The sequence below is a fragment of the Triticum urartu genome, chromosome 4 (assembly GCF_003073215.2).
Source record: "Triticum urartu cultivar G1812 chromosome 4, Tu2.1, whole genome shotgun sequence".
In the NCBI taxonomy this organism is placed as follows: Eukaryota; Viridiplantae; Streptophyta; class Magnoliopsida; order Poales; family Poaceae; genus Triticum; species Triticum urartu.
Window position 1 is genome coordinate 289,007,987 of NC_053025.1, and position 72,089 is coordinate 289,080,075.

The window sequence follows — 72,089 nt, forward strand, 5'->3', positions numbered from 1 at the left end:
GGTGGGAGTTTTCGCGCGCTTTGTAATTTCGGAATAGAAAGGCGCGGGTTGAGATGGAGGGAGTTGTCGGAGCACAACGAGAAAAAGATATATCTTAATATTTCGGGCTAACAAGGCGTGGGTTGAAATTTCCGGACAAGCCTAACGTGTACTGTCCCGAATCAATGCGACCTACAAATGTCATTCAAAACTTTGAATTCATGTTATGTTCAATTAAAATATTTCACTACGTGTATAATGCATGCAACCTACTACTCAAATGAACGTTTTATGCATTCCAAACGTATATACTACCGCTTCAATATGAACTAAATTTGAATTCGTTTCCCTATTTGAATAAGATCTACAGTAATGATTGTTGTGAAGTCAAAGCATTTGAATTCGTTTCTCTGTTTTAGTAAGATCTACAATCATCATTATTGTCAAGTTAAACCATTGTTTGTGTATTATCTTCACAGCACACCACATGATTAGTCTCGAGTTACATAAGAACTATGTGTACTCCTATATGAACTCCAACTAGATTTTTTGAATCCACTTTATTTTGATTTCAAATCACATTACATTTCTAGCTCTAGCTAGATCTTCATAATCTAAACCATGTCTCATATGTATAATGTGTTTATCACATTATGTATGGTGCCCCGCCCCCTACGCCTACAAGTATTTAGATGTGAGTTGCAAACACCACACATTACCACAAATTCAAATAAAATGTGAGAATGTTCGATATATAGTATTGTTTAGATTGTTTGATATTTAGTTGTAAGCTGCGAACGCCACACATTATCACAAATTCAAATAAAATGTGAGATTGTTTGATGTATAGTATGGTTTAGATTGTTCGGCATTTAGCTGTGAGTTGCAAACGCCATGCATTATCACATTATGGTATAACATGTGCACAGCACGTGTATCACCGCTATATTCATGCATGCAATGTTTAAAACACTATGATCTCCTATTCAAATATATGAATCCGCTTTCATATCAAATTATGATCTTTGTTAGTCTCTTGCACCCACACAATCCTCTAACCTTTGTAGCTACCACTAACTTTCTCTCGTGCATGCACATGCCCTCCTCGCCCTCCCCTCCCTCGGCATTCTATCCACCTAGCACATTCGTTTTTTTCTTTAGGTCGTTCCCCCAGAGTCTCCACAACTCCTTTCCGACACACACCGATTGATAAACCTCTCCAGCGGTGCCTGCCTACAACATACAAACACACCTTCAATCTCCTCCTTTATGTGCCCTTGCCTCGTGTCTCTCATACGGTCAGACACACGTGTAAACTCTCGCCCCTCTTTTCATCGCTCTCACAACCGCACAGTCCTCCCCCTATCTAGCTAGTAGTTGGGCCTCTCGCACCACCTCCTAGCTCCATTCTCTCTGTCTATCTGTCTCGCTAGGCCTTATTTGCCTCTAACAAATGGACGTACACCGACTGATCTCTCGCTATACATATAGCTAGCTAGGTCCTTATAACTCGTTTTTACCCACACGTCAATCGATCTACCTCATTAGTTGTGTCTCTCCCTTCCTCCGACAAACACATGGTTCCCCTTCATCATCCATGGATGCGTCCCGACAGATCTATCATGCACAGGCACACACAGAAACACATCCCCACTCTTATTGATAACATTGCAGTTCCACCCTCAATTTGTCTAGTAGGCCTCTCCCACCATCTTCGAGAAGCAACTCCATCACCCATCCAGCACTCTACCCCTCTCCATCCCTCTCCCTCCCTCTCTCCCTCCTCTCTCTCTCTCTATCCCATCATATTTCCCGTCCTTCAGTTATGTATGGATGTCGACCTATCTCCCTCAAGACATAGCTGGGTCTCTCCTTCTCAAGACATATACGAGTCGTTCTACCTCTATAGTTAGGCCTCTTCCTACCCCTCCCCCCCCCCCCCCCCCCCCCCACACACCGATACATTGAGCGCTCTAGTCCTGTCTCCCTGCCACACACAAACTTGACGTGTGCCCTCTAACGTTCCGGTAGGCTAGTCGCCCTATATCTTTAACTTGTACACACAAACAATTTCGATGGCTCTCTTCATCGATCTTGCACCCACCCACTTGATCCTCTCTTTGACTCTATCGATAGCTATGACCCCTCCCTCTCTTCTCATGGATTGCCCGACCCTCTATGTATGATATGGATAGGCCTCCATTTCACACACATTGCATGCAAAATTTTGTTTGAGATGTCATCGACACATATTCCCACAAATAATTTATGAAATCAATGCCCCACCCCACCCCACACCCCAAAACAAAACGCACTCACGAACGTGGTTTGTATCTCTCAGACACACCCCACGTAGGTGGGGGACATGCACGAAGAGAAGAGGTGCATGCACGACGCACGTACTCCCGTCTCTTTCCCATCCACACCCGTGCGGGCACATGGTGGAGCTCATTTCTGTACGAAAAAGGCAGCCCACGTGGTAATTAGGCACGTGTACTGGTTGTCCACTTGGTGGAGGGAGGATTGTCTACCACGGGTGAACAAACAAATTGCGACTTGACGTGTTATGTTAAAAAAAGAGGCAAACCATGTGGGGCCTACCTTAGAGGCAAGGCTCTATACACTGGAGTACTTTTGATGTGTCCCGTCAACTCGCAGAACGAGGAGAAGCTTGCTTAGTACACCGTCTCCCCCGCCCACGGGCGCGGTGGCTCGCAGGATGAGGTGAAGCTTGCTTACCACGCCTTACGCCCGCTCCCTCGCCCATGCGCGCGGTGGCTCGCAGCCCGAGGAGAAAATTTTACTACTCCCTCCGTTTACTCCTCGTCCCTACTACCTTGGTTATAGAGATTATACTATCATATTGTTTGGAATATATATGTCCTTTAGTAGATTTCAATATGAACTACTAGTACATACTCCAAACACTAATGTATATAGACGTATTTTAGAGTGTAGATTCACTCATTTTGCTCCGTATGTAGCACTCTCCCTCGCCACTCGACCCTCGCCCACGTGGTGGACGTGCAGCAATTCATTCGGTCTCATATAGCCAGAACGATATATACTGCACTACCATTATTGCTCGACTTCCCAAAGAGGCGAAGAGCCAATCGCAAGGTTAATATCTTGGAGATGCCAAGCGCAAGGTTATAGGAGAACGAGTAGTAGGTGCCATGTCATTTATAAATAAAGTTTTTTTTTCTTAAGTGGCACCTACGCAATATGATAGGTCCATATGGAGAGAAAAGGAAACCGCTCCACTATATACATAGTTAGGATGAGCCAGCCTACACGGTTGTTTGCTTGGGTTGCTCTCTTCACACTCTCTCACACAAAATGACTGTGGCCACATCTCTAACATCCCGGCGGATCACGTCCGCTTGGGGAAGGGGTGGATACTTAGTGTAGATGCGGTGGCCGTCGCCGACGGCGAAAAACCACTGTCGGCACATCCCGATCAGGGGTCCCCGCCATTCTCTCTCACAAAGCCGGTGAGGTTGCCTTCGTCCCTTGCTCACTTCTGTGATGTGGGCAGTTGCCGCCTCCCGCCGCCCTCCTCAAGGGTGAGCTATGTCCCTCAGGTACAACTCCCTTTACAGCCGGCTTGCACCACTACTCTAGCTGCCCACATCACTCCCTGTGGATATTTCTCTACTTCTTTTCCCCGCACATACCTCTACTGGCTTCTACTTACTATATTTGTGATGAGTTTATGTCTCATCAACTAGTCTCAGTAATCTTATTCTAATCACGCTTGTTCAATTCCTTTGCCACAGTGATGCTCATCTTGATTTTGGTGAAACTGCACAAAATGATCCGATGGTCAAAAGGTTGCAAACTTCATTTATTAGGAAGCTCGAACGTTGCCAGCAAATTGAAGCCTGGTTAGGGTTCACGGTTCAAGGGCTAGGGACTGCATGGATCGTTTTTTTTCTTTAGCTGCCTCTGTTCCAAAATAAGTGTCAACTTTAGTAGTAGTACAACTTTGTACCAAAGTTTGCACAAAGTTGAGAAACTTATTTTGGAACGGAGGGAGTACATATTTGCTATGATCTGTCAATCATTGAGATGCAATAGCATGCATGTTAGTCTCCTTTGTATTTGATGAAATGTTGCAACGGGCAACCTTGGAGGCAAGATACATGTAACAGAAGCTGGAAGCTTCATAGCATTATACAAATTTATCTCGCTGATAAATTACAGTACGTACTATACTAGTACTTCCCCCGTTTCTAAATATAAGTCTTTGTAGAGATTTCACCATGAACCACATGCGGATCACTGAGCCTGTGTGTTTTCACTGCTCTTGCACGCCTCCGCTGTAAGAATGGAGAAAATTGTAATTTAGTAGGTATACCTCCTTTCGCCGAAAGCGTGGGACATCCAGCAATCCTACGACCTTAGTAATAAAGACTAATGAGCCGTCAAATCACATAGACCCAGCAATAAGTTGGACGGACGAAGCAACCATCACTCTTGCGCCAGTGAGAGGTCGCGTCCGCTCTGCCCGGGCATGAATGCGGCACCGATTCTTTGGAGCGGCGCTGACCGTTTCGGGCGGGAAGCGCGCGCGGGCGATGGAGGGGCTTTGGGTGGGCCAGGCTGGTCAGGAGCGGCCGTGGCAGCTGTCCGCATGTCCCTACCGGACACGCCCGGAAACGAGAGGATGCACCCACTCTCGCGGCTAAAATCATACACTACACAACATCTCTCTGTAGGAGTAGGTCGATCTGTCGCTCTCTCTGACACATACGTGGTGTTAAACACACACACGCACACACACACACACACACGCACGCACACACGCACACACCTTGGTCCTGTTGCACCTTCTAACATGACTTATTACACCTAGACGGAGGGAGTAGTAAGTATACGAGATACGGTGGTACACTGACTTAAATCGAATACAAGTGTCCAAAATTTGTGTGCATGTTATAATAAGGATTCAGGAATGTATAAAAGGTTATTTCCCTCTCGTTGAACATAACGGGATGGTTGTGTAGCTGGTTAGCCTGTTCGCTCATCAAACTTGAGGTCTCGGGTTTGATAACTACACTTGAGCATAATTTGTGCCAGGAGGATTATTTGACTGTCAAAATGTTTTCTAGGGTTTGCATGCTTCACACTCTCTATCCAGTATATATATACACGCTGGAGCCTCAACGCTTGTAGTTGCTCTCTTCACACTCTCTCGCCCTCTCCCACTGGAGCCTCAGCGCTTGTAGTTTCTCTCTTCACACTCTCTCGCCCTCTCCAGATCTAAACAAGACTTCGTTGGCCTCTCTCTCCCCTCACTGCTGCTCAAAGAGCCAGCAGGATCCGTCCGTCAGGAAGGGAAAGGAGGCTTAACGCTGTCGCCGTCGGCGATGGACTACCGGCGCAGCTGTTCACTTTCCACCCAGCGGCGGCGCTGGAGGGCTTCCGACCCCTTCTTCTTCGCCGCCGTCCCGTCGCCCGCCAAACCACGCCCCAAGAACCTTAAGGTATAATTTACTTAACCCACATGCATTGCTCTAGCTGCATGTATACCATGAATCTAGGACGTGGTTCAAAGAGGAAAGGAGTGGGAAAAGTTGTATATAGCATGAATCTCGGACGTGGTTCAAAGAGGAAATGAAGGGGGAAAGTTGTATATAATTAATCTAGGACGTGGTTCAAAGAGGAAAGGAATGGGGAAAGTAGTGGGAAAGTTGTATCGCATAAATCTAGGACGTGGTTCAAAAAGGCAAGGAAGGGGCGAAATTACTAGTTCAAAAAGGAAAGGAAGGGAAAAGGCTGTAGAGTTTGAGCAGGACTAGATTTGCTGCGCTCACATAGGGAAAGGCCTCTGATAACAAAACTGGGACCAACACGGACTAACACGGAGTTTTTTTAGTACCTACACCAAAATGTCCCTGTAAACAAACACCCTCTAATAATGCCGCTGCAAAATTGATGCAATGCCATAGTTAAAAGCAAATTACATGTTTAACGAATTTTATTGTTAATATAATCTCTATGTTAATATTAATCAATGCCACCGTTTGAGAAATGCTACTGTCTTGCTTTCATTCCCATTTAGATAAGGTAGATGCTTCTTTTTGTTGGCTTCTGTGTCATCCACCGTTATTGACCACCAATTGTTTCCGTTGCACCTCTGTGTAAACAGGGTTATCTGCTTCACCTCGTTGCCATTGTGACCTTTTGTTGCATTGCACAAAACAATTTTGTTTTAAGAGTGTTTTGTGCAGTTCAACCAAAATGTCACACCGACAATGTTGCTTGATTGCTTGATCTTAGTGGAACTGCACAAGAGGAGATCTTACTTCCTATTCGTTAAGGCGAATTTGGTTCAGATCTTCTTCTTGTGAATTGTTTGAATTCCGCATCATGAGAGATCAGTACTAGCCTTCTTTCAAATGATTCTGCAGTGTGCATTCGTATGTTGTGCTCCTTGTACGATAGTGTTGCTTGATTTTAGTGAACTGCACAAATGGAGACAAGACTTCCAATCTGTATGTGCACCGTAATATCCCATTGAGGTAAGATAAGGATATTTCAGAACTGCTGTCTTGTATTTTGCCACTTTCATCAGAAAATTAAGTTTAGTACTATACTTGTGCTCCCTAATTGACATGCCAAATCTTACATTGAAGGCGAAGCTTGTTTGTTATTGAACCAAGTGATGAAGGGGAAGAACAAGGAGAAGAAAAACAAAAATCAACTCCCGGTGCTCTAATGAAGCACTAGAACTGTGATGGCACAAGTAATGATATAGTTTTGCATCTTAATTTATTGCTATGGCTGGAACGAGCAATTGTTTTGCCACTGATTTGATGCCACTCTTAATGTAATATGTAATTATCTCTACTTGTGCAAACAGGGATCTTCTTTGAAGATACCATATATTTTAGTGGAACTGCACAAGAAGATGTTGGGAACATTAAACTAATCGAGGAGTATATAGTAAGCTTGGCCACCACCGTAGATGCTTCATCTGTATGCTCTACATAATACGCCTCCTGACAAAGGTTGGTACTCGCCCACTGATTTCATCCATATGATTGAGCTTTGTCATCTCTATTGGTGTTGTGCAACTGTTTAGATACTGTCATGAAAAAGTGGTATTGTCCTTGAGAAGTGCTTCATCTGTGTTGTTTTAAATATTTCCTTTCCTTTTTTTCGAGCAAACAGTGATGCTAGCATTCAGTAGTCCTCTTGTCGTTGCACAACAGGATCATCTTCCTCTGAAGAAGAATATGGAGTACGTGAAGAGACTAGTTCCGATTATGCCAGGATGAAGAAGCCCTGTCTATCTTATCATTAGAAGGAGCAGTTGAAGGATGGTTACATTACTCCCCACAAGATCAAACTAACTTCAGCTCAGAAGGACTGACAAAATCTCAATTTTTTGCTATTGTTCTAGGATTCTTTCTGGTGAGTTCCATTTTTCTGAAAGTGTGCTCTACATGGACCATGTATGTGCCTGTTGAAACTTTCAATTCATAGTACAGTTTGCTCTATACTAATCACGTTTTTGTATTTGTGCAAATAGGGGTGCTCAGCTTGATTTCAATGGGAACTGCACAAAATGTTCATGAATACATCGAATCATTCATTTCCACCACAAGAAAGGAGGTGCCGATAAGTTCAAGGCATTGCAACATATAATGGTGAAATCATACAAGCTACGCGCGAATTTGGTTGATTTTGGTGGAACTGCACAAAAAGAACAGCTGGTTTATTTAGCACGAGGTGCCATGTCAATGTACGAACTGATGGCAAACCCTGTCCATTCCACAATGGCAGGCATTTGATATTTTGGAATGGGACAACCTTGTCAAATTTTGCTCATTGATTTTAGCAAGACATGCGTTTGATATTTTCGGATGGGACGCCCTTTGCTGTCAGCAGCGTCGATCAATTTTTTCTTTATTCTTTAGTTGTGAAGTAAATATTGCCTCTGACATGTGAGTTGCTGAGATTCATAATAATCGATTGTTTTGAATGTTCTCTATGGATTGCTAGGCCTGTGTGTTTGATTGCAATGTATAGAAACGCTAAAAAGCTGCTCAAACTCTTTGTGTAAGTGCATACTTTTTTGTATAAGATTGGTCAAAGTAGAGATACTTTGACTGCAGGCAAAACCTGTATGCAGACTAGAAAGGACCGGAGGGAGTACATGTGAAACTGCTGCAAACGAGGTGATCACCCTGGGAATAATGCTAGTACATATTGTTTTGCATATTCATCCAATGCCAGTGATACAGGAATTCGAACTAATCGAAATAAATTCATTCATACACGGTCGGATTTCATATAAACATGCCAGATTTCATTACATTTCAACTATAAAGGGGTGTGCTGGATGTATAATTAATTAACCGGCCTAGCTTGTCATAGCGATTAGGGCAACTAGGGGCCCAATGATCAGGATCACCACATGACAAACACCTTTCTTCTTGTCATTCTTCTTCTTGAAGTTCGTGTGTTGCACATCCTTGTTCTTCCCATCAAACTTTGCTTTACCATCAAACTTTCCCTTATTCTTGAACTTGTGGGGCTGGAAGTTCTTCTGTACCATATTGGCACTATATCCTCCCTCAATTCCTCAAGCATGTGTGTCCTTTGCTCTCGCCTTTTCTTCCACATCAAGAGTGCCAATGAGATCCACGAAGGAGGAAGCTTGGTGACGAAGGAGGTATAATTAATTAACCGAAGCTACCCACCTGTGTCCCGCTGAGCCGAACAGAAGCTTCAGTGACTTAACTACAGGTGCAGTTGCGTAACTGACATGTGGCCTGTTGGGCTCACGTGTCAGTCACCCAACTACACCAGCAGTTAAGTAGAAGCAGTGTTATTCTCCAGCAGAACTCACCGACTCCACGTCACCGCCAAGAAGCTAACCGGCCGTCAATGGTCAACCCGCCTAGCTTGGCTTCAACAGGAGGGTAGCAGCGGTGGCCTTACTTGGACCCGAGCGGCGGTGACCTACCGTGTTCTACTCTTCCTCGTTTTCTGTGTGGCGCCGCCTCGTTGGCAGTGGGGCAGGGCCTCGGCGGAGCCGGCGATGTCCTCTATCTCGTTGCCGGCGGGCGGCGCCTCAGCGGAGCGGTGGAAATCCTCCCCCGCGTTGCTCGCAGGGTGGGGCCTCGGCTGAGCCGGCGATGTCCTCTGCCTCGTTGTTGGCGGGGCGGGGCCTCGACGGAGCCGGCGATGTCCTCTGCCTCGTTGTTGGCACCGCGGGGCCTCGGCGGAGCAGGGCCTCATCGACGCCAGCGGAGCGGGGACTCGTCGGAGCCGGCATTGTCCTCTGCCTCGTCCTCGGTCTCACCAAACAGCGCCTCGCCCGCTTCATCGCCCTCTTTTCTAGCCTATTTGTAGGCGGCCGCAGCCTCCGCCACCCGCATCCTGTCCCGCCAGCGCTCGAGGCGGCCCTTGCGAGCGGAGCGGTATGAGTCGAGCAGCGCCTCCTACTCCGCCCGCTCCGCGGTGATCTGCTCCTCCGCCTGCAGGTGCTCCTGGAGGAGATGGTGGTTGTAGGCGGCGTCGGCCTGCGCCTCCCGGAATTGCTCCTGATGCATATGCCTCACACTGTCCATATATTGGGCACGGGCCTCGCCGATGGTCATGGTGCAATGCACCGCGAGGATGGCGCGGAGGACGGGGTTGGCGCCAGATCATCGACTACCATGTTCTCCATTGGGACGTCGTCATCCTCTGGCTGCCTGCCGGCCAGCCAGTTGGCAGCAATGGCTGCCATCTCCTTGTGGTCCGTCGTCCGCCTGTCCCGAAAAGCGCTGGAGCGCGAGGAAGCCATGGTGGGCAGTAGTGGTGATAGGAGAAAGGGAACGGATGCGGATGACTGCGGCTATGGCCTGCGCAACAGTTTATATAGCAATGGTGGCCGGGCGGAGAGACGGACGTGTGGCGCCGGAGTAGCCGCCTCAGCAACCGCGTATCATTAATGTGGGCGGCAAATGGACGGACGGACGGCACTTGTGTCGTTTGAAGGCGGAGCAATCGCTTGCACCGGGAAGCGGGGCGGGCGGCCCTGACTGTTTCGGGCGAAAAGCGCGCGCGGGCGAGGAGATGACTTTACTTGTAGAGGATGACAATGGGGACCCACCAGGTCCAAAGCCTCATGTACACAAGTGCCTCTTATTATATATATATATATATATGTGTGTATAAAACTATACTCCCTCCGTCTAGGTGAATAAGTCATATTAGAAGGTGCATCACGACCTAGGTGCAAGCAGATTGGTGGAAAAGAAGAATATTTCTCTCTTCTAAACACAACATTTAATCACGGCAGTTAAGAGGATGCCTTATTAGCTACACATGCAGGCCATCGTAATTCATAGCATGCAAAGCGCTTTTATTTCTTGCCTAATAACCGCATGGACGTGCTGCATGCATTGGTCCTTGCCCGAGCAAAAAAAGGGAGGAAAGGGGTTTCCACGGGAGACAACGAGGCAGAGGTGGAAGCACTCGCTAGAGTAATTTATTTTGCTTCCACCTGGTTTCCTGACATCACGGTCCCACACCATTGTTAACCTATGTAGTAGTCAATAAACGAGAGAATTGCACAAGAAGTGGCCGACAGCTGGGACCAAGCAGCTCGACACCATCGTCATTGAACCCTGGTTCAGGGGCTACCGAGGGAGTCCTGGATTAGGGGGTCTCCGGACAGCCGGACTATATCCTTTGGCCGGATTGTTAGACTATGAAGATACAAGTTTGAAGACTTCGTCTCGTGTCCGGATGGGACTCTACTTGGCATGGAAGGCAAGCTAGGCAATACGGATATGTATATCTCCTCCTTTGTAACCGACCTTGTGTAACCCTAGCCCTCTCCGGTGTCTATATAAACCAGAGAGTTTTAGTCCGTAGGACACGGCAACATACAATCATACCATAGTCTAGCTTCTAGGGTTTAGCCTCTCTGATCTCGTGGTACATAAACTCTTGTACTACCCATATCATCAATATTAATCAAGCAGGACGTAGGGTTTTACCTCCATCAAGAGGGCCCGAACCTGGGTAAAACATCGTGTCCCCTGCCTCCTGTTACCATCTGCCTTGGACACACAGTTCGGGACCCCCTACCCGAGATCCGCCAGTTTTGACACTGACAGTCTCCAGCAACATTGCGGAGTACGAAGGCCTGATCGCCAGTCTCAAGACTGCGACATCCTTGGGAGTAAAGCGCCTTACCATCAAGGGAGATTCCCAACTCTTCGTCAACTTCTCCAACAATGTATACGAGCTGAAGGACGAACACATGGAGGCATACCTAGCGGAGGTATGCAAAATTGAGAGGCAATTCTTAGGCATGGAGCTGCAGCACGTGCCTCACAGCACGAACAATGAAGCTGACGATATCTCCAAGATAGCATCCAAGCGCTAGCCTCAGGAGCCCGGTGTCTTCAAAGAGCGGTTCTTGAAGCCTTCGGCAGCCCCTCCGGCGGCGGAGCCAACACTGCCTCAGTAGGAGCTCCCCCCAGCACCAACCTCGGGAGCCCCCGCCTGTGGCCCGACCTCAGGAGCACGCCCGGCCGCTCCTCGTGCTCGAGCCTCAGGAGGGGTGCTGCCAAAGAGTTCAAGGCGTACCTGCTTCAGGGAGCCCTACCAGAGAAGGAGGAAGACGCGGAGCGCGTGGCTCACTAGGCCACAACCTACTGCATTCAGGACGGTGAGATCTACCGAGAACCACCAAATGATGTTTCCTTGCGATGCATCTCCAGGGAACAGGGGTGCGAGCTGCTAGCCAACATACACGGCGGGGACTATGGGCATCACTGATCATCACACACCCTCGTGGGCAAGGCATTTCGCAGCGGGTTCTACTGGCCCACGGCACTCAATGACGCCACCGAACTGGTGAAATCCTGCGAAGCATGCTAGTTTCACGCCAAGCAAATCCACCAGCCTGCTCAAGGCCTCCGGACCATTCTGCTCTCATGGCCATTTGCGGTCTGGGGGGTGGACATCTTGGTCCGTTCCCACGAGTGCCCGGGGGCTACTGCTACCTCTAAGTCGCTATCGACAAGTTCACCAAGTGGGCGGAGGTGGAAGCCGTTCGCACCATCCCGGCCGGTTCGGTAGTCAAGTTCATCAAGGGGCTCGTGATCTGCTTCAGGGTCCCTAATCGTATCATCACTGACAATGGCTCGCAGTTCACTAGCGATCTCTTCAAAACATATTGTGCTAACCTTGGAACACAGATATGCTACGGCTCAGTGGCACACCCCAGGAGAAATGGCCAAGCCGAGAACGCAAACGCAGAGGTCCTGAGGGGCCTCAAGAAAAGAACCTTCAAGAAGAAGCTCGAGGCCTGTGGTAGGGGCTGGCTCGACGAGCTCCAGTCCGTGATGTCCTCCATCCGCACCACCGCCACCAAGCCGACGGGTGAGACTCCATTCTTCCTCGTCTATGGAGCCAAAGCGATTCTCCCTCATGAGGTCAAGCATCGCTCCACGCGGGTCTTGGTGTTTATCGAGGCATGCCAGGATGCCATGTGGGGGATGGACCTCATGCTAGGGGAGGAACGTCGCCGTTATGCCTCGCTCTGGGCAGCAAGGTACCAGTAGGCGTTGTGGCGGTACCACTGCCGCAGCGTCCGCTCCAGGACGCTCGAGGTGGGTGATCTCGTCCTGATGCGGGTGCTCTACAAGGAGGGGCTGCATAAGCTCTCTCCCATGTCGGAGGGCCCATTTAGGATTTCCCGTGTCTCTAGGCCTGGCGCCGCGCGCCTGGAGATGCAGGACTAGATCCCCATCCAAAACACCTGGAACATCTAGCACCGATGGAAGTTCTACCCATGAAGCAAGGCCTAGTGCCTGTGAATGTCTCCGCTCGTGACACTCTAACGTAATAATGAGTGGGGTTGTACACACCCTGGAGTCTCCGGAGAGCCACCCTAGTGGCAGCACGTACCTTTGTGCTGGTGAGCAGACTAGTCTAGGTGCCGGACGCGGCTGATCATTTGTTTTCTTTCTGTAGTTGATTGCCCCCTTTCTTTTAATGGAATTTGGAGTTCTTGCATTTTGGATTGCCCCCTCGTCTTTTCTCTTGGCCATCGGTCTCGGCCCAGGATGGGCGGCAGTTTCCCGTCGCTCTTCCTCGCGCGTCTCACGCGCGGGGGCTGGGCAGGTGTGTCTGTGCACGTCGGGCCCGCCCCATGCCACGAACACACTTCACCACAGCCCTGTCCCCCAGGGCCATGGATTTTTCTATCCTCTCGAGACACCCTCGAACGAGCTTGTGATTTTCACATCTTCTTATGTCCGTGCCCCCGGGTACCACAATGCGATGCACTAAGCCACGACTAGCTCAGGCCCGAGGGCTCGTGCAAGGAGGAACAAGACACCCAACAATATTTTCCAACAATTCTGCAGCTTCACGATGTCTCCTGAGGCCAGCGACCCCTGAGCCAGTAGTAAGGGGACCTCACAAGATGATGAAGGGCATGCCACCATGAGGCGCCAGATTACCGCGAGTGTATCAAGCTAAGTTATCCTACCGCACCTACCCAGACATGAACATAACAACGTACATCAAAACAAGAAGCATAGAATAGTGGCATAAGTACCATGGTTCATTACACGCCCCAGCAGGGCCCTCTACTTTTTTCAAAATGCAGGGAAGAGGAAAGGCTAAACAAAAGTGGCATGCGCGGCGACAACAGCTCCAGAGGTCGGGCTCCAGAGGCCTCCAGGCTCAGCCCGAGCATTCCTCCCACTTCACCGGACCGTGATGACGAGACAACCCACCACCATCCTCGAAGCAAGCTTGGTGATGTGGCGGCTGGTCATAGCCATCACTGCTCATGCTCTCGCTGGAGGAGCCGCCGCTGCTGAATGAGCCGCGACCGTCGCCAACGGCGAGCTCACCCTCGGCATCGCCGCGACAATCATCAAGGCCAAGATCATCTTCTCCACCATTGTCTTCGGGGCAGCTCCCTGCGCGATGACTGTCTTCCCTAAACACCCTCACGAAAAGGGTTGCGACGTCGTCGAACTTGAACTGGAGGGTGCACCTCCCACTCAGGCCGCGTGCGTTGGCAAACACCTGCCAGCCGCGGACTAGGGACATGTTCCCGGCGGCAGAAACTTTGACCCCGACCCACGAGGCCTTGCTGCAACAACCATCAGCATGCAGCCAGAGGCCGTCAGGCCCCGCGGCCGGCAGCTTGCCGGCAAAGAAGCGCGGAAGCTGGAGCCAGGTGCCAGCCGGCCACTCCGACCACACGACGAACTCCGGGAGCACCTCCGCTGAGTGGAAGCGCGGCCGAGGAGGCCGGGCAACCATGGCGGATCTCCCCTTGGCGTAGGGGGTGCCTCGCCCTTGGCGGCTTCTGCCGCGAGAAGGAGTGTTGCCATGGTTGCCTAGGGCGGCGCCGGCCCCCAGAGGAGTGCGCCCGCGCCCCCGAGGGGCCACAACAGGGGTCGCAGCGTGCTTGTGGGGGCGGCGGTGAGCTGGGTCCATCCTTGGGGACCTTCCCTTTCTCGGCAGCGGAGAACTTCCTCGTCGGCGCCATGGGTGCCACGACAATTCAGCAAGGCTAGGAGGAGGAAGAAGGAGCGGGTGGCGAGAAGACAGAGATGAGCAAGGGGCTCCGCCCCTCTCCTCATTTATAGTCGGAAGGAGACCAACCGCCGGCGTCCATGATCCCACGCAATGATGGTTTTCCCTGCATGCAGTGAGGTCTCATCAAGTCGAACAGTTGCCGAGGTAGCATGAGGAAGTGGGGGCGCCCACGTCCCATCAGTCGCCATGCGTCGACCAAGGCCGCAGGCAGTTAGGGCCCGCGGCGCTTCGCACTTGCCCTTTGGCTTCGCCTTGAAGCCAAGCTCAATCGTGCCTTGGGCCTGGGGGCTGCTGTCGGCGTCCTGGGAATGGGGGTACCCAGACTTGCCTACCTGCGGCCCAAAGTGTGGCTCCATTGACGGCCCGGTACGACCCAGCTTCAGCATCAACAACCCAAGACCCTCGCGAGGGGCCAAGCCTTACAAGGCGTACGACGCCAAGACCTCCCTAGGGGGCGGCCTCAGCAGGCTGGCTCTCGAGGGGCGGAGATATCGATGCAAGGTGCATGAGGGAGTCCTGTATTAGGGGGTCTCCGTACAGCCGGACTATTGGACTATGAAGATACAAGATTGAAGACTTCGTCCCTTGTACGGATGGGACTTTCCTTGGCGTGGAAGGCAAGCTTGGAAATACGGATATGTGGATCTCCTCCCTTGTAACCGACTTTGTGTAACCCTAGCCCCCTCCGGTGTCTATATAAACCGGATGGTTTAGTCCGTAGGATAACATACAATCATACGATAGGCTAGCTTCTAGGGTTTAGCCTCTAGGATCTCGTGGTAGATCAACTCTTGTAATACTCATATCATCAAGATCAATCAAGCAGGACGTAGGGTATTACCTCCATCAAGAGGGACCGAACCTAGGTAAACATCGTGTCCCCCGCCTCTTGTTACCATCCGCCTTAGACGCACAGTTCGGGACCCCCTACCCGAAATCCGCCGGTTTTGACAATGACATTGGTGCTTTCATTGAGAGTTCCACTGTGCCGTCACCATAAGGCTTGATGGCTCCTTCGAGCATCAGTAACGATGCAGTCCAGGGTGAGGTTTTCCTCCCTGGACAGATCCTCGTATTCGGCGGCTTCGCACTGCGGGCCAACTTGCTTGGCCATCTGCAGCACATTGAGAGCTACGCCCCTGGCCATCAGGTCAGGTTCGGAAACCTAAACTACACTGCCAACATCTGTGGAGACTTGATCTTCGACGGATTCGAGCCCAAGTCAGGCGCGCCACACGATCACGACGAGCATGATTTAGCTCTACAGTCAGACAGTGTTCGGGAGATCACACCTACGACTACTCCAGCCGTCAATCCGGAGAAAATTGCGCCATCCGAGGATGGAGGGATAGACCCCCACCATGGAGGCCGCACTCTCAGTGGCGATGGAGCCGGATACTGACTTCACCCCTTACGAGAGCCGTGTTGGCGAACCACTAGATTCGTCTCCGGGCACGGACTTCGAGCCTTCTGCATCCATGCCTATCAAATCCGATTGGGCGCCGATCATGGAGTTCACCTCCGCGGATATCTTTCAGCACTCGCCTTTCGGCGACGTGATAAATTCATTAAGGTCTCTCTCCTTGTCAGGAGCACCTTGGCCGAACTATGTCCGGCTAGAATGGGATGCGGACGACGAAGAAATTCCCTACCCACCCACCACCCACATAGTAGCCACTGTCGACGATTTAACCGACATGCTCGACTTCGACTCCAAAGACATCGACGGTATGGACGACGATGCAGGAGATGAACAGGAACCACCGCCCACAGGGTGCTGGACCGCCACCTCATCATATGATATATACATGGTGGACACCCCCAAAGAAGGCAATGGCGACGAGACAACGGAGGATGACCCCTCCAAGAAGAAACCCAAGCGCCGACGTCAGTGGCGCCGCTCTAAGTCCCGCCATAGCAAAAGTAGTGATACCAACACAAGAGACAATAACACTCCGGATAGTGCCGAAGACAACAACAATCCCCTCCAACACGATTTAGAGCGGGAGGGTGAACAAGCTAGCCCTCCAGAGCAGGCAGCAGATGGAGAATCGGAGGACGACAATTACATGCCTCTCTCTGAAGACGAGGTGAGCCTCGGCGATGAAGAATTTATCGTACCTGAGGATCCCGTCGAGCAGGAACGCTTCAAGCGTCGGCTTATGGCCACAACAAATAGCTTGAAGAAAAAGCAACAACAGCTTCAAGCTGATCAAGAATTGCTAGCAGACAGATGGACCAAAGTCCTTGCGGCTGAGGAATACGAACTTGAGCGCCCCTCCAAGAGTTACCCAAAGTGCAGGTTGCTACCTCACCTCGAGGAGGAAGCATTGAAACCTACATCACCAGTGTACGATGCGGCTGACCGGCCACCTCGTGGCCGAACCAGAGAGGCGTTTCAGCCTGAAGTTCAGCCTGCACCCCGCCGCCACTCAAACAAAAATACCAAGGCCCAGGGCAACACATGGGACCTGCGAGACGTATTGGACAGCAGGGCAAAACATGCAAGGTCGATATACGGGTCACGGGGGCGCGCGCCAACGCGGGATGATGACTGTCATGCCGGATACACTAAAAGTAAATCCGGTCGGGCCGAATACAGCAGACAAGACTCATATGAACTGCGTCGTGATATAGCCCGGCACAGAGGCGCCGCACACCCCCTATGTTTCACAGATGAAGTTATGGATCATGAATTCCCGGAGGGTTTTAAACCCGTAAATATCGAATCGTATGATGGTACAATAGATCCCGCTATATGGATTGAGGATTTTCTCCTCCACATCCACATGGCTCGCGGTGATGATCTGCATGCCATCAAGTACCTCCCACTAAAACTCAAAGGACCAGCTCGGCATTGGCTGAATAGCTTTCCAGCAGACTCCGTCGGCAGTTGGGAGGATCTGGAAGACGCATTCCTTGACAATTTCCATGGCACTTATGTGCGACCACCGGATGCTGATGACTTGAGCCTTATAACTCAGCAGCCAGGGGAATCTCCCAGGAAATTCTGGACACGGTTCCTAACTAAGTAAAACCAAATTGTCGACTGTGCGGACGCAGAGGCCTTAGCGGCATTCAAGCATAACATCCGCGACGAGTGGCTCGCCAGGCACCTCGGCCAGGAGAAGCCAAAGTCTATGGCAGCCCTCACGACACTCATGACCCGCTTTTGCGCGGGCGAGGATAGTTGGCTGGCTCGCAGCAACAACACATCAAGGAATCCGGGCACTTCACATACCAAAGATGCCAACGGCAGACCACGTCATAACAGACAAAAGCGCCGCAACAACGGCGATAACACTGATGATACGACAGTCAATGCCGGATTCATAGGCTCTAGATCCGGTTAGCAGAAAAAGCCATTCAAAAGAAGTACTCCGAGCCCGTCCAGTTTGGATGGCATACTTGATCGCTCGTGTCAAATCTACGGCACCCCCGATAAGCCAGCCAATCACACCAACAGAGAATGCTGGGTGTTCAAGCAGGCCGGCAAGTTGAATGCCGAAAACAAGGACAAGGGGCTGCATAGTGATGACGAGGAGGAGCCCCGGCCGCCGAACACGGGAGGACAGAAGAGGTTCCCCCCATAAGTGAAGACAGTGAACATGATATATGCAACACACATTCCCAAGAGGGAACGGAAGCGTGCACTAAGGGACTTCTATGCGATGGAGCCTGTCGCCCCAAAGTTCAACCCATGGTCCGCTTGTCCGATCACCTTCGATCGCAGGGACCACCCCACTAATATCCGTCATGGCGGATCCACCCCATTGGTCCTAGACCCCATCATCCATGGATTTCACCTCACTCGAGTCCTTATGGATGGCGGCAGTAGCCTGAACCTGCACTGTCAGGATACAATGCGCAAAATGGGTACAGATCCCTCAAGGATCAAACCCACCAAAACCACCTTTATGGGCATTATCCCAGGCGTAGAGGCCCATTGCACGGGCTCAATCACACTGGAAGTGGTCTTCGATCTCCGGACAACTTCCGAAGCGAGGAGTTAATCTTCGATATCGTCCCCTTCCGCAGTGGCTATCACGCACTGCTCGGGCGAACCGCATTTGCAAAATTCAATGCGGTACCGCATTACGCATACCTCAAGCTCAAGATGCCAGGACCTAGGGGGGTCATAACAGTCAATGGAAACACAGAACGCTCGCTCCGCACGGAAGAGCACACTGCGGCCCTCACAGCAGAAGCACAAAGCAGCCTTTTAAGGCAAACCACCAATTCGGCAATACAGCCCCCGGACACCGTCAAGCGAGTCTAGAGTAAACTACAACAGGATCGCGTGGCACGTTCAGAGCTTGCCTAGCAATTCGGCCCCCATCCCAGTCCCAGTCAAGCAACGAAATCTGTGCCGCGCGTACACAATTACGCACTGAAAATACCATGGACATAGGCGAGGGCACGATCAGGGCACGTCCCGCAATGCGGCTTAACCGCCCTAGGCGCTGCATACCTTTATCATTTTTTCTCTTTCAGGACCTTACTCTCTGGAAGCCCTTTCCGGCAGTACGATTGCCGGACACATTACAGGAAGGAACAACCAAGGAGGCAAGAAGCTAAGATGTACAAGGGAACCCCCAGGTGGTCTCTAATAATAATCGATATACCCGCTTTTTACTATCCATACGCAGCTTGCCCTTGGAAAGGACATGTCAAATAGTCCTATTTTTTGCTTATCGCACTACTTGTATCAGTACGCTTCGATGTATTATTTAAATAAAAATGCATAGCATTAGTCTATTATTGCATTATCAATCCCTTTTTTTCTTATGTGTTCATTTACAACAACTTGCAGCCGTACATTCTGGTATGGTCAGTACGCCAGGGACTTTCGTTTACCCCATAATACGGCGTGAGAAGTCCGAACACTTTCGACAGTGTGGCACCCCGAACTTATAGCACTATACGCATCAGCTCCGAATCATGTCTTGGGTCAATAGTTGGGTTTGCCCAGCTCCCATGTTTTGGTACCTTACGTTCCGCTATATCGGCTAAGGTAGCGCTGGGAGAACTACTGCGATAGTGTCCCGGTTCTTCTGGACGAGAACCTTAGTAGAGAAAGCCAAAAACTAACTGTCATGATAAGTCGAGAGCTGGTCACTGTTCGAGAGGTCTCATGTCCTTAAAGACTTTTTCCGCTTCGGGCGAGGAGTCGACCTTGCCCGACTTAGGCGTATATAGCACCCCAAATTCGGCCTTCCGAATACTAGGGGCTTCGCCAAAATTTAAAATTGTAGACTTCTATGGCAAGTGAGAGTGATAAAGCCTTATAGTCCGATTGGCTGGTTCGTTGTGCTGAACACCTCCCTCGAAGGACCCAAAATTGGGATAAAGAGTGCCCAGGTTTCTCCCGGACACCCCAGTACTAGTTACATGGGGGCAGAAGCCGACGACTGGCCAACTCTCAGATTTTCTAAACGGCCGCACAGAAGGTAATATTTTAAATTCAAAACGTGTTACATAGCGCAAATGAACTCATTTCATATTACAGGATCACATGAGCATGTTCATTCAAAAATTACATCTCTGGCACATTCCTCCGCCACAAGGCGGGAACCCTTCAGGATAGTGTCATAATACATTTCGGGGCAGCGATGCTCCTTGCCCTCCGGCGGCCCCTCCTTCACTAGATTTACGGCGTCCAACTTCGCCCAGTGCACCTTCGCCCGGGCAAAAGCCCTGTGCGCACCCTTGATGCAGACGGACCGCTTGATGACGCAGGCGTCCACAAGCTGCCTCACCAGACGAAAGTAGCTACTAGGCAGGGGATCGCCAGGCCACATCCGGACTATAAGACCCTTCATGGCCTGTTAGGCCGCCTTGTGAAGCTCGACCAGTTGTTTCAGCTGGTCGCTCAAGGGCATTGGGTGTTCGGTCCCAGTATACTGAGACCAGAACAACTTTTCCATCGAGCTCCCCTCCTCAGCTCGGTAAAACTCCACGGCATCCAGTACACTGCGGGGAAGATCTGCGAACGCTCCTGGAGAGCTCCGAACTCGGGTAAGTAAAAGGAAAGTTTCCTTCACATGCTTGCTTTGCATAATGAATGCCTTACCCGCTTCTATCTTCTTCACCGCATCAATCTCCTGGAGGGCCTTGTGGGCTTCAGCCTTGGCGCTCCGTGTGCTTTCGAGCGCCTTCGCAAGCTCAGACTCTTGCATCTTAGAGTCAAGCTCCAAGGACTCGTGTTTTTTGGTGAGAGCCTCGAGGTCTTGCTGCACCTCGCCTTCCCGGGCTTCTTGCTTTTCCCGCTCAATGAGCTCCTTCGCCGATTTGTCTTCGGCCTCGGACAGTGCCTTCTTCAGGGTCGCCACCTCGGTCGTGGCCCCTGGCAAATTCATGATGATCCTATTACTTTACAACCGAATTTCTTTTTAATATATAGACAAGGTATTGCTTACCTTTGCTCTCCTCGAGCTGCTTCTTGGTAAGGCCGAGCTCTTTCTCGGACCGCTCAAGGTCCTGCTTCAGTGCAGCAACCTCCGCAGTACATGCGGCAGCAGCTAGCAGTGAAGCATGCATATGCACATAGACATATTATGATTAGACTCCTGAGTCATTATTTGATCCTCTATTCGGCCTTTCTTCGTGAACGCTAAACAGAGCATCATGGGCTACTGTCTATGCGTTAATATTTTCCTATATTTTGATTGCTTACCTCAAATCCTGTTAGGAGGCTAGCGCAAGCTTCGGTCAGTCCGTTTTTGACGGACTGAACTTTCTCGATCACCGCACTCATGATAGTGCAATGCTCTTCGTTGATGGAAGCGCCGCGAAGTACTTCCAGCAAGTTGTCCGGTGCCTCTGGATGGACAGAGGCCACCGACACGGGCGGCTCGCCCCTCTTAACGGGGGATCACCTGCCGGAGTCTGGAACCACCGAAGGTTCCGGCGCAGTGTTCGGCTGGGGGTCGAACTTGGAGCCCGTGGGAGTCTTGCTCCCTTTGCAGCCAGGGTCCGGAAGGTCTCCTCGAGGCGCCCCCAGGACTACCTCCCCTCGGCTCGGTGCCTTTTTAGACAACACCTTGACGTTGTCCGTAGGGAAAGGGGTGGAGGCGGTCGGAAGTGAATCGCTATTCATATCTGACAAGTCCAAAGAACCGTCCGACGAAGATACGTCAAGACGGGCTCAGGATGGACTGCATAATCATATTCGACGTAAGGAGAAGCAGTGCAATAAAACATACCATGAATTATTATGGTATCCGGATACTTACGACTTCGCCAGGGGCTTCTCCCTGGTTAACCACTCATCGCCGCTATAGGCGGCCGTCGTGGAGCAGTCCGGAAGGAGGGTCCTTCCCTTCTTGGACCCTTCGGCCTCCCCGGTTGGGGCGGCCTTCCTTTTCTTGTCTCCCACGGCTGGGGGGGGACTTTCCTCTTCCTCCTCCTCGTTTTCGTGGGAGGAGGGCCCGTCGGAGTTATCGGACGATGAGTCTGATATAACCTTGCGCTGGAGACCCTTTCGGGTCCCCGTGGCCTTCTTCTTGGCCTTCTTCGCCGGCACCTCGTAAGGCGTCGGAACCAGCATCTCCGTTAGGAGAGCATCTGTAGGATCTTCAGGCAGGGGGCTGGGCAATTGATCTGCTCCGCCGTTGCTACCCAGTCCTGTTAACGGCATGGAAGCTGTAATGCCCTTGATGCGGCTATATCTCCTACGTGTCGAAGCACGACTTAGACGCATAACCGCATTGAAAGCAATGTATCAAGTGAGGTAATCTTCACACAACCCATATAATACATAAGGGAAAGAGATACATAGTTGGCTTACAATCGCCACTTCACACAATTACATGAATAAAGCATTACATCATCCAAATACAATCAAGGTCCGACTACGGAACCAAAATAAAAGAAGACTACCCCAAATGCTACGCAGATCCCCGATCGACCCCAACTGGGATCCACTACTAATCGACTAGGGCGGAACAACATAAAGGACAAGATCTTCATAGAGCTCCTCCTTGAGCTTGGTTGCGTCACCTACTCGGTAACATCGGCACCTTCAAACTGGTTTTGGAAGTATCTGTGAGTCACGGGGACTCATCAATCTCACACCCTCGCGATCAAGACTATTTAAGCTTATAGGTAAGGTAAAGGTATGAGGTGGAGCTGCAGCAAGGGACTAGCATATTTGGTGGCTAACATACGCAAATGAGAGCGAGAAGAGAAGGCAAAGCGCGATCGAACAACTATGATCAAGAAGTGATCCTAGAACAACCTACGTCAAACATAACTCCAACACCGTGTTCACTTCCCAGACTCCGCCGAGAAAAGACCATCATGGTAACACACGCGGTTGATGCATTTTAATTAAGATCAACTTTAGGTTTTCTACAACCGAACATTAACAAATTCCTATCTTCCCATAACCGCAGGCACGTCTTTCAAAAGTTCAAATCCCTGCAGCGGTGTCCCAACTTAGCCCATCACAAGCTCTCACAGTCAACGAAGGATATTCCTTCTCTCAAGATGATCCGATCAGACTCGGCATCCCGGTTATAAGACATCCTCAACAATGGTAAAACAAGTCCAGCAAGACCGCCTGATGCGCCGACATCCTGATAGGAGCTGCACATATCTCGTTCTCAGGGCAACACCGGATGAACACTACGTACATCTAAAACCAGCCCTCAAGTTTGCCCGAGGTGGCGCCGCAAGTGGCTCTAGTTTCCGACCAACACTTAGACAAGCACTGGCCCCGGGGGTGGGGTGTGGGGGAGGGGGTTTAAAATAAAGATGACCCTCAGGATGTGTGACTCCCAAGGGAAAAAGGCTAGGTGGCGAATGGTAGAACCAAGGTTGGGTCTTGCTGGAGGAGTTTTATTCAAAGCGAACTGTCAAGGGGTTCCCATTATAACCCAACCGTGTAAGGAACACAAAATCCGGGAACATAACACCAATATGACGGAAACTAGGGCAGCAAGACTGGAACAAAACACCAGGCATAAGGCCGAGCCTTCCACCCTTTACCAAGTATATAGATGCATTAATTAAATAAGAGATATTGTGATATCCCAACAAAAATCCATGTTCCAACATGGAACAAACTTCAATCTTCACCTGCAACTAACAATGCTATAAGAGGGGCTGAGCAAAGCGGTAACATAGCCAAACAACGGTTTGCTAGGACAAGGTTGGTTAGAGGCTTGGCTTAACAATATGGGAGGCATGATAAGCAAGTGGTAGGTATCGTAGCATAGGCATAGCAATAGAGCGAGCAACTAGCAAGCAAAGATAGAAGTGATTTCGAGGGTATGGTCATCTTGCCTGAAATCCCGCAACGAAGAAGAACGAGTCCATGAAGAAGACAAACGGACGTAGATGAACGGATCCTCACAACTCTGGAACGAAACCGACACGAGAAGTAACCCGGAAACAAACAAACAACAAAGTAAAACAACCATCACATAATCATGGCACGATGCGCAAACAAGTATGATGCATGTCCGGTTTAATGAGGCATGGCATGGAAATGTGCACAAGCATAAGTACAAGTTAAGTGGAGCTCAATATGCAACAAGTTGCATATTGAAGAAACACCACAACAATTATTTAGTTCTCTCTCGTTTAGGTACCCAACAAGATTAAATGTTGTTAGCATGGCAAGAGGTGAGACAAATGAAAACTACCTATCTAGGCAAGTTTAAATGAGGCCGGAACAACAAACAATAAGTCTGGTAAAACCCCATATGCATATTTTAAGGTTTGGTACTGATCTGCCCTAAACACAATTTTATAGTTATTAAACATGCAAGAAGAGTGCACCATGTTAAACTAGGCATTTTTCTACCCCATTTACATATAAAGTTTATTAAGTTTGGAGCTACGGTTATTTATTTATGAAATAAAGCATTTTAACATGGCAATAGGAGCAAATTTAACCAAACATCATTTTAAACATTTTAACCATGGATGAAAATGAAATATTATGAAACTAGATAAGATTCTAAGCATTTTTCATATATAAATTGTTTTAAACCAACGCACGGTTATTAAGTTATTATATGCATGTTGTCTAGGGACTAAACTGTAAAACTGGTTTTTCTCTGGATAAAAGGAAAAGCGCTCTGTGGGAAAAAACACGAAATGGGCCAAATCTGAAAATGCCCACTGGGCGGCTGGCTGCTCACCTAGCTGGGCCAGGCCCAGTTCGGTGGGAGGAGCGCTGGCAAAGGGGCGCTGCAGTCTATCGATGGCAAGTCAACGCGAGCGCTGACAGGGAAAGAACGGGCGAGCGGGCAGTAGAGGAAGGCCAATGCGGCGGCGACCGGTAGACTCCAGCGAGGGGACTACGGCAGGTGGCGGGCATGGGACCAGCTGACGACGGGAATGGGTAGATCCGCCCATGGGGAGTTCGGATCCGGTGACGGACGAGGCCGGGAAGGCCGGCGATGAGCTCGATGGTGGATCCTGCAAAAATGGCGGCGGCGCAGGTCTTTGAGTAGAAGCAGAGTACAGGAGAAAGGAGGAGAGGAGGCATCGGGGAGATGGTGCGTGGACCTGCGGGTCGGTCGCCGAGGTAGGCTGGAAAGGAGAGGGCGGAGGAGGCCGGCGGGGTCCTGTTGGTGCTCGGCGGTGTCGAGGTAGCGAGGACTCTGGGTGGAGGAGGCGCTGGGCATGGGAGGCTCCCTGGCGGCGGCGTCTCTCTGCTGCAGCAAGTCAGAGAGAGAGAGAAAAACAGAGGAGGAATGAAGGAGCAGGGGCGAGGCTCGTCTGTTGGGTCCGCCGATGGCGTGGCTGGCCAGACGGAGGCTGGGAGGGGCTGCAGGAGCTGTGTTTGGTGGATCGATAGGAGGTGGATGGCTGCGGGTGGATCTGGAGGCTGGCTCGTGATTGGGGCGCGCGGAAAAAGAGTAGGAGACTAGGTGGCTGGCGGCGACGGCTGGATTGGGGAGGTTCCCTAGGTAATAGGGTTAGGTCTGAAATAGACTAGGGGTAGCCTATATATACAGGAAAAGAGGGAAGTTGGATCATCCAATCGAAATCTGACAGGCGAGAATAAATAGGCTCGGGAGTCCATAAAATAAAACGGAGATATTTTGTAGATGTTTGGGGATGATCCGGACACAACGATGGCGACTGTCCGGGTCGGGTTCGGGACAACTTTCGGACACGTGCGAGGGGGGCTGCGGGCTGACGAGAGAGGTTAGGTTGGACCTGGCGGTAGGTAGTGATCTGTGCAGACGGTCTCGAGCTGAGAGAAGAGAAGAGAGGGAGGCCCGGCGACTGTTTCCGGAGACCGAAAACATCCGACGTTAGACCGGCTATACTGCCGCTATAGTTATCTGATGGGGCGTCAAACGGACTCCGAATGCGATGAAACTTGGCAGGAGACCTACTAACACTACAACGTCACCGCATGCCAAATTTCAACCCAAACCGAGAACATTTTCCAGCCACTTATAAAATAATATTTCGGACCTGCCGTGGGCGCGTGCAATTGTGTCTGGGCTCAGAATGGACAACAGAAAGAACTAGGGGAAACCCGGACGGATGCAGGTTTTCGAAAACATGCAGATGCAATGCGGATGATGACATGGCAAGATGCAACACGCAAGCGAATTACAAGGCAACAACATCGAATAGCTGGAAGACAGCTGGCACATCGGTCTCGGGGCGTCACAATACTCCACCACTACGAGAGGATCTTGACCCGAGATCCTAGGGATGGCACCGGAGGGAAAAGGAAGAGGAAGAGAAAAGGTAAAACTAAGTTGCTTCTCTGACAATTGAGTGAAACCAAAGAACCTTGCGAGGTTGAACAAATTCGAGAAAATAATACAACGAAGGTGAACAAAGTTGAAACCTCCGTTAGAGATGAGGAACAAGGAACCTTACTAGACCCTTGTAGGTTTAAAGACATAAGAAAAGTGTTACAATGGACAATAGGTACATGCAAGCACTCCGACTGAAATGAGGTTTACAAGGAAGGATAAGGATCAATTACGACAACACTCCGGTTGGAATGAAAGGCAATAATAAGACCTTGGCAAAATGAAAGCACTTGGATGTGACTCCGGTTAAAACAAGATAGAGAAGGGAAAGAATGATATAATTTGGACAACACTCCGACTGAATGGAAAGAATTGCATATGAACTTGGGATGATTGGATGATAGTTGATGAAATCAACGACACACTGCCTCCGGAACTAATGAAAGAATGGCACAATGGGTAAGAACGATTTCAGACGGCACTCCGGTTGAGAAGGGGGCAAAAGTTGATTTAATGGGAAGAACTTGAAAAAGAGGGCATGACACTCCGGTTGAAAAGATAAGAAAAAAGAAAAGAACATGATCTTGGCAAAACGAGATGATAGGACGAAGAGAGCAACTTCACAATGCCTTTGGAACGAAAGAAAAAAGGTAGATCGTTAGCATAAGACAACGGAGAAAGAAAAGACAATTTCTCCAACAATTGAATTTGAAAAGCATGCTTGCAAAGAAGGATTGAAAAGGAGTTTTTGGGAAATCAACAACGAAAAGAATAAGTTTGTTGTGGGCTTATGGAAAACATCTCAAAACTTATGGTGAAATTCTGCCACTAACGAAAACAAGATTGGATTGATATCAACAAGGAGACGAGAAACTTATTTCACCGGGAGGATAAATGAAGAACTTGGGTCATTTATAAGCACCATAAATAGCAACAATCATTAGGGAAAGCTTTAGGTGAAATATAACCCAAGATAACTCCAACAAAGAGGTTTATGGATTGAGAAGAGCTCATGCTAGAAGAGATTGATGGGTTTAACTATCTCATTCTTAACACCAAGTGAATCATGAAACATGAACTCAAATTATCAAGAATGTCATAATACCATCTCCAATGATACGGTAGAAAGGATTGCACTTCAGAATGGGAGATGAAGAAATGCTTGAGCTCCTTAGAAAAGAGTCTCAATGAACCCTTTGAGAATGAATTAACTCCTTGATGAGCCACCATGAAGAAACTCTCGAAGAACTCCGGTAATAAAAGAAAGGTCAAACGAAAGGAAAGAGAAGTTGAGAACACAAGGTGAATCCTTGCAATGATTTAGATGGATCTTCATGACGAGAAAAATTGAGAGAGCTTGGAACTCCGGGAAAAGAAAAGATGAATCAAGTAAAACCGAGAATTTGATGAGCCTCCGGAATAAGGAATTAATCTGTTGGATGAAACAATAAAAAAATTACATTATGCGTATCCTTCATCAATTTAAATTAATGACATTCCACGGATTTGGCATACTAGTTATTCCGGTAGAAAGGATTAAGAGAGATATAATTCAAACTTGAGAAGGTCTTCAACGAACCACCGGTAGAATTGAAAACAACGAATACATAGATATGATAAACGAAGGAAGAAGAATCTTGGAAGAACCACCATAAGAATTGAAAATGAACGAGTAAAAGATAAAGAAACACCCGAAAGAATTAGAGAACGAAAATGCTTGCTAGGATTTAGGTACATGAGAACGAAGAGATCACGAGATGATTAGAGAATATTTGAACGATGCACCGGTAAGATTTGGAGAATGATAGCTGAAAGCTGAGAATGAATAAGTCTTATGAAATGATGGGCTTCGGAGAATCAAACTGAAAAGACTCCTGAATTGCTCCGGATGGGTGAAAAGAATTCTCACAATCAGAACAATTATGAGAGGATGGCATCATGCTAGAACCATGAATCTCTGAGAGAGCAGATAAGATATGGAGGAAAAACTCTTCTTCGGTCATCAAAATCTGAGAATTACAATGAGAAACACCACAAAATTGTGGAGATACTCCAGAATAAAGAAGAATGGAAAAGTTGAACCACCGATGAAAAGAATTTGAAAGATCTTGGAGAAATACGTATGACTGATGATGATTCATTCTTACGTCAAACTTCGAAAAGAATTTTTGGGAGTCACTCCGGGAAAATAAGGCGAGTCAGGTAAGATCCTGGAAGAAGAACTGTGGGTTAGGGCCCACTCAAAAGACACACCGTTAAAAATATTTAAAAGAGAGGTTGCACCGGTTGAATTAAATGACTTGAATGAGATAACATCCTCGAAAGAGCTTGAATGCATGTAGAGTGGAAACACGAATCTTCGAGATATCTTGAGCACTCGGAACAATTGTATAGAGAGAAATGAATGAATATGAAGAGCACCAGCAAGAGAAGGTATTTGAAACGAGGAAAAGGGATATGATCACCACCAAAAGCTTGAATTGGTTCCACCAGGGAAGAAAAAGAAACGAGGAATGCTGAACTAGTAGAACATCTTCATGACAACCCCAGGTAAGAATATTGACGGAAAAGAATGGAGAGACTTCACATGAATAAAAACATACTTGATTAAGGAATCCAAGTCCTTGAAGAAAAAAGGGTGGGAGGGTGGGAAAACAAAGACAATTTGGGACGAATGAAGCAAACACCGTTGAGAAGAACTGATAATTGATCTTACAGACGGGGAGAATGATGGGGTCATTTCGAAGAGAAGCACGCCGGTTGAAAAGAATTGACATGACAATTTCGATGATCAAGAAGGATTAGTATTCACATAGGAATATGAGAACACCCCTTAGGAAAGGTATGGAATCAACATTTGACTTCGAAGAAACTCGAATACCACAACTCAAAAACAAAACAAAGGATTGGCTTGCAGAATAAGCCGGAACAAACATATGATAGAGATTTCATCCGAAGTTTTCGTGGTGGGGCCTACACGGGCTCGATCGTACAGCACCATCATGTACAAGGCAGTGCACATGACATACTAGCGTCCCTGAGTTGGCATAGCCAAGGACTCTTTAAGACACAACGAGACCACTGTAAAACCAACCGTCGATAGGTGGACCACTAGACGTCGAACCCTGATTTCATATCATACATCTATCGGAAAGATATCCTAAGAGCTACTTGAATTCCCACTTATAAACTCCCGAAACTTTCCGGTTATGCAATCAGGTGTTAGGGATACAGGGGAAGCATAATATCTCACCGAAAACTAGCAAATCCTACATCCAGCTGTATCCATCCTTCAACACATAACCAAGAAACCTTCGGAAATCGTTTACCTCAACCTTCGAAAAGCATCCGTTATACGAGTTATGGCAATACTCCCGAACTCCCGCCCCAGTACTGGCTGGCGTCGAGGTTATCTCACCAACAAGTGCATAAAAGAGATTTTCGATGTCGGCGAAACTAAACTCAGGTATTCCAGAACTGCAATGATAAAATTGTGACGACAACACCTCGGAGCTCAACTCCCCGAGACACTGCCACAACCCCTAAATGTCAGGAGGCACCAAGAACAATGTTCTCGTCACAAAACCATCGGAACGATTCCAAGATACCCGCGTGATCCTAAATTTTTTTAGTGAAATTTTAGAAGAGAAGAGTCAAAACTCTACGTCGGGATGCCTCACCAGAGCGACGAAGGGACTGAGGAGTAAAAAGAATTCCTAACTCTCCGATATATATAATTCCTAAAAGACTCAAAACATTTTTCTAGACTCAACAACGCCACCGATTCGATCAAGCCAGGGCTCCTAAGGTCGGGGAAGGCTCTGATTACCAACTTGTAACACCCTCGATGCGGCTATATCTCCTACGTGTCGAAGCACGACTTAGAGGCATAACCGCATTGAAAGCAATGTCGCAAGTGAGGTAATCTTCACACAACCCATGTAATACATAAGGGAAAGAGATACATAGTTGGCTTACAATCGCCACTTCACACAATTACATGAATAAAGCATTACATCATCCAGATACAATCAACCTTCGACTATACAACCAAAATAAAATAAGACTACCCCAAATGCTACGTAGATCCCCGATCGACCCCAACTGGGCTCCACTACTGATCGACTAGGGCGGAACAACACAAAGGACAAGATCTTCATAGAGCTCCTCCTTGAGCTTGGTTGCATCACCTGCTCGGTAACATCGGCACCTTCAAACTGGTTTCGGAAGTATCTGTGAGTCACGGGGACTCAGCAATCTCACACCCTCGCGATCAAGACTATTTAAGCTTATAGGTAAGGTAAAGGTATGAGGTGGAGCTGCAGCAAGCGACTAGCATATTTGGTGGCTAACATACGCAAATGAGAGCGAGAAGAGAAGGCAAAGCGCGGTCGAACAACTATGATCAAGAAGTAATCCAAGAACAACCTACGTCGAACATAACTCCAACACCGTGTTCACTTCCCGGACTCCGCCGAGAAGAGACCATCATGGTAACACACGCGGTTGATGCATTTTAATTAAGATCAACTTTAGGTTTTCTATAACCGGACATTAACAAATTCCCATCTGCCCATAACCACGGGCACGACTTTCGAAAGTTCAAATCCCTGCAGGGGTGTCCCAACTAAGCCCATCACAAGCTCTCACAGTCAACGAAGGATATTCCTTCTCCCAAGACGATCCGATCAGACTCGGCATCCCGGTTACAAGACATCCTCGACAATGGTAAAACAAGTCCAGCAAGACCGCCCGATGCGCCGACATCCTGATAGGAGCTGCACATATCTCGTTCTCAGGGTAACACCGGATGAACACTACGTACATCTAAAACCAGCCCTCAAGTTTGCCCGAGGTGGCGCCGCAAGTGGCTCTAGTTTCGGACCAACACTTAGACAAGCATTGGCCCCGAGGGGGGGGTTAAAATAAAGATGACCCTCGGGATGTGTGACTCCCAAGGGAAAAAGGCTAGGTGGCGAATGGTAAAACCAAGGTTGGGCCTTGCTGGAGGAGTTTTATTCAAAGCGAACTGTCGAGGGGTTCCCATTATAACCCAACCGTGTAAGGAACGCAAAATCCGGGAACATAACACTGATATGACAGAACCTAGGGTGGCAAGAGTGGAACAAAACACCAGGCATAAGGCCGAGCCTTCCACCCTTTACCAAGTATATAGATGCATTAATTAAATAAGAGATATTGTGATATCCCAACAAAAATCCATGTTCCAACAAGGAACAAACTTCAATCTTCACCTGCAACTAACAACGCTATAAGAGGGGCTGAGCAAAGCGGTAACATAGCCAAACAATGGTTTGCTAGGACAAGGTGGGTTAGAGGCTTGGCTTAACAATATGGGAGGCATGATAAGCAAGTGGTAGGTATCGTAGCATAGGCATAGCAATAGAGCGAGCAACTAGCAAGCAAAGATAGAAGTGATTTCGAGGGTATGGTCATCTTGCCTGAAATCCCGCAACGAAGAAGAACGAGTCCATGAAGAAGACAAACGGACGTAGATGAACGGATCCTCACAACTCCGGAACGAAACCTAAGCTAACGCGAGAAGTAACCCGGAAAGAAACAAACAACAAAGTAAAACAACCATCACATAATCATGGCACCATGCGCAAACAAGTATGATGCATGTCCGGTTTAATGAGGCATGGCATGGGAATGTGCACAAGCATAACTACAAGTTAAGTGGAGCTCAATATGCAACTTGAGGAAACAGCACAACAATTATTTAGTTCTCTCTCGTTTAGGTACCCATCAAGATTAAATGTTGTTAGCATGGCAAGAGGTGAAACAAATGAAAACTACCTATCTAGGCAAGTTTAAATGAGGTCGGAACAACAAACAACAAGTCCGGTAAAACCCCATATGCATATTTGAAGGTTTGGTACTGATCTGCTCTAAAAACAATTTTAGAGTTATTAAACATGCAAGAAGAGTGCACCATGTTAAACTAGGCATTTTTCTATCCCATTTACATATAAAGTTTATTAAGTTTGGAGCTACGGTTATTTAGTTATGAAATAAAGCATTTTAACATGGCAATAGGAGCAAATTTAACCAAACATCATTTGAAACATTTTAACCATGGATGAAAATGACATATTATGAAACTAGACAAGATTCTAAGCATTTTTCATATATAAATTGTTTTAAACCGATGCACGGTTATTAAGTTATTATATGCATGTTGTCTAGGGACTAAACTGTAAAACTGGTTTTTCTCTGGATAAAAGTAAAATCGCTCTGTGGGAAAAAACACGAAACGGGCCAAATCTGAAAATGCCCACCGGGTGGCTGGCAGCTCACCTAGCTGGGCCAGGACTAGTTCGGTGGGAGGAGCGATGGCAAAGGGGCGCGCTGGTCTGGGCTGCCTGTGGCCAACACGGCGCTGGAGCTGGGCCTGGCGGTGCAGTCTATCGATGGCAAGTCAACACGAGCGCTGACGGTGAAAGAACGGGCGAGCAGGCAGCAGAGGAAGGCCAATGCGGCGGCGACCGACGGACTCCGGCGAGGGGACGACAGCAGGTGGCGGGCACGGGACCAGCTGACGGCGGGAATCGGTAGATCCGCCCATGGGGAGTTCGGATCCGGTGACGGACAAGGCCGGGAAGGCCGGCGACGACCTCGGTGGTGGATCCTGCAAAAATGGCAGCGGCGCAGGTCTTTGAGTAGAAGCAGAGTACGGGAGAAAGGAGGAGAGGAGACATCGGGGAGATGGTGCGTGGACCTACGGGTCGGTCGCCGAGGTAGGCTAGAAAGGAGAGGGCGGAGGAGGCCGGCGGGGTCCTGTTGGTGCTCGGCGGTGGCGAGGTAGCAAGGACTCTGAGTGGAGGAGGTGCTGGGCACGGGAGACTCCCTGGCGGCGGCTTCTCTCTACGGCAGCAAGTCAGAGAGAGATAGAAACAGAGGAGGATTCAAGGAGCAGGGGCGAGGCTTGTCTGTTGGGTCCGCCGGCGCGTGGCTAGCCGGATGGAGGCTGGGAGGGGCTTCAGGCGCTCTGGTTGGTGGATCAAGATGAGGTGGATGGCTGCGGGTGGATCTAGAGGCTGGCTCGCATTGGGGGCGCGCGGAAAAAGAGGAGGAGACCAGGTGGCTGGCGGCGACGACTGGACAGGGGAGGATCCCTAGGAAATAGGGTTAGGTCTGAAGTAGACTAGGGGTAGCCTATATACACAGGAAAAGAGGGAAGTTGGATCATCCGATCGAAATCCGACGGGCGAGAATAAATAGGCTCGGGAGTCCATAAAAGAAAATGGGGATATTTTGTAGATGTTTGGGGATGATCCGGACACAACGGTGATGACTGTCCCGGTCGGGTTCGGGACAACTTTCGGACACGCGCAAGGGGGGCTGCGGGCTGACGAGAGAGGTTAGGTTGGACCTGGCGGTAGGTAGTGAGCTGTGTAGACGGTCTCGAGCTGAGAGAAGAGAAGAGAGGGAGGCCCGGCGACTGTTTGCGGAGACCGAAAACGTCCGACGTTAGACCGGCTATACTGCCGCTATAGTTATCCGATGGGGCGTCAAACGGACTCCGCATGCGATGAAACTTGGCAGGCGACCTAGTAACACTATAACATCACCACATGCCAACTTTCAACCCAAACCAAGAACATTTTCCAGCCAGTTATAAAATAATATTTCGGACGTGTCGCGGGCGCGTGCAAGTGTGTCTGGGCTCAGAATGGACAACGAAAAGAACTGGGGGAAACCCGGACGGATGCAGGTTTTCTAAAATATCCAGATGCAATGCGGATGATGACATGGCAAGATGCAACACGCAAGCGAATGACATGGCAACAACATCGAATAACTGGAAGACACCTGGCACATCTGTCTCGGGGCGTCACAGAAGCTTAGATTCCACACATGATTAAACTGGGGCAAATAAATATCCTGTGAGATATAAAAACTTACCGGATTGGCATGGCGCTTTGTGCTGAGTCCGCGGTCCTCAGTAAGGGGAGGAGGTACCTCAGCTCCCTTGAACAACACCTTCCAGACGCCCTTGTGCGTCATGTCGAAGAGCTCTCACAGTGTTTGGTGCTTGGCCGGGTCGAACTCCCACAAATTGAATGCCTGTCGTTGACACGGGAGGATTCGGCAGAAGAGCATGACCTGGACCACGTTGATGAGCTTGATTTTCTTGCTCATCATGTTCTTGATGCAGGTCTGGAGTCCGGTCAGCTCTACCGAGGAACCCCAGGACAGGCCCTTCTCTTTCCAGGAGGTGAGCCGCGTGGGGATTCCGGATCAAAATTCGGGGGCCGCCACCCAGTTGGTGTCGCGTAGCTCGGTGATGTAGAACCACCCCGATTGCCATCCCTTTATGGTCTCCACATAGGAGCCTTCAAGCCAGGTTACGTTAGGTATTTTGCCCACCATGGTGCCTCCGCACTCCGCTTGCTGGCCGACTACCACCTTCGGTTTCACATTGAAGGTCTTCAGCCATAGGCCGAAGTGGGGCCTGATGCGGAGGAAGGCCTCGCACACGACGATAAATGCCAAGATGTTGAGGATGAAATTGGGGGCTAGATCATGAAAATCCAGCCCATAGTAGAGCATGAGCCCGCTGACAAATGGGTGAAGGGGAAATCCCAGTCCGCGGACAAAGTGGGTAAGGAAAGCTACCCTCTCATGGGGTGCGGGCGTAGGGACGATCTTCCCCGCATCGGGTAGCCGGTGTGCGATGTCCGCGGCCAGACATCCGGCTTCTCGTAGCTTTGCGATGTGCTCCTCTGTGACGGAGGAGACCATCCACCTGCCTCCCGCTCTGGACATGCTTGGAGTGCTTTGAGAAGAAAGACGTGAACTTGGGTGTTGGAGCTCGAGTGTGTGAGAATGGATAAGAAAGGAGGAAGAAGGCGTGGGTAGAAAGGGTGAATCTTTGTCCCTTTATAAGGGCGGAAGAGGCGATACGCCTCCCCACTTACCTAGTAAAATCGCTTATTCCCTGAACGCCATAATTGATGGCGCGGTTGGGTTACCCATACCTGTATTGATGAGAATCCCGTGATAAGGGGACACGATCTCTGCTTTGACAAGACGTGTCAAGAAAACTGCCTCGTGATATGTGCAGTGCTGGTTGAGAAAAACGGTTCGAATAATGACTGGGCCAGAGTATGATGTCATGCTGTCAAGCGTGTTAGCAGATTAGATTTGTGGAAATATTATTCTCTCTACGGTGGTATGTGGAACTTGTTTTGCAGAGCCGGACACTATCCTTGTGTCCAAAATTTTCCATGGAGTATTCGGAGGAAGAACCCGCCTTGCAATGCCGAAGACAAATCTGCGCGCCGGACTCATCATCATTGAAGCCTGCTTCCGGGGATACCGAGGGAGTCCTGGATTAGGGGGTCTCCGGACAGCCGGACTGTTGGACTATGAAGATACAAGATTGAAGACTTCGTCCCGTGTCCGGATGGGACTTTCCTTGGCGTGGAAGGCAAGCTTGGCAATACGGATATGTGGATCTCCTCCCTTGTAACCGACTTTGTGTAACCCTAGCCCCCTCCGGTGTCTATATAAACCGGAGGGTTTAGTCCGTAGGACAACATACAATCATACCATAGCTAGCTTCTAGGGTTTAGCCTCTACGATCTCGTGGTAGATCAACTCTTGTAATACTCATATCATCAAGATCAATCAAGCAGGATGTAGGGTATTACCTCCATCAAGAGGGCCCGAACCTGGGTAAACATCATGTCCCCCGCCTCCTGTTACCATCCGCCTTAGACGCACAGTTCGGGACCCCCTACCCGAGATCCGCCAGTTTTGGCACCGACAGTGCACCTCCCGAGTTTCACATGATGTGAGCCGTGACGACCGAGGCCAGGCGGGCGCCAGCGGCGCAGTGTACCAGTTCCCTGTTTGGTGCCAAGGAGGCAAGCGCAGGCACGGAGTCCCGAGGAATCAACCAAAGGTTTCCATATCGGTGCAACAAGACCAAGACTGCTAGGATGGCGGAATAGAGGACATCGCGGATAATGTGATATAATATAACGACAATCAGATCGAATGCCTAGATCTCCATCTCTCAAAAATTACTATGAACTCCTGCCGAGTGACTATACCGGAGATTATATTCGCCAGGTTCTGTGTTGCCAGAGCAAGGGTGCTGAATGTAATGAGGTTGAACATGCATTTACATAGAAAATATGAATGGTTTGTTGATCAGAGCCGGCAGCTACTGTAGAATGGAAGAGGCTCTAAAAAAGCTAAACTTTGTATTGGATCTGCATATGACAGAGTAATTTGAAGTCATTGTGTTAACCCCATACATGACCTTTCTGCAGCTGATCCCTTTGCTGAAATGATGAGGTTTTGAAACCGGACTTATTATTGGTATTTTTAGTTTGAACCTCTCTTATATGCATGTTCAGCTGATCGACACGGGCGTTTGTAGCTGAATGAGCTGAATTTCATTTCTAATATCAGTTTGAACCTTGCAATCTTCAAATTTGAGCCATGTAACACTGGAATTTGAACCTTGTAATATTATGGGCTTTTGTGTTACAATCGTTGAAATGGCATCGTATGAGACTCGTATATCGGTAGTCTATTTTGACCTTAATATGCAATAGACTTAGATTTTATTAACCATTCACGACCAAGGATCCAGCCGGAAGTAGAGCAATGGCAAATGTTGTCGCAATAAGATGTAGATGATTAGATGCTCATTTCTCCTAGTTTAGTATGCATGTAATTGCTTACTTTCTTGTGTGGAAATGTTATGTGTGTAGTCACTTTTGTAATTGTATGCTTAATTTGGTTATGCAATGCTATTCTTATAAGTATATATGTTGATGTTCTATAGATAGAGCATATCACATCACACACAGACCACACTAGGGAACCCGTCGGTCATGAATTCATCAATCGCATACGGTTGTATACCAGCAAGCGTTTGCCCACAACACACACGGCTTATTCCTTCACAAACAGCTCGGGTGGATCAACTGTATGCCATGTATCACACACTCAACTCTAATCTGATTTGTGCTTGATGTCTCCGACATCGCTCGCACAGTTCGTATTATTTTTCCATGTATCACTGTGCCCGCCTCTGCTCGCATCCGTGGGCGCGCTCTGCTCGTGTATGTCCACGCGCTCAGCTTGTGGACAACTTTTCCTTCCGTGTTCAACTGCTATAGGCATATATATGGTTGCTCGCCACTGAGGCGATCGTGGAGCGCTCTGTTTGCGTCCCTGCGCGAGCGCTCTGCCATCGGTTGGGGCCTGCACATGATCATGTTGTGGGCCCCATATGCATGCGGTAGCACCGCGTGCGTCGCCACGATGCAGTTACGTGCGACACGATGGAGTTACGTGCTGCAATTTAGAACTGCCATCCGGGGATGTGGATATTCCAGGCCGTCCGGCTTCCCCATTAATTCCCGTGGCCATTATAACCTTAGTCTCTTCAACATCTCAATCTCACCCCACAACACAACAAGCACATCCACGATGACACAAAGAGAGAGGATATCTAGCGGTGCTCCAATGGAGTTCGGTGAGCATAAAGTGGAGACCTATGCAAGGGAGACAGGACTCTCAGTGGTGTACACCAAAGACCCAGCCGTGGTGGATGACTACATCAGCACCGTGGAGCAGTTGCTTGCTCGAGACAAGTACAAGGTGGTCGGCATTGTCCTCCAGTACACCGACGGTCATCCCGACAAAGATCAAAAGGTTGCCATCGCCCAGTTGTGCGTGCGCCATCATGTCATCATCTTCCACTACTGCATGGTCATAGAGCCTTGTGATCGTTTTGCCAGGTTTACCAATAGCACCGACTACAAGTTCGCTATGGTGGACACCTACAACGATATAAAGGCACTCAAGGTTATGGGCTTGGCCTGCAAGAACCTTGTCGAAATCCATCACCACAATAGGGTCTGGGGCAGCACGAAGAAGGGCTCCCTGGTTGAACTCGCCTCAGCCATCAACGAACCCTACTACGAAAAGATGAAGCAGGATGCCTAGAGAACTAATCCTGTATCCTGGCACGGGTACTGGACGCAGCAACTAGATGAACCTCACCTCAGCTTCGCGGCCAAGAGCGTGTACACATGCTACAAGATGCATAGGCGGATCGTTGGCATGAGGAATTTCCTCGTTACCGAAATCGACGAGGCTGGATCGAGTCACAAGAAGAGCAGTAGCGACAAGCGACACAAGAAGTAGATGATGATCCGACGATCGTTTATCCTAGTCAATTATGCATGTAATATATAGTTCACTTTGGTGTGTGGAACTATGATGTGTCTAGTAGCCACATATGTAATTATGCATGTAATAGTTTACTTTGGTGTGTGCAAATATCATGTGTGTAGTAGCCACCTCTGTAATTGGATGTTTAATTTGGTTATGCAACCATGTACTTATAAGTGTGTGTGTGTGTATGTTGTTGTTCTGTATGCAATCCCAACGCACAACACACATGTCTTACTAGCAGCAATCTTCTGTGTTATTATCGGTCTTCGCACACATTTTGGATTACAGACCTGTTTGCTGTGTATCACACACATCTTGTTAAATTGAACCGTTTCTGTTATCTTCGCTCAATGCAAATAGTTCATCCAAGTGAACTGTTTACCCTCTATCGCACACACCTTGATCTGACCGACCATTTCTTTTGTTCCGCCTAATCACAAACAGTTCATCCGATTGAACCGTATGTCGTATATCGCACGCACCTTCATATGGTTGCCCGTTTCTGTTCTTCTGCCTCATCGCAAATAGTTCATTGAACTGAACTGTATGCCCCGCAACGCACACACAACTAAATTCTGAACCGTGTTTGATGTATCCTCCATCGCAAACGTTTTGCATCTTTTTGACGGTTTTTTACATCAACATTTGCGATTATTGCATCGCACACAGTTTCGTCGAAGGGTCCCTGATTGTAGTGTCGCGTTAGCAGCATCCTGCAGTAGTGAGGGTACCCGTGAGTGATGTGGAGTCGGGTTAACCTAGACGGTATCCATGAGATAACTACGCGGCATGGCTGAGTATTCTTAGCCGTTGCCATAAGTGCGTGAGACCGGGCGACGGGACCACAGATCGTGGATCATTGATCGTCTCCGCTCGCTCCCAAGACACTAACGTTTGGATATGTTTTTCGAGTAGGCCTCTGGCCTTTTTGCACTATCCACCACGCGGGAATAAGTATGGTCACTCGGCGTCGTATGATTCTCCAAAAGCTCTTCGGACGTCAGCGATTGAGCGACACGCGCTCGGGTGGTCCGTCTAAGCACCTGCTTTGTATAAAGAGGTAGCCAGGATTGATCCTGGGCATCCATGCAACACACATGAGTGCAAAGGGCGATAGGCCCAAGACCCCTGAGCTCTTAGGAGGTATACTGACTTGATGGCCTCTCTTTTGAGCCTAGGTAGGACTACGGCGTGTCGATCAGCCGAGGCCAGGAATCACCAAGGAAAGTGTGTTTGGTCGGAGTTAATCGAGCATGTTGGCTAAGTTTGTGCACCCCTGCAGGGAAGCTAATCTATTCGAATAGCCGTGTCCATGGTAATGGACGCTCGGAGTTGTATCCCGATCTATACAACTAGAACTGAATATTGGAGATGTGAAATGGATATGATGGCTCTGGGATTGCTTTCTTGCAGGGAGTCAAGGAAGGATATCTAGGCGATACTATGATGACCCACAAGTATAGGGGATCATTTGTAGCTCTTTTCGATAAGTAAGAGTGTCGAACCCAACGAGGAGCAGAAGGAAATGACAAGTGGTTTTCAGCAAGGTAATGTCTGCAAGTGCTGAAATTGTAAGTAACAGAGTAGTTTGATAGCAAGATAATTTGTAATGAGCAAGTAACAGTTATAGTAGCAAAGGTGCAGCAAGGTAGCCCAATCCTTTTGAGTCAAAGGACATGCCAAAATGGCCTCTTATGATAAGCAAAGCGTTCTTGAGGGTACACGGGATTTTCATCTAGTCACTTTCACCATGTTGGTTTGATTCGTGTTCGGTACTTTGATAATTTGATATGTGGGTGGAAAGGTGCTTAGGTGCTGTTCTTACTTGAACAAACCTCCTACTTATGATTAACCCTCCCGCAAGCATCCACGACTATGAGAAAAGTATTAAGAATAAATTCTAACCATAATATTAAACTTTTGGATTCAATCGGTCCCTTATGGAATAGCGCATAAACTAGGGTTTATGCTTTTGTCACTCTCGCAACCCATCATCTAATTGCTACTCCACAATGCATTCCCTTAGGCCCAAATTTGGTGAAGTGCCATGTAGTCTATGTACACATGACACCACTAAGGGAATCACAACATACATACTATCAAAATATCGAACACATATCAAGTTCACATGATTACTTGCAACATAATTTCTCCCGTTACCTCAATATAAAAGTAACTACTCACGAATGATAAACATGCTCATGATCAGAGGGGTATTAAATAGCATATTGGATCTAAACATATAATCTTCCACCAGATAAACCATATAGTAATCGACTACAAGATATAATCAACACTACTAGTCACCCACAAGCACCAATCTATAGTTCTGGTAACAAGATTAAACACAAGTAATGAACTAGGGTTTGAGATGAGATGGTGCTGTTGAAGATGTTGATATAGATTGCCCTCACCAAGATGGGATAGTTGTTGGTGATGATGATGATGATTTCCCCCTCTAGGAGGGAAGTTCCCCCGACAGAATCGCTCTGCTGGAGGGTAAAAGTGCTCCTACCCAAGTTCCTCCTCGAGGCGGCGACGCTTCGTCCCAAAAGTCCTCCCCTTCTTTTTTCTAGATCAAAATACATTACCAGAAGATGGGCACCAGTAGTGGTCCTAGGAGGCCATAACCCACCAGGACATGCCAGGGGGCCTGGCGCGCCTAGGTGGGTTGTGCCCACCTGATGGCATGAATACTTCATAAATTATAGATACGTTGGAGACGTATCAGTAACTACTAACAAATGATAATCATGCTCAAGATCAGAGGGGTATTAAATAGCATATTTGATCTGAACATATAATCTTCCACCAAATAAACCATATAGTAATCAACTATAACATGTAATCAACACTAGTAGTCACCCACAAGCACCAACCTATAGTTCCGGTAACAAGATTGAACACAAGAGATGAACTAGGTTTTGAGATGAGATGGTGCTGTTGAAGATGTTGATGGATATTGCCTTCCCCAGGATGGGAGAGTTGTTGGTGATGATGAGGACGATGATTTCCCCCTCCAGGAGGGAAGTTCCCCTGGTGGAATCGCTCCGCCGGAGGGCAAAAGTACTCCTACCCAAGTTCCGCCTCAAGACGGCAGCACTCCATCCTCTCCTTATTTTTTCTAGATCAAAATGACTTATATACCAGAAGATGGGCACCGGAGGTGGGCTGGGTGAGCACAACCCACCAGGGCACGCCTGGGCTCCCTGGCGCGCCCAGGTGGGTTGTGCCCACCTGGTGGGCCCCCTCTGGTACTTATTTTCTCTAATATTCTTCATATATTCCATAAAAATTCTCCATGAAGTTTCAGCTTGTTTGGAGTGTGCAAAATAGGTAGCCTGACATAGCTTTTCCAGGTCAAGAATTCCAGCTGCCGGAATTCTCCCTCTTTGTGTATACCTTGCATATCATGAGAGAAAAGGCATTAGAATTACTCCAAAAAGCATTATTATGGATAAAAACATCATAAATAACAGTAGGAAAACATGATGCAAATGGACGTATCAACTCCCCCAAGCTTAGACCTCGCTTGTCCTCAAGCGAAAACCGAAACCAAAAAACATGTCCACATGCTTAGAGAGAGAGAGGTGTCGATAAAAATAAAACACAGACTTAGAAGCATCATGTTGATTATTATAATAGCAACAAACTTAAACATAAGACTCTTACATAGAACTTTTATCATAGACTTCTCATGAACAAGTGAAAATTCATCACACTATTGAAGTATAAAGCGAAAACTCTATTAGAAACTAACAAACTATGTTCTCAGTCAACTTTGCAACTACAATTCATCATCTTTTCAGGAAGGGTCATGCATCCGAGCCTTTAGGCAAGTCCACATACTCAACCATCATATAGTCTTCGATGATTGCTAACACTCACCACATACGCATGAGCAAAAATGTTTCAACCGGACACATAGAAAGATAGGGGCTTGTAGTTTCGCCTCCCAATGTATTCACCTCAAGAGTGATGTCAACAATAATAACTTATGCTATCTATATTCAACTAGACATATGTGCCTAGATCTTTCCTCACCACATGATTCTTGCCAAAGGAGAAAAATAAAAAGGAATAGAGAGAAAACATTTGACTCTTTGCATAAAAGTAAATACATAAAAGTAAAAGATAGGCCCTTCCCAGAGGGAAGCAGAGGTTGCCATGCACTTTTTTGTTTGTATGCTCAACCCCTTAGTTCAAAAGAACATCATGTTGTATTGCCCCTTATGATATTAAACTTTATTATGCAGTCTGTCGCTTTTATTCTTCACCATCACAAGTTCGTACAACGCTCAATTTTCTCTTACACTAAATGATCTCACACTTTTAGAAGAAATTTTATTGACTTTTTGCATCAATGACAACTTACTTGAGGGATCTTGCTCAATCCCTAGGTAGGTATGGTGGACTCTTGAAAATAAGATTTGGGTCTAAGGGTTTTTGGATGCACAAGTAGTGTCTCTACTTAGTGCAGAATTTTTGGCTAGCAAAGATAGGGGTAAGCACCACATGTTAAAGGATCCATGACAATATGACTTCTATGCGAATATAAGCAAACATAAACCATTAGGTTGTATTCCTTGTCCAACGTCAACAATTTTGGCATATAATATTTTGGGAGGGCTCACAATCACAAAATATTTCTAGGATAGTATATTTAATGTGAATCTTCTCTTCCCTTCTTAATTCTTCCATGAGTTGCATCATTGACTAATGTTATGTTTGTCAATCTCTAATAAAATATTCTACTTATACATTTCCTTATGTGGTGTCATCACCTACCATAAGATTAGCATATGATCTTTTTATTTCCTTTCTTTTATTTATTTCCTCTCTTTTAATTTATTTCCTTTCTTTTTATTTGCAAAATGAAAGTAAGGAAAGCAAAAACTCAGAATAAACTTTATTATATATCTCGCACACGATTACAAGGATAGATCACTAAGCAAAATCTCGAAAGAAAGGATCGAACTAAACTTTTATTTATCTAAAGCAAAAGATCAAACTAAAATAAGTAACGGCAAAAGATAGTGGGGATGATACGATACCAGGGCACCTCCCACAAGCTTGGCAGTAGCCAAGGGGAGTGCCCATACCTGATACTCAATTTTCTTTTGGTGATGAAGAAGAAGGTGGTGATGAAGAAGAGATCTTGTCCTTCTTCTCCTTTTCCAGCTTACGTCGGAGAATAAAGTTGTCTATCCTCAACTCATCGTTTTCCATCTCTAGCTTTATTATCCTCTTGCATAATGCCTCCATGCTTTCATTTTTGAAACAAGGAGGAACTGGTTCATCATCTTCTTCTTCTAAAGTCAAGCTACAGTGCTCCACATCCCCATAGGACTTGCGGTTTGCGACAAAATCAACAACCTAGCTCTCACCCTCAGAGTCTTGGGATGACATATTTTTAGATCTATCGGGAAAACAGCAAGGGAAGAAAATAGAAGATTTCTCCGCGATACGGTGGTCAACAGGTTCGGGGGTTATATAAAGATTTTTTTAATCTTGGGAAACAAGCAAATGGAAGAAAAACATAGCCCGAAAGGTACCCCAGGTGGGCACAACCCACCTGGGCGCGCCTGGCAAGCCAGGCGTGCCCTGGTGTCTTGTGCCCACCAGGGTACGCTTCCTGGAAGTTTCTTATTTTCCTAATTTTCTAAATATTCCAAAATTGACAAAACAATTGTGGATTTTTTGGAGTCCGTTTACATACCGTATCACGCACCTCCTTGTTTTCACGATTCTGGAGTGTTTCATAAGGACTCTTTTATGTGTTCTTGCGATGTCAAAGTTTGGATAATATTACTTTCAACATTAATGGTCGTACCTGAGATATACTGTTTTATTCGTTGCCCATTAACAACCTTCAGGTTAGTACCTTCGACATTATTTATTTTGATGCCTCCAGACCGATAAACCTCGTCGATAACATAGGCTCCTTCCCATTTTGAGAGGAGTTTTCCTGCAAAGAATCTGAACCAAGAGTTGTACAAAAGAACATATTCTCCGACTTTAAAATCATGCTTTTGGATTCTCTTATCATGCCATCTTTTGACTTTTTATTTAAACAACTTAGCATTTTCATAAGCTTGGGTTCTCCATTCATCTAAAGAGCTAATATCAAATAATCTCTTTTCACCAGCAAGTTTGAAATCATAGTTGCGATCTTTGATTGCCCAATATGCTTTATGTTCTAAATCTAGAGGCAAATGACAAGCTTTTCCATAAAACATTTTATAAGGAGACATACCCATAGGATTTTTGTATGATGTTCTACAAGCCAAAAGTGCATCATCTAATTTCTTTGACCAATTCTTCCTGGACCTATTGACAGTCTTTTGCAAGATTAACTTTATTTCTCTATTGCTAAGTTCAACTTGACCACTAGACAGAGGATGATAAGGTGATGCAATTCTATGGTTAACATCATAGTTGGCAAGCATTTTACGGAAAGCGCCATGAATAAAGTGTGAACCACCATCAGTCATTAAGTATCTAGGGACTCCAAACCTTGGGAAAATAACTTCCTTAAGCATTTTAATAGAGGTGTTGTGATCAACACTACTGGTTGCAATAGCTTCTACCCACTTAGTAACATAATCAAAATCAACCAGAATATGTGCATACCCATTAGAGGAAGGAAAAGGTCCCATGTAATCAAATCCCCAAGCATCAGATGGTTCAACAACAATTGAATAATTCATAGGCATTTCCTGACGCTTACCGATATTACCTATTCTTTCGCATTCATCACATGATAAGATGAACTTACGGGCATCCTTGAAGAGAGTAGGCCAATAAAATCCATATTGCAATGCCTTGTAAGCAGTTCTATCTCCAGCATGATGCCCTCCATAAGCTTCAGAGTGACATTTCCGTAGGATTTGTCCCTGTTCATGCTCAGGTACACAATGTCTAATAATACCATCTACTCCTTCTTTATAAAGATGTGGGTCATCCCAAAAGTAATGTCTTAAATCATAAAACAATTTTTATTTTGTTGGTATGTAAAGCTAGGTGGTAAATATTTAGCAACAATGTAATTAGCATAGTCAGCATATGAAGGAGTGTTATGAGCAACATTTATTGCAGCTAACTGCTCATCAGGAAAACTATCATCAATAGGTAGTGTGTCCTCAAGCACATTTTCAAGCCTAGACAAGTTATCCGCTACGGGGTTCTCAGCTCCTTCTCTATCAGTGATATGTGAATCGAATTCTTGTAGCAAGAGAACCCATCGAATAAGTCTAGGTTTAGCATCTTTCTTTTCCATAAGATATTTATAGCAACATGATCAGTGTGAACAATTAGTTTTGAATCAACAATATAAGATCTGAATGTATCACAAGCAAACACCACTACTAAGAATTATTTTTCAGTAGTAGCATAGTTTTGTTGAGAACTGTCTAGAGTTTTACTAGCATAATGAATAACATTCAGTTTCTTATCAACTCTTTATCCTAGAATAGCACCAACAGCATAATCACTAGCATCACACATAACTTCAAAAGGCAAGTTACAATCAGGTGGTTGAACAATAGGTGCAGAAATTAAGGCTTTCTTGAGTGTTTCAAAGGCTTCTAAACAATCATCATCAAAAACAAAAGGAACATCCTTTTGCAAAAGATACGTGAGAGGCCTAAAATTTTTAGAAAAGTCTTTGATAAATATCCTATAGAAACCAGCATGACCTAAGAAACTATGAATACATTTGATATCTTTAGGACATGGAATTTTCTCAATTGCATCAACCTTAGCTTTGTCCACTTCAATACCTCTTTCAGAAATTTTTTGGCCCAAGACAATACCTTCATTAACCATAAAGTGGCACTTTTCCCAATTCAAGACAAGATTTGTTTGCTCGCGTCTCTGCAAAACTTGGTCAAGATTGCTTAAACAATCATCAAAAGACTTCCCATAAACAGAGAAATCATCCATGAAAACCTCAACAATCTTTTCACAAAAGTCGGAGAATATAGCAGTCATAAATCTTTGAAAGGTAGCAGGTGCATTGCATAAACCAAAAGGCATACGTCTATAAGCATAAGATCCAAAGGGACAAGTAAAAGTGGTCTTTTCTTGATCATGTTGAGAAACAGGTATTTGTGAAAAACCAGAATATCCATCAAGGAAGGAAAAATGTGTGTTCTTAGATAATCTTTCTAGCATTTGATCAATAAAAGGCAGAGGGTAAATATATTTTCTAGTTGCTTTGTTTAATTTTCTAAAATCAATTACCATTCTATAGCATGCAACAATTCTTTGTGGAATAAGTTCATTCTTATCATTCGGAAGAACAATTATACCTCCTTTCTAAGGGACACAATGAATAGGACTTACCCATCTACTATTAGCTATAGGATAGATTATACCTTCTTCAAGAAGTTTTAATATTTATGTTCTTACCACTTCTTTCATCTTTGGATTTAACCAACGTTGGTGATCAACAACGGGTTTAGCATCGGGTTCCATATTAATCTTGTGCTGACATAGAGTGGTACTAATGCCCTTTAAATCATCAAGAGTATATCCAATAGTAGCTCGGTGCTTCCTTAGAACTTTCAATAATCTTTCTTCTTCATGTTCTGAAAGGTTAGCACTAATAATAACAGGATATATCTTCTTTTCATCAAGATAAGCATATTTCAAAGTGTCTGACAATTGTTTTAATTCAAACACAGGATCACCTTTAGGTGGAGGAGGACCTCCTAGAGGACGTTGTTCAAAGAAAATCTTATCTATTTCATTTCTTTCATGCATTTGTAAATCATTTTCATGGTCTAGCAAATATTGTTCTATTGTATCAGTAGGAGGCACAACAAATGAAGCAAGACCAATTAATTCATCTTTACTAGGCAATTCTTTTTCATGAAGCTTCCCACTAAACTTGGAAAAATTAAACTCATGAGACTCATCACCAAAACTAACACCGACAGTTTGTTTGTCACGGTGTATTCTATCATTAAAGGTGTTCAAGAAAGGTCTACCAAAGATAATGGGACAAAAGTCATCTTGTGGGGAACCAAGAACAAGAAAATCAGTAGGGTATTTTATTTTCCCACACAAGACTTCAACATCTCTAACAATCCCAATTGGTGATATAGTGTCTCTATTAGCAAGTTTAATAGTAACACCTACGTCTTCTATCTGTGCGGGTGCTATGTCATTCATAATTTCTTGATATAAGGAATAGGGAATAGCACTCACGCTAGCACCTATGTCACATAAACAATGATAACAGTGATCTCCTATTTTAACTGAGAAAACGGGCATGCCAACAACAGGTCTATGTTTATCCTTTTTATCAGGTTTGGCAATTCTAGCAGCTTTTTCGCAGAAGTAAATAACATGCCCATCTACATTTTCTTCCAAGAGATCCTTAACCGAAGCAATACTAGGTTATACTTTCATTTGTTCATAAAGTCTAGGTGTTCTCATGTAACTTTCGTTGACCACAGTTGAAACTTTAGCATGTTCCTTTATCATAACAGGGAGAGGTGGTTTATCAATGTAAGTAGTAGGAACAACTGGATCAACATTATAAAGTATAGTTTCTTCTTTAACTGGTACCGGTTCTCTGATTTCTTATTTGATAGGTGGGTGATATTTAAACCACTTATCTTTAGGGAGATCAAGATGAGTAGCAAATGATTCACAAAAGGAGGCTACTATCTCAGAGTCAAGTCCATATTTAGTGCTAAACTTTCGAAAAGCATCGGTATTCATAAAGAGATTTAACACAATCATACTTAAGTTTAATACCTGACTCTTTACCTTCATCGAGTTCCCAATCTTCAGATTTGCATTTAAATATTTCCAAAAGATCCCACCGGAGTTCAATAGTCTTATTCATAAAAGAACCAACAAAGAAGTATCAAGCATGGTTTTTTCATTACGAGAAAGCTGAGCATAAAAATTCTGGATGATAATTTCTCTTGAGAGCTCATGATTGGGGCATGAATATAACATTGACTTAACTCTCCCACAAGCTAGAGCGATACTTTCTCCTTCACGAGGCCAAAAATTATATATATAATTCCGATCACGATGAACTAGATCCATAGGATTATTTTTTGATGGAACTCTAGCTTCAATCGATTCCAATTCTAGGATCCAATATCATCACATAGCCTATACCATGCCAATGCTTTTCCCTTCAAAGATAAAGGGAAAACCTTCTTCATAACTTCATCTCTGGGTAAACCAGCAAGCTTGAACAATCCACAAATTTATTCTACATATATCAAGTGCATATCAGGATGTTCAGTTCCGTCTCCTGCATAAGGATTAGCCAACAGTTGTTCTATCATACCCGAAGGAGTTTCATATTCAATATTTTCAGTAGGTGCAGTAGGTTGAGGGTTAGCTAATTGTGCATCCGTTCATGGTGAAGATACCCAACAATCCCCTCAAAGGAGTGTTTTCCATAGTAACAAGTGACAGTAAATTTCAGCACACTGTATAAATGTTTCCTTACCAAAGGCGCTTCACTCCCTGGCAACGGTGCCAGAAAATAGCCTTGATGACCCACAAGTATAGGAGATCAATTGTAGCTCTTTTCGATAAGTAAGAGTGTCGAACCCAATGAGGGAGACCTGGATTCGGGGTCCTCAGGTGTCCGGCCTATTCAAGCATGGGTCGGGCTGATGGGCCGGGAAGGAAGATCGTTCCCCGTGTTCGAGTAGGATTCCTGGATGTGTGGATGCCAAGATTATGTGCCCCTTTGGTGTATATATAAACTGGAGGGTTTAGTCCGTAGGAGAGATTAGAATTCATATAGGCTAAACATCTAGGGTTTAACCATTACGATCTCAAGGTAGATCGACTCTTGTAACCCTATACTCATCAAATACAATCAAACAGGATGTAGCGTTTTACCTCCATTAAGAGGGCCCAAACCTGGGTAAACATCATGTTCCCTATGTCCCTTGTTACCTTCGATCCTTAGACGCACAGTTCGGGACCCCCTACCCGAGATCGGCCGGTTTTGACACCGAAATTGGTGCTTTCATTGAGAGTTCCTTCGTGTTGTCGATAGAAGGATCAATGGCTCGTCTCGTCATTAATGAAGATATTACTTCTGGAGGGGCCCTAACTCCAAGATAGCTCCTCCAGCTCGACGGTTTTACCATAGGCACTCGCTCGGCCGTAAAGCCAACGGCGGCCCCCGCAATCGCCAAACATCATCTCCATATCAGTCTCGAACACTCCGAAAAGATGGATGCAGCAGATGTCTCGTATTTGAATGAGCTGCTCGATCGCATCGCCGCCCTGGGGGTCGCAACAGACTATGATCGGATTGGGATTAAACCCGGTCAGAGGGAAATCAAGTCCCCGCCGGTCACCCACTTGGTAGCGGTCGTTGAGGAGCGAGCTGAGAACGCCTCTCCCCCTAAATTAAACACTAGCTATGTTCGGATTTCCAAGCCCTGTGAGGTGGATACCCATCCTCGAGAAGAGACTTCATGTCCTCCGAACATAGAATCGGGCATTAAGTCCAGAAGTCATCAGGACCTTACTAATCCTCAACTAGTGACCTCAGAGATTCCTCAAGCTCCGGATCCAATAGTGAGTCAGGGTTCAAATTTTAGCCCGCCCACCCACCACAAGCAATATTCCCCATGCAATTTAGGTCCTCCTAACATATGTGACCTAATGTATGTACAATAGCAACCTCAGAAAATGGTCCATCACTTTTGGGCCAGGTTCCTCCTTGCTAAAAACAAGATTAAAGATTGCTGCGACGATGATGCGGTTTCAGTTTTTTGCCGCAACTGTACGTACGAGGGAATTTTCAATGCCCTCAACTGCCGCCGCATGCTGCACTTTGCAGATTTGGCACACATAGTACATAAGTACTGCGTAATGGAAAGCACCTGGAAAGCCCAGACAGCCCAGTGGGAACTTCCTGCCTTTAAGGAGCCCACTGGACGGGCAAAATGGATGCACCCCTATGGGGCACCCGATCATTAGCCTGTCGACAAGAAAACCAAGTCCTTCACGGGACATAGAATCGTCCTTGACAAATTGCTCGACACCTGTCAGATACACACAACACCGAGTACCGAACCAACGCATAGCCTTCGGGCATGTTGGGTACTTCGGCAGGTGGCTAAGAGCGGTGAGGCCATCCTCACCAACACTAACCTAGAGAAGCGCTCTTTGGAGGATGACGATCTAAATGTCTTTATGGTCTTCGAGACTTTTTCTTCAAATAATCGGTGGAAAAGGGTCCTACGCGACCTCGCTGAAGTTAACCAAGTAGCCGCAATAGATCTTGGAATGATACGGCAATAACTTTCACCATTGACAATGAACCAAGGGCCCGATTAGCCCGACCACCAGCCGCCTTGGTATTAAACCCAATTGTGGACGGCTTTCGACTCACTAAAGTGCTCATGGATGGTGGCAGCGGACTGAACCTCATCTATGAAGATATGCTCAACAAAATGCAAATGGACAAGAGTCGCATCGAGCAAAGCAACACCACCTTTTGAGGCATTATCCATAGTCAGGAAGCATGATGCTCGGGGAAAATTAGACTTGATGTAGTATTCGGCATGCTAGAGAACTATAGGTCCGAAGAGTTGCTCTTCCACGTGGCACCTTTCAATAGTGGATATCACGCCCTGTTGCGGCAAGACGCCTTCACACGCTTTCAAGCCATACCCCATTACGGGTACATGAAGCTCAAAATGCCAGGGCCTAACAGAGTTATCACTATCACCAATGATCTGGATATAGCACTCCACGCTGAAAACAAAACTGCATCCTTGGCCCTGGAGGCACTATCCGTGGCCCTCGTGGCCGAGGAGCTAACCACGCTGCGTTCCACAGTGGACAAAGACGATGTAATCCTCGATAAGAGGCCAAAATATACATATTTCAAAATAGCCGATGAAATAGTCAAATTTCAAGTGCACCCAACGGATCGTAACAAAAACAACATCCATTGGAGCCCCAGCTGGATCCGACAGTCGACACCGCCCTACAAGTGTTCCTGCGCAAAAATTGGGATATATTCGCCTGGCACCATTCGGACATGCACGGGATCCCACGCAGACTGGCCGAACACAACCTTAATATAATAAAGGGGTTCAAACCAGTCAAGTAGACGCTGCAGTGATTTTCCAAACCCAAACGACAAGCTATGGGGGAGGAGCTAGACAAACTACTTGAGGACAAATTCATTAGAGAAATCAACCACCCGGACTGGCTAGCCAACCTGGTTATGGTGTCAAAGAAGGATAAATCCTGGCGCCTTTATGTCGATTTCAAAGACCCCTTCCCACTGCCCCGCATTGACCAAATCATTGACGTGACCATAGGACATGACTCATTGTGTTTCCTCGACGCATACTCCGGATACCATCAAATTAAGATGAAGGTGTTCGACCAGGCTGCAACGGCATTCATCACCCTGTATGGGCCTTTCTGCTTCAACACTATGCCTTTCGGGCTCAAAAATGCTGGCGCCACTTACCAACACATGATTCAAACATGTCTGGAAAAGAAAATTGGCAAGACAGTAGAGGCATACGTAGATGATGTCTTCATCAAGACTAAACATGACAAATCATTGGTGGACGATCTACGCCTCACATTCGACAGCCTCCGAACATATGGCATACGGCTCAATCCGGAAAAATGTCTCTTCAACGTTCCAGTTGGAAAACTACTCGGGTTCATTGTTTCCAATAGAGGAATCCAAGTGAACCCAACCAAAATCCGAGCCCTGTCACAATTGGCAACGCCAACAGACTTAAAGCAGGTCCAAAAACTGGTTGGGTGCATGGTAGCCTTGAGCTGCTTCATCTCCAGATTAGAGAAAAGGCGTTGCCACCTTATCGACTGCTCCGATGCATCGACCACTTTGAATGGATGGATGCGGCTATAGCCGGATTGGAAGAAATAAAAACTTTGTTAGCAAGCAACCCAATCCTTGTCGCACCAAGCGTTGGCGAACCTATGTTGCTCTACAAATCTGCGACTCACCAGGTGGTGAGTGCGGTACTCGTCGTCGAACGAGAGGAGGAGGGACACCAATTCCCATTCAAGAAACTAGTGTACTATGTATCGGCGGTCCTTACACCTTGCAAATCTCGATACCCACACTATCAAAAGATAGCATATGCGATCTTCATGGCATCCTGGAAGCTGCGGCACTACTTTCAAGAGTGTTGGATCATGGTGGCATCCAAAGTACCACTCAATGACATCATAAATAATCGGGATTCCACCAGCCGCATAGCTAAATGGGCCATCGAGCTCTTACCATTTGAAATGACATACAAACCACGCCGAGCTATTAAATCCCAGGTGTTGGCTGATTTTGTCAACAAATGCACAGAAGCCGAACTCCCTAAAGAGTAAAACACATACTCCAACTCCGCAATGTACTTCGATGACTCTAAAATGTTAGTCGGATTGGGGGCTGGTGTCATCTTAACATCCCCTAGAGGGGACACAATCTGCTACGTATTACAAATCATGTATACAGACTCCAACAATGTGGCCGTATACAGACTCCAACAACGTCTCCAAATGGCTATTTCTATGGGCATACAACACCTAGAAGTGCGCAGGGATTCAAAGCTTGCAATATCCCAAATAAATGGAGAATTCGATGCAAAATATCCTAAGATGGCGGCATACTGAAACACCGTATTCAAAATATCAGCTCGGTTTGAGGGGCTCGAGTTCCATCATGTTGCTCGAGACTGTAATCAGGCAGCAGAAATCCTTTCTCGAATGGGCGCTAAACGGGACCCCATCCCGCCTAACACCTTTGTGGAAAGGCTTTTCAGGCCATCCGTGGTATGGCAGGACGAGAGCGGAAATACAAGTCCGAAGCTGATCATACCCCCAGATGTCGAACATGATTCTGATATCATCAGGGGCTTGGGCACAGAAATGACACCGTCCGCCCATGTAATCATGGCTGTCATTGTGCTACTTCTTGAGCACTGCGTTGGTTTTCCCTTGAAGAGGAAAGGGTGATGCATCAAAGCAGCGTAAGTATTTCCCTCAGTTTTTGCGAACCAAGGTATCAATCCAGTAGGAGGCCACGCACGAGTCCCTCGCACATACACAAACAAATAAACTCCTCGCAACCAACGCGAAAAAGGGGTTGTCAATCCCTTCACGGTCACCTACGAGAGTGAGATCTGATAGATATGATAAGATAATATTTTTGGTATTTTTATGATAAAGAGAAATAGAGATGCAAGTAAAATAAATGGCAAAGAAAATAACTAAGTATTGGAAGATTAATATGATGGAAAATAGACCCAGGAGCCATAGGTTTCACAAGAGGCTTCTCTCGAGACCATAAGCATTACAGTGGGTGAACAAATTATTGTTGAGCAATTGATAGAATTGATCATAGTTATGAGAATATCTAGGTATGATCATGTATATAGGCATCATGTCCGAGACAAGTAGACCGACTCTTGCCTGCATCTACTACTATTACTCCACACATCGACCACTGTCCAGCATGCATCTAGAGTATTAAGTTCAAGAGAACAAAGTAACGGTTTAAGCAAGATGACATGATGTAGAGGGATAAACTCATGCAATATGATATAAACCCCATCTTGTTATCCTCGATGGGAACAATACAATACGTGCCTTGCTGCCCCTACTGTCACTGGGAAAGGACACCGCAAGATTGAACCCAAAGCTAAGCACTTCTCCCATTGCAAGAAAGATCAATCTAGTAGGCCAAACCAAACTGATAATTTGAAGAGACTTGCAAAGATAACCAATCATACATAAAAGAATTCAGAGAAGATTCAAATATTGTTCATAGATAAACTTGATCATAAACCCATAATTCATCGGTCTCAACAAACACACCGCAAAAGAAAATTACATCGAATAGATCTCCACAAGAGAGGGGGAGAACTTTGTATTGAGATCCAAAAATAGAGAAGAAGCCATCTAGCTAATAACTATGGACCCGTAGGTCTGAAGTAAACTACTCACACTTCATCGGAGAGGCTATGGTGTTGATGTAGAAGCCCTCCATGATCGATACCCCCTCCGGCGGAGCTCCAGAAAAGGCCCCAAGATGGGATCTCATGGATACAGAAAGTTACGGCGGTGGAATTAGGGTTTTGGCTCCGTATTTGGTAGTTTGGGGGTATGTAGGTATATATAGGAGGAAGGAATACATCGGTGAAGCAACGTGGGCCCCACGAGGGTGGAGGGCGCGCCTAGGGGGGGGGGGTAGGCGCGCCCCTACCTCGTGCCTTCCTGGTTGATTGCTTGACGTAGGGTCCATGTCCTCTAGATCATGTTCGTTCCGAAAATCACATTCCCGAAGGTTTCATTCCGTTTGGAGTCCGTTTGATATTCTTTTTCTGCGAAACTCTGAAATAGGTAAAAAAAATAGCAATTCTGGGCTGGGCCTCCGATTAATAGGTTAGTCCCAAAAATAATATAAAAGTGTATAATAAAGCCCAATAATGTCCAAAACAGGATATAATATAGCATGGAACAATAAAAAATTATAGATACGTTGGAGACGTATCAAGCGTCCCCAAGCTTAATTCCTGCTCATCCTCGAGTAGGTAAATGATAAATACAGAATTTTTGATGTGGAATGCTACTTCGCATAATTTCAATGTAATTCTTCTTAATTATGGTATGAATATTCAGATCCGAAAGATTCAAGACAAAAGTTCAATATTGGCATAGAAATAATAATACTTCAAGCATACTAACTAAGCAATTATGTCTCTTCAAAATAACATGGCCAAAGAAAGTTATCCCTACAAAATCATATAGTCTGGCTATGATCCATCTTCACCACACAAAGTATTTAAATCATGCACAACCCCGATGACAAGCCAAGCAATTGTTTCATACTTTTAATGTTCTCAAACTTTTTCAATCTTCACGCAATACATGAGCATGAGCCATGGACATAGCACTATAGGTGGAATAGAATGGTGGTTGTGGAGAAGACAAAAAGGGGAAGATAGTCTCACATCAACTAGGCGCATCAACGGGCTATGGAGATGCCCATTAATAGATATCAATGTGAGTGAGTAGGGATTGCCATGCAACGGATGCACTAGAGCTATAATTATATGAAAGCTCAGCAAAAAGAACTAAGTGGGTGTGAATCCAACTCACTTGCTCACGAAGACCTAGGGCATTTTAAGGAAGCCCATCATTGGAATATACAAGCCAAGTTCTATAATGAAAAATTCCCACTAGTATATGAAAGTGATAACATAGGAGACTCTCTATGATGATCTTGGTGCTACTTTGAAGCACAAGTGTGGTAAAAGGATAGTAGCATTGTCCCTTCTCTCTTTTTCTCTCATTTTTTTATTTGGGCCTTTTCTCTCTCTTTTTTATGGCCTCTTTTTTTAATTAGCCCGGAGTCTCATCCCGACTTGTGGGGGAATCATAGTCTCCATCATCCTTTCCTCACTTGGGACAATGCTCTAAAAATGATGATCATCACACTTTTTTATTTACTTACAACTCAACAATTACAACTCAATACTTAGAACAAAATATGACTCTATGTGAATGCCTCTGGCGGTGTACCGGGATATGCAATGAATCAAGAGTGACATGTATGAAAGAATTATGAACGGTGGCTTTGCCATGAATACAATGTCAACTACATGATCATGCAAAGCAATATGACAATGATGGAGCATGTCATAGTAAATGGAATGGTGGTAAGTTGCATGGCAATATATCTCGGAATGGCTATGGAAATGCCATGATAGGTAGGTATGGTGGCTGTTTTGAGGAAGGTATATGGTGGGTGTATGATACCGGCGAAAGGTGCGCGGTATTAGAGAGGCTAGCAATGGTGGAAGGGTGAGAGTGTGTATGATCCATGGACTCAGCATTAGTCATAAAGAACTCATATACTTATTTCATAAATCTACAAGTTATCAAATCAAAGTATTATGCGCATTCTCCTAGGGTGATAGATTGGTAGGAAAAGACCATCACTCGTCCCCGACCGCCACTCATAAGGAAGACAATCAATAAATAAATCATGCTCCGACTTCATCACATAACGGTTCGCCATACGTGCATGCTGCGGGAATCAAAAACTTTAACACAAGTATTTCTCAAATTCACAACTACTCAACTAGCATGATCTAATATCACCATCTCCATAACTCAAAACAATTATCAAGTATCAAACTTCTCATAGTATTCAACACACTCATAAGAAAATTTTATTATTAATCTTGAATGCCTAACATAATTAAAGAAAATTACCATGCTGTTTTGTAGGACTCTCAAAATAATCTAAGTGAAGCATGAGAGAACAATGGTTTCTATAAAACAAATCTACCAACGTGCTCTAAAAGATATACGTGAAGCACTAGAGCAAAAACTATATAACTCAAAAGATATAAGTGAAGCACATAGAGTATTCTAACAATTTCTGAATCATGAGTATCTCTATCAAAAGCTGTGTACAGCAAGGATGATTGTGCAAAACTAAAAAATAAAGACTCAAATAATACAAGACGCTCCAAGCAAAACACATATCATGTGGTAAATAAAAATATAGCTCCAAGTAAAGTTACCGAAAGAAGTAGACGAAAGAGGGGATGCCATCCGGGGCATCCCCAAGCTTTGGCGTTTAGGTGTACTTAGATTATCTTGGGGGTGCCATGGGCATCCCCAAGATTAGGCTCTTTCCACTCCTTGTTCCATAATCCATCAAATCTTTACCCAAAACTTGAAAACTTCACAACACAAAACTTAAAGTAGAAAATCTCGTGAGCTCCGTTAGCGAAAGAAAACAAAACACCATTTGAAGGACTGTAATGAAATCATTATTTATTTATATTGGTGTTAAACCTACTGTATTCCAACTTCTCTATGGTTTATAAACTATTTTACTAGCCATAGATTCATCAAAATAAGCAAACAACACACAAAAACAGAATCTGTCAAAAACAGAACAGTCTGTAGTAATCTGTAGCTAACGCAAGATCTGGAACCCCAAAAATTCTAAAATAAATTTCTGGACGTGAGTATTTTATCTATTAATCATATTAAAAAAGTATTAACTAAATATCACTTTCCAAATAAAAATGGCATCAGTTCTCGTGAGCACTAAAGTTTCTGTTTTTTACAGGAAGATTAAAAAGACTTTCCCCAAGTCTTCCCAACAGTTCTACTTGGCACAAATACTAATTAAACACAAAAAACACAACAGAAACATAGGTTAGATAAATTATTTATTACTAAACAGGAGCAAAAAGCAAGGAATAAAAATAAAATTGGGTTGCCTCCCAACAAGCGTTATCATTTAACGCCCCTAGCTAGGCATGTAAGCGAAGATAGATCTAGGTATATTTAGTTGGTAATTATTTAATGAGACATCTATCACCTTTAGGAGTTTCTTTCCTTTTATCAATAATCAAACTTCTAGGCACAAAATCAAAAAAATCATTAGTAGCAAATGGTTCCTTAATGATAGTAAAAAGATTAGGATGAATACTTATAGATTTGAGATCTCCAGTTTCTTTGCTAGAGGATTCACCCTTATTTTTAGGAACATACATAAGCTTGGCAATTTTAATTGGAGGACTTGGAGTATTATTTACGGAAGAAAAAGCAGTTCCCAAGTTGGTAATGATACCCTTAAGTTTATCGATTCTAGTGGAATCATGATTTATTCTTTCATTAACTATGGGTTCCTTCTCCTTAATATTTTTCAAAGTGACTCCTACTTTAGATCCATATTGAGTAATTTTGTTGTGGATCTTTTTATCAAAATTTTCAATTAACTCTACGGTAGCAACTTTATTTTTAGTAATTTCAAGTTTTTGCATTACATGCTCCAAAGTGAACATAGTTCCATTAACCAAAAGAGGGGGTGAGCCAAACAAATCTATCATAGCATTATAGGAATCAAAAGTGTGGCTACCCAAGAAGTTCCCTCCGGTAATGGTATCAAGGACATATCTGTGCCAAGGAATAGCACCTACATAAAAATTTCAAAGAAGAATAGAATTAGATTTCTTCCTGGTAGATCTATTTTGAGCATTGCAAATTCTATACCAAGCGTCTTTTAGGTTTTCTCCTTCCCTTTGCTTAAAATTAAGAACTTCATTTTCGGGAGACAATGGAGAAGATAGGGGACTAGCCATAATGACAAGCATGCAAACCAACACACAAGCAAACAAGAAACGGGCAAAAAGAGGCGAATAGAGAAAGAGAGGGAGGATGGAGAGAGAGAGGGTGAATAAAACGGCAAGGGTGAAGTGGTTACATTCGGCCCGTTTGTGGCCCGTTAACCCATTGGGCTGTTTTCATAACATTATCAAATACGGCCTATTAACGGCCCGTTATGGTCCATGAATAGTACGACCCATGTTTGGCGAAATGATTATACTCCCCGTAGAAGGCCCATGGATCCTACGGCCCGTAGAAGACCAACGGACCCTACGGCCCATATAAGGCCCATGGATCATAAGGCCCGTAGAAAGTCCATGGATCCTACAGCCCGTGGAAGGCCCACGGATCCTATGGCCCGTAGAAGGCCCATGGATCCTATGGCCCGCAGGAGGCCCATGGTTACAATAGTCTGTGTGTTTCCATGATTATTGTGGCCTAGTTACCAAAAATAGGTTATTGTGGCCACTAGAAAAACGCGGAAAAAGAACTGCAATGACTACAAGCAAACAACTAAACAAGACAATAAGGAAATAAATAAGCAAGGAACTAATGCTAACCTATTATAGCTATTACACATATTACATACACTGGGCATCAAAGTTTGCCACAGTGCAAACATAGGGAACAAAGCAGCATATTACATACACTGGCCGTCAAAATTGGCCACTAGTGCAAATAAACGTGGCAGCAAAACAAGAGTATAACTAAAACAACTTCACAAGAGCTAAAGAAACATTATCCTGGATATCCACCATCATGGCAATAAGCTTAGCAAGCTTATTAGCTTTGTCCTGTTTGGCGCTAAAATCCTCCAACGCTTCCTGTTGCACCAGAAAGTATGCATCTAATTGCTCCAGGGACATCCGCAGTCGTACGCTTCTTGTCGCAGCAGAGCTGGTCGATGTCTTTCAGCTTGTAGTTGAGACTCAAGAAACCGAACTAATTCAGACAGTGAGTTTGAATAGCTTGTGCAAGCGGTACTGGCCAGTAACTCGAACACTAAACCAAGACAGGACTTTGGGGTTGTCTCACTGTCTTCAAGATAGTCTTCCTTAGCTATTTTATTAGCTTTGTTGGAGACCAACAAGGATATCTCACTATCCTGAACCTTATCTGCATACTTCCTTTACCATTTCTTAATAAGGCACTCTTCCCCAATATTCTTTCAGCATTCTAAAAGAAGAAACAAGCAGACACATAACAGGTTTAGCATGTACTAGTATATGAAACTCATTTTGGTGAACCAGTTCATTAGTTAGGTGGACAGGATTGAACTACCAAGTTTTCTATTGCCATGTACTAGTACATAATAAAAGCATCAAACAAACATATATCTATGTCCTATGGTCACTACATTGTCTTGCCAAATCAAAATAGAGACACGGTTCAAATCATATTAGTTCAAGACAAAGTAGAAGTGAAAGAATACAAAGCATGGGAAACTACACGACACAACAAGATTTCAGATGGGTACCATGGGTCTACATGTACAACAACACTATTGGCTCTATTGTGATGCTAGTAATGTGCATGATATGAGAAGTCAAATGTATACACAATTCAAATTGAAATCAATAGAGCTATTGATAAGAGCAAAGTAGTTAAAGAAACATGCATGAACAAACCTGTTGTGCCATTGGAATTTCAATTGGATCCTTCAATTTAAAAATAAGTTTGTATGAGTAAATACAGTGATACAAGAGGAAAGCAGTATGCATGATAGCAATGCAATCTTAACTAGAACATTTGTTCTTCAGGTTTAAGCACTTGTTCTACATGAACATATTACAATAAAACACAAGAATACAGTACTTCAAAAAATGAGCTCATAGACCTTACCACATTCTTGGTTCAGGACCAGTACAGAACAATGCGTTCCCAGTCATCGTCCAGTAAATGTGTCTCAGGAGAACGTAAGGGAATTTGAGGAGTTTCTTTGTGAGTGAAGTATGTTTTCTTCAGGTAATTCTGATACTGCCACCAAGCATTCTTGAAGATAGCAGAGGTATTAGCACAGGTTACATCATCATGAGTTTCCAAATCAGTCCTTCTCTATAGAGAAAAAAGGGAAAATTTGTTTTATTATAACCATCATGGAGGTAGAATGTATGGGACAAAGCAAAGTAATTGCCATGAATAACATTACTTACACACAACTTCTAGACAAACACTTGCAACTGGCATTTTCCTTCATCTTCAGTATAATATGTCCAAGATGGGAATATACGCACATAGGATTTAACAATATCAAATGCGATAGATGCTAAACTACGACTGGCTGGTTGTGCTTCCTCCACAGGAATAGGCATACTAACTGGTGGAGCTGGGGTTTGCCATGGTAGTATTGTCCCTTTGGGCACTGGAGCTGCCTTACTAACTGTTCTTGTTTGGGAGCTCTGTGGTGGAGATGGTGTTGTGTCAACAGGAACTGGGTTACTATCTGCTGGGGTTGGGGTTAGATTGGGTGCAGCTGGTTCTCTGACCATCGTAGTAGGGGTACAATCTGCGAGAGTCTGGGTTATGTGTGGTAGGGCTGGTTCTCGTGCATGTACAACCGGGGTACTATCTCCACCAAGAGGTATCACTTTTTTATTTGAAGACCGTGTTTTTACTCCGCTATATACTGGCATCACCCGCTCCAATTCAAATGGCTGATAAACAGGAAACATAGTTGAATGTACAAACATTGTATGAGAGACATATGCAATAGATAGTGTGTAAAAAAGAGGGCATGAAATAGTTGACATGTATATTGTTTAACTAAAACGGATAGCATGACATAATTTCACATATGTGATGTCTATCTAAACTGGATAGCATAGCATAACATAATTTAAAGATATGATGAATAGCTAAATAGGATCGCATGACATAATCCACATACATGTTATCTAAGTAATTAGGATCGCATGATTTAATTCACATAGGTGATTTATATGCTAAACAGAGGGCATTCGATATGATGTCTGAACTAAGAACATGGTGTTGAATATTGTGTATATGATGTCTAAACTATGCAATGCAAGACACCATATGCATGATATGAGCAGTATAACCGTGCGAAGTTAGAGCATACACCTCGGTGGGGGAATAGGACTGGTCATCTATCTATGAATCCATCTCTGAGGAGCTATGGAGACCCAAGAAGGGATCTGCTTCGATAGGTAGCATTGTTTACTCTAAAGGCCTTGTTTTCACTCCAGATTTTTCTATCTCCCACCCAAATGGCTGATTCATGGGAAGAGTAGTTTAATGTACAAACATTGTCGACAAATGGAAATGTAATGAAGAAAAGGATGGGCAAGAGATCATTCAAATATATTATGCCTGGTTAAACAGGATGGCATTGCGCATTTCACATATATTATGGCTGGCTAAAAGACATGAGACTGCATAATTCCCATATATGATATAGAAACTAAACAGGTGGCATTACAGAACAAGTCTAAACTAAGCAGATGGCATATATGATGTCAAAAGTAGGAACTTCAAGGCAACATATGCATGATATGACTAACATCATCATGCCAAGGTAGAGCAAACACCTTGGGGGGTAAATAGGAGTGGTCAGCTGCGTCTGAATCCACCTCATAACAGATATCTTCCTCTGGATTACAGTCTGGAGGGGGAGGGAGGATTTGCCATTGAACCCACCATGGAGCGATGTCTGCATGACATTGTATTGCTGCGCAAAACTCTTCTCTTTTTTTCTACATGCTCAGCCTGACTGTGTACAGTATCTGACATGCATACAAAAAAATATGGTGAGATTATGTAAGGCAAGCATGCAAAAATCTAGAGTGATGGTAACAACCAGTGGATGGATCCAAAAATAATGATAGCAGGCTAATGATTGCTTTAATTTAATAAAAAGACAGATGATGATTGCTTTACTATTTGTTTCCCACCCAAAATGAACAATATAGGCATACCCTAGGTGAAGCAGATATTAGACAGAGATACTATTCATTGCTGCCTCGATATGTGCCCCACAACTAATTTAGAACTCAAGTTTGAACATTAATTTGGACCTGACTTGGAGTTTAAGAGGTGAATAGGACGATAAAGTAGCAGGTGATTTTAAGCAATGCATAACATAAGTAGAAACAAAAGAGTGCGACATCTCTTGTGGACCCGTGTACCCCTCAAGTTCATCTGTTGATTCGATGATGGTGATGCCATTGGGGTGGGTGCCGGCAGCAGGGATGGAGATCTGAGGCGGTGAAAGACTGTCAAGAGTCGTGATGACTAGTTTGGTGGATGCTTCTATCAATGGACAACTCAGGTGACGTGGACAACCTCGTGGCAGGAGTAGGACAAACCACACAAAGTTTCCTTCGACACCTACCTGTAACTGAAGTAATTCTGTAAGGGCTCATTTGGCTTGCATGATTTTAAAAACGCAGGGATAGGAAAAACACCGAAATAGGATAGGAGTGCACATGGTAAATAGAGCATTTGTAAACACAGGATTTCTGTCAACTTGGGTGTTTGGTTCACAGGAATTGGAACAACAAAGGAATGCAAAGAAACATGGCCAAAATAAAGTGAAACCATATGAAAGCGTATAGTTAGAATGTTATTCTGCCACTAATGCACTTGGTCTTGTTTTCATGCATAGGATTTTGAAAAGAATGCCCAGGTGGATGTTTTGCTCCATTCCTTTCAAGAAAATGCATGAATAATTGAATAGTAGAGTGCCATAGGAAAATTTCCTGTTGCTATGTTTTTCCGTTGAACCAAAATAGCCCTAATGGATCGACATGAATGTAGAGTAATAAGTGATGCAACAAGTGTACAACCTCTTTGCCGTAGCCGTGTCGACCTTAGCATCATTGTGTTGGTCGCTGAAGAAGTTGAGGCAGAGGTGGCTGTCAGAAGTGTGGAGGAAGATCTGAGGAATCTGTAGATGGCGTCCAGGGCACTGCTCTGTTGTGATGGATCATTCTGTCGTTGGAGCAGCTCCGGTGAGCCGTAAGACATCAAGGCTGAAGGACCACAAGACAGACATCGTTAATCTCAAGTGGGATTCTAATAGCATCTCCAATAGATGATGTAAAATGGATGTAAAATTTACATCACCAAAAACCACCTGACTACAACAGATGAGGTAAAAACTGTTGACTCTGCACTTAACTGTCGAAACTGAAATTTGATGTGGAATCTGAATGTTACTATCGAAACTGAACGCAATGGTAGCAGTGAGGAACTTGACATGTAGTTTAGGAAGGGCATGTAGTTCATCTTCAACCTGCACGCCCCTGAGCCGCCAGCCAGCACGAACCGCCACCCCCCGAGCCGCCTCGCCGCCCCGAAATAACTCCCCACCGCCGGTCTGCCGCTGCCCCGGCCAGCCCTGTAGCCCCCCTCCCCCCCGCGCTGAGGTTTTTATCTAGCCATCCCCATGCCACCGCCCCACCACCGCCGGCGACCACCGCCCCCACCCTGAACCCTATGAAATATAGTTGGGAACCTCTTCGGCGAGCCCCCCCCCTGCTGTGGGTGGTTCTTCCTTAACTCCGGCGAGCTCCCCCCACCCCCTGAAAATTGACTGACCTAAAAGTCGATTCAGTCGACTGAAGTGTAGCCAAATCGGAGCAGATCAGCAACACGAGCGAGGAGGAGAGCAGCAGCAGCGCGAGCGAGAGCCGAAGCAGCAGCAGCAGCGTGAGCGAGCGCCGGAGCAGCAGCAGCAGATCCGGTTAGTACGGACGCCGCCATCGAAGGAGCCTCGCACTGGGGGAGAGCTGCCGTGGAGATGTCGCCCACGGCGCCGGCTTCGAGGTAGCCGCTCCATTGGGGTGTGGGATGGAGCACCGTCAGCGCTGGGAGGTTGAGTTAAGGAGAAGGTGCGATGCGATGAGTGTACAACCTCTTTGGTGGCGCTGAGTAGGCCTCGGCTTCGCCTGAGGAGTCGGTGAGGATGTTTCGGTTCCGGTGGAGCAGGTTAAGGCAGCGCTGTGGGGATGGAGCAGTCGCGATAGACGAGGCAATCGTCGGAGCAGCTCCTTGGAGGTGGAGGATGGGGCGACTGAACTGGCGGGATGACGAGATGGATGATGGATCCTCATCCGGGGAGGTGGACGAGGGATGTCGAGCTGTTGCGGTGGACGACATCATCGGGGAAGAGGCTCCGGCCGGGCAGCGGTGAGGTGGTGGACGGAGGAGGGTGTGGTTTCGCGGCTGGAGCGGAGTGGTCATGGCGGCCTGGGATTTCAAATGGCGAAAAGGAGGCGATAAGAGGGGAACCATGACTTAGGGATGCGCTTGTCCAAAATGTAGGGTGTGTTACAGAAGTACCCCCACCGATTTGAACTAGCGGCCCTTTCGACTTAGGGTTAGAAGGGGGATTTCGCGTGTCAGGATTTGGCAGCTGGAGGGAGTTTTCGCGCGCGTTGTAATTTCGGTATAGCAAGGCGTGGGTTGTGAAGGCACCAGTTTTGGGATCACGATATATGAATTTTCGGGATATAACAAGGCGTGAGTTGAATTTTAGGGACAAGCCTAACATGTAATATTGTACTTGTACGTACCAAATCAATTCGCACTTCCCTCAATGAAAAAAATAAATAATAATACTATTCACACCACACAAAGAGAGAGTCTTGTCCCATTTTACTATACAAATGCTATTCAAAGCTATCAATCCATGGTATGTCCAATTAAAAAATTTCACTGGCTGTATAATGCATGAAACCTACTCATACCAACATTTTAGTGCATTCCAAATGTCTATACTACCGCCGCAATTCGAACTAAATTTGAATTCGTTTCTCTATTTCAATAAGAATCTACAATCATGATTGTTGCCAACATCAACCATCATTCGTGTATTACCTTAAAAACACACCACATGATTACTATAGAGATAGATATGAACTATGTGTACTATATGAACTCGAATTCTATTTTTTGAATACACTTGATGTTGATTCCAAAAAATAATACATTTGATGTACTAATCATATATTCGTAATCTAAACCATGTTCCATATGTACACCGTGTTTATCACACAAAGTATGGTGCCCCGCCCCCTATATTATGACAAGTATTTAGCCCTGAGCTGCAAAAGCCACACATTAGCCCAAATTATAATCAATGTTCTACATTATGATATCTTCTTCAAGTATCCGTATCCACTTCTTAATAATGAATTATGATCTTTGTTCGTCTTTTACACCTTCACGACCCTCTTCTCTTTGTATCTGGATAGCGCTAACTTTCTATTGTGCATGCACATGCCCCCCTCTCATCCTCCCCTAGCGTCCCCTCCATCGCGCATGTTCTTTGTTACTCTTTAGGTCGTTCACGCACGGTGTGTGTAGGCCCCCAGCTCCTTCTTTCCGGCAAACACCGGTCGATATACCTCTCTAGCCAAGTGTGCCTACCACAAACACATACTTCCCCTCTTCTCTTCTCACCGTCCATGCCCCCTATGTCCAATACGGTTCCACGCAGGTGCACACTCCCGCCCCTGTTTTCATCGATCTCATACTTGCACAATCATCGCCCCCCGACATGGTAGGCCTCTCGCACCACCTCCTAGCCGCACCCCTCTCCCCATGCCTGTCTCTCTGAACCTTATTTGCTTCTAACACATGCATGCATGTATACGTACCGATCTCCCTACATATAGCCAGGTCAACTATAATTCGTTTTCCCCATGCATCGATAGACTTACCTCACTAGTTATGTCTCTCCGTTTCTCGGACACACAACGGTTGATCTTCCTATGTAATTACCTATGCTTACCACAACCATATCGTCTCCCATCATCATCCTTGCATACCTTCCGACCCGTCTCTCACACGCACGTGCATAGACAGACAGACATCCCACGCCCTCTCTTATTGATATTGCACTCATACCCTCCGTTTGTCTAGCAGGCCTCTCCCACCATTTGTGAGACGCCACTCCACCACCAACCCTCCGATGCTCTACCTTTGTCTTTCCCCCAACCTTATTCCTCTGCTACACATATCCATGGATGCCGATCGATCTCTCTCAATACATAGCTAGGTCCCTCTCCTTCCACACACATATACTAGTCGATTAGTCCATGCCCCCCACACACACACTGATAGTCGAACGTTGTAGGTAGGTATCCATGCCACAGAGAAAAACTGCACCTCTGCCCTCTCAAATTCTAGAAGGCCAGCTGCCCTGTATCTTTGGCATGGGCAAACACAAATTCGATGGCACTCTTTATCGATCGTGCAGCCACACACTTCATCCCTGTTTTCGATTCTATTGATATCTCACATCCATGACTCCATTTCACACACATTGCATATGTTACTTTTTTTGTTTGAGATATCATCGACACATTGCCTCTGTTTCGCACAAACCATCTCTCTCACACCCACCCACGTACGTACCTGCACCTAAAGAAGAGGTGCACGCATGATGCACGTACTCACGTCTCGTTCCCGGCCACACCTGCGTGGGTACACGGTGGAGTTCGTTCCTGTACGAAAAGGCAGCCCACGTGATAATTTGATGCGTGTAGCGGTTGTTTACTCGAAGGAGGTCGGGTACCACACCAAGATGGAACAAATTTCGACTTGACGCGTTAGTATTAAATGAAGTTATATATTCATCAATGGCATAAAACGATTGCTGCGGGGAAAATGGAAAAATCTGCTCCACTATATAGAATGGAGCCTACCTGCCGGGGTTTGTCTCTCGTCACACCATGTCACACAAGGTGACGGTGGCCTCTCTCTCTCACCGTTGGTAAGTGATGCGGCTGTATCCTGTCTGCCGGTGGAAAGGGAGGATGTGCATCGTTTCTCCGTTCCACGGCGTTGAGGCAGCACGTCCCGATCTGAGGTGCCTGTCGTTCTCTCTGACCAAGCTCCGACATGGTAGGGCCTTTGCCACTTGTTCACTTCCACAGTATGGGAAGATCCCGGCCGCCGGTGCCCTCCTAGTAAAATCCCGATGACCCTCAAGTATAGCTTCCTCCGGCCTTGCTCCACTGCCCATCTTCCCGCGTTGCTACATGTGGATCTTCTTTAGTTGTTTGCTTAAAATGTATCTCGGCCAGCGTACTTTCTATCTTGCAATCTCGTCCTCAAACCATTTTTGATAAACCACCATGCTGCTATTTTTCCCTTATTACATGGAATATGCTTCTTTTTTTGTCAGCGTATGTGTCTTCAACTCGTGTTATTGGGCAGTAAATGTTACCTTTCTACCTCCTTCTGCAAATAGGGCTATCCACTTTCACCTCGTTGCTATTGTGACCTTTTGGTGAACTGCAAAAATCAGTTTTTTCTTAAGTCTTTTGTGCTGTTCTGCCAAAATGTCACACGGGCAACGTTTTTACATTTCTATGGGACCGCAGAAAGGGAGATTGGTTTTGCTATCCTCCTCATCTAACTCCGTGCCTAATCTTCTCCAACAAGTAGTTAGTCCTAAAGAGAGATCGCAGAGGTGATCGGCTTCTATTTGAGTGTGTTATGTTTCATCATCTAGTTCCACTATTATTGTAATCACACTAACAGGATATCTTTGCAAACAGGGATGGTCAGCTTGATTTTAGTGGAGTTGTACAAAATGATCGGATTGTGGTGTCCTCCATACACCTCTTTTTTGGCTGCAGAGCTGGGTGAAACTAGCTGCCAAGAAATGAACACTGTGCCCAGGAAATGGAGCCATGCCTATGAACAACATCAATCAATTATATATTTTTCTTTATTTGTACACCTTCTCATAACTTTGTCTTCAGTTGTGATGTGAATATTGGCACTGCTCTGTGAAACATTGAGATGCATTCATGGTACTTTCATTTGTATTTGATGGAATGTTGTAACGAGATAATCTTGAGGCAAGAGGACACATGAATCCTAAGTTGAAGAGTACATATCTGATGGAAACCATATATTCAACGGTAACATGGAAACTGGAGTGCGGGCCGTTGGATAGGAACTGTGTGGTGCAGGATGATAATAGATACAAAATGCAAATACAACCCCATAGTCATCTGTACCTTGGTACAGGAACGTCTCCAGTGGAAGCTCCATCCCGTTCATTTACCGATGGAGGTATTCCAATCTTTATTTGGAAATTTCCCCATAAACAGCTAGGGCTAGGAGACTTCTGGGAGATGCGGCGTTCCTCTAGACTCCAGCATGACCAACTCATTCTGCGTCCGGCCGACGAGTGACAAGCGGCGTGGCTGATTCTTCTTCGACAGCTTTCTCCTCTCCGACGGCTATTTGGCCAACCTATGTCAATCAGCGTTCACCACCGAATGTCATACCGAATCAACTTTAGGTCCCAAGGTATGTGGATTTCGATGACAGTGCATAGCTTCTATGCTTTGCCCATGTACTTCTTCTTGTGGCTCATCTAGTAAGGGCTATGTGTTCAGTGACTGGTGTATAATGTGCAGATTTGCCATCATTATTATTGGCTACTACTACTTAGTTGGCATCCTCAAAGAATACATTAGGCCCTATATAAAATCTTATCAATAGTCAAAGGCATCCTCGAACAATACATTAGGCCCTATATAAAATCTTATCAATAGTCAAAACCAAGTGTTCTAAATGAGCTCAAAATGAGAAACTGGACCCACTCACGGCACGGCACGCCTGTCTCGTTTGGTCCGTCGGTCAAAGCGCTTCCTCTTCTTGGCATAACAATAGAGTATAGTATTTTTTAGAATGCTCTTGTCATGTCGGTAACATGTGATGACTTAACCAACCTCAATAGACGGCAAAAATGCCAGCCCGCCGCACTTCGAGAGAGATGAGGAGCGAGAAGCGATACGGGCTGCTGGATTACTAGAGCTAGGTGTCGCACGGAGGACAAGAAAAATGGTAATAGAGTGGGTTAGCCATGTAGTATGATGTAATTACACTAGGCTGCCATGTTCCGTACTCTTCCGGTCCATTGTGGTGATGATTGGTTGATTTTATATCTCTGAATAATATAAAATATTATGAGTGCAAACGCTCCACCATGAGGTTCCTTGCTCCTTCTCTCTCGTCGGGAATCTATGCTCTTCCACACTTTTTTATTGACGTGAGCTTTGTTCATCCTTTTGCCAACACGCGGAAACTTGCAGAACGATGAGAAGCTTGTTTACTAAGCCTTCTCCCTCACTAATGCGTGCGCGATGGCTCACAACACAAGGAGAAATTTTTGCTACGGTGGACGTGTAGCAGTTCATAGTGGGAGTAAAATACTCCTAGGTAGTAACATAGCGCAGTCCAAAACAAGTTTGCTTATGTGGCATGTATTTAATGAGGAGAGATGTGTTTAGAGTAACATAATATGTAGTGTGGGGCACAAGCGAGTAGCCCATTGTAGAAACTAGGGTGGTGCCGGATTAATTCCGCATGTAAATAAGCTTGTAACCGTGGATTTGGGGCTCTTTCCCCTCTCTTCTTTAATGAATGATATGCACACTCATGTGTATTCAAGTAAAAAAGTATGTTACGGTAACATAGCACTTTCCAAGAGAGGATGAGTCTACAAGGTAATAAATGAAGCCAACTAGTATGACACTACTACTATGGTACTTTGCATTATGGAGGTAGTAAATTAGACAAGTGTCATATGCATGACACTAGTCTAACTCACTCTACACTATGACTAGCCAAAGAGCATGGTTAATATTATAGCCAGATGATGGCTATAAGAAACTGCCATGTTATGTATAGCCATCATTTATAGTCACTCATATAGTAGTGTGGGCTACAAGGTTGGCTATAACATCACTTAGTACTTTTTCCAACCATCTCTCTTTCTCTTTCTTCACATTTGTTCTATTTGTCTAGGAATCCGCATATAGCTAGGCTCTTGCATGAGAGCCCACTCCCCATAATTTTCCTCGTTATCATCTGAGTCCTAGAAGATCTCACCCAAATCATCATTAGGCATGTAGCTGCCTTGATAGACAACATGCGCAAAAGGAGTAGAGGCGACTGGGGACACACCATGTCATGGGCACTCCGTACATGCTCGTGTGTGTGCTTTTCGATCGGTGCTAGCTCTAAGCCCGAGGTTGAGCAACGACGGCAAAGAGGTGCTGCAAGAGATGCGTAGGCGCCGTTGTGTGCGAGCTTCGTCGTAGAACGATGAACCGGACGTCGCCGCAGATGGCGCACGCCTCCATGCAGATGATTGTGTGCGCATGCATGTGTTATTCACGTGCATTCTACGGCCGAGTGTGTGTGCATGCATGTGTTGTGTACGTGTGTTGTGTGCTCCATGTTGTGCGGGTATGTGCATGAGTTGGATCGGCATGAGTTAGTGCGTTGGCGTGTTTACATGCGTGGCTGCATGCGTCCTGTACATGCATGACTTCTTGCATGGTTACTAATATAAACTATGAAAAATTCTTCAACTTAGCATCCTGATGTATCGTCTCTAGTGGTTAGCAAAGAGTTCATGTTCTTTTATTTGTTTATAGGTGGGCAGGCGGCAAAAAATAGGGGAAAATGCGCAAGGTTCCTTGCAGATGCTCCACCGGGAGGTTCCTTGCTCCTTCTCGGTCGTCGGGAATCTATGTTCTTCAACTCGTTTTTTACGTGAGCTTTGTTCATCCTTTTGCCAACACGCGAGACATCTAGCATCAAGGTGCACATCTCATGCAAGAAAATGGAGATAATCAGATAAGCAGTGCGTAAGTGAGTCGTGCACTTCGATGGCACCTACTACGAAATATTTTTTCTCCTCGATGGCACATGAATAGTGCACGTACTCAACGTCGGAGCACGTGATGGGGGGGGTAGCCATGACATGGTGAACCCTTTTTTGGAGAGAGTACGTACTAAATAACTTTGATGTGCCCCATCAACTCGTAGAACGACGAGAAGCTTGCTTACTACGCCTTCTCCCTCGCCAACACGTGCACGGTGGCTCGTAGCACGAGGAAAAACTTTTGCTTACAAGTGGTGGACGTGCAGCAGTTCATTTGGTGTCAGATTGCCAGAAGTACTACTATAGTACCATCATTATTGTTCGGATTCCGGAAGAGGGGAAGAGCCAAGCGCAAGGTCACCTAATAACCTTAGGCTAGGCATAGTGGGAGTAACATAAGTAGGGGTACCTCCTTTTTTATTCTATAAACAACCACATGCGGATGTTGGATGGCAGAAGCACAGCAACTGAGTCAAAAATCGAAACCAACCAATGAACTACTACTACTGGTGAGCGTTTGCTAGTAAGTACGTATCATGTACTCCGTCGATCCATGTATATAGGGCTTAATGCACTTTCCGAGACTAACTTTGGCGCTGTTTGGATCCATGGGTTAGAGTTAGTTTGAGCTAGTTGGGGCTCAAATAGCCCTAAAGTATCCAAACATGAGGGCTAAATTGGAGCAAGTTGCCCCAAACCCACCAAAAAAACTATCCCACCTA